A 62,881-nucleotide genomic window follows, 5' to 3' on the forward strand; every position below is an offset into this window, starting at 1 on the left:
TTATTAGTTTAGATGAATCACATACTACTCATAACCTCTCACAATTATTATATTTAATTTTAAAAGAATATATATTAACTCATAAATTATTTTCAATATCGTTTGATAATGTTAGTTCTAATACCACTAGTATATTGGTGCAGGGAGTACCAGATAATCGAACCTTGATTTTGATAATGGCACGAGGTTCAAGTTAAGTGTGTGGTTTGTACTAATATGTTTATCTAAGTGTGCAGGGAGCACAGAAAAGTCCTAATTGAGGCTTGGCAAAGCAAGTCCTAGAGTAAAGTCTAGGCAAAAGAAAGTCCTGGTCTAAAGGACCAGGTAAAAGTCTTAGCAGGACCAAGTGCACCAGGTGCAAGTCCAGGTAGGTCAGGAGGATCAGATGCATGATAGAAATCCAAGCAGATCAATTGGACCAGATGCATGGTGGAAAGTCTAGACAGATCGTGATGGGAAAGTCTTGAAAAACCGTTCCGGTAGATTCTTGCAGAATAAAAATTTTTCGGAAACGATCTCAAGTTGCCCTCATAGTCGATCAAACGAAGTTTGATCGACTCGTTTAGATCATTGGGCTCTTGTGTTTGGTTTATAGGATCCAATATGAAAAGCATAATTTAATTAACGTGGAAACATTAAATTATACCTTTCTTTGGACGGTTGTGAAGGATGAAGTTTATACCCGAAGACCTCTTGATCTTCTGCTGTATTCCTCTCCTCTTCTCGAACGTTGTGTGGGCAACGATCCTTCGAGAATTTCTCCACCAGAATTCTCCTCTCCGATGGCTTGCTAAACTTCCTTCTCTTTGCTTGGAGAAAAGAGAAGAAGAAAGAAAGGGTTGGCTGCCGAGAGAGTCTCGGCCACCAAGAGATAACTTCGTGTCTCCTCAACCCTTTGGCAAGCCCCTTCTTTTATAGCCTAGCCATCCCATAAATATGGTATAATTTGAGCCATAAACATGGTATGATTGAATCATAAACATGGTATGATTTAGATCAATCAATTCGGAGATTTTGGCAAGATTTCGGAAGTTTCCAATTCGAACCGAGGAGCTTAATCGATCAGGGAATCGATTAAACATCGTAACTTTTCCTCATTAACACTGGTAATCGATCAAGTGATGATTATCGATTACCAGTCTGGTAATCGATCACGATTGATCGATTACCTATCGTTACCAGGGGTAATCTGGAACTTGGTAATCGATCAGGTGATCGATTACCAAGGTGTGTAATCGATCACTGATCGATTACACAGCTTTGTATGAGTTCGAATGCCTGATTTCTTCACGAATTCTTCCAAGGTGGACTTGAGGATTCCCAGAGGCTACAACAGGGACCTAGAGGAGGAATTGATTTTGGTCTCCTGATAGGCTTAAGCTTCCCATGTTCTTCACCGAACATACAGCTTAAGTCTATCAATAATAACTCATTCCACTAGAGAGTTATTATTGCACTACCGCACCAATCCCATATTATAATATGGGCTCCTTCTTACTACAAGTACATTAGTCTCCCTGTGTTTAAGATATCGTATGTCCGTCAATTAAATGAGTTACTGACAACTCGAATTTAATCGACATCTATTCCAAGAGTAGTACCACTCAACCTTATTATCATGCGGACAAGGTCCACCTGCAGGGTTTACATGATAATCCTTATGAGCTCCTCAAGGGGACATCATCAACCTAGATTATAGGACACAGATTCCTTCTATAATCAACAATACACCATGTACATAATACTACTTCCCAACTCATCGGGCCTATTGATCTATCGATCTAAATCTCACCCTTTGATGAATTAAAGAAGTATATACTAAGCACATGTGTTTGTTATTATATCAGGATTAAGAGCATGTACATCTATAGTAACAGAGGTTTAGTTCGATTATATAGTCAGTATAAATCGAACAATCCTCAGATGGTCCTGTTCAATACACACTTAGTGTACTAGTGTAATTCTATAGTCAAGACAGACTAATACCGAATTACACTACAACCACTCCAATGGTTTGTCCAATCCATCTTGGTTGTGAACACTGTTTATAACCTATAAGGAACTGATAACATGGTCTTTTGTGTGTGACTCCGCACACCATGTTTATCTACAATATAAATTAAATGGACACTTGCATAAATATTGACCAAATGTGATTCTTATTTCAGAATGTTTATTTACACAGCTAGGATTCTGGTATACATCCCAACAGTTTGGCAGGAAGTCTAGGCTGTCAGGTGGACCAGTTGCCTAGCAGCAAATCCTAGAGGTCGAGGATCAAGGCTAAGCGGGAAGTCCAACAAATCTAAAAGACTTGTTGGCAAAATAGGTAAAATCTCCCTAGTGGAGTGGGTAAGGGCGCATTCCCGGAGTGGAACAGTAGGCGTTGGTCTAACTTAGGATTTCACTGGAAATCCGAAGTTAAGACCACTAAACAATTTAAAATTCTTACTCCTTTTTTGCTACTTTTATTTTTACACTAACTTGTAATGCAGGAGTGAAGGGGCAAGAACTTTGATTCAAGGTGACCTTATCCGGAATCCAGGCGATCATAGTCCAAGCGTCCGAATTTGTGATCCAAGCGAACATCAGCGGAACCAGGCCAGCGGAGCAGTGAGGTGGCATTGTCCTAGTGGTCGGGACACTTCATGAATGTAAACTGCAAGTTTTATCTTTGCTTAATTGAATTCATGAATGTAAACGATGATTTTATAAAAATCAAGAAAACACTATAGATAACGTTATTCACCCCCTCTAGCGCTCTCTTCGATCCTATAATTGGTACCAGAGTGGGGTGCTCGAATACAGTGCAACCATTGGTCGAGCAGGTTTTTAAAGATTTTATGATTTTTTAAAAAATTAAGTCTTGGAATAAGTTTTCTTTGTTCTTTCTCTGTGCTAGATCAATGGCCCATAAGGAAGGATTCAGTACCGCAAGGCCACTGCTGTTCTCCGGGGAGAACTTCATCTACTGAAAAGGTAGAATGGAGTACCACTTGAAGACTCAAATAGAAATGTGAATAGTCATCCAGACGGTATTTACAATTTTGATTGACAATGACGGTTTACGACAGTCCTGCGACAAATGGGGTGCAATTACAAAGAAAAAGATAGAGGCAGATGCAAAGGCAACCCAGACTCTGCAATGTGGATTGACCAAGGAAGAGTTGAATCGAGTCGGGCCTTTCATCAGTGCAAAGGATCTCTGGGATAAATTGATTGAATTGCATGAAGACACCTCGGATACGAAAGTCAGCAAGAGGGACCTTCTGACGAATAAGTTGTACAACATCCGTATGATGGACGGAGAATCGACAAGCGGACTACATGCAAGAATTCAAGATATCTTGAACGGTCTACATGTAATCGAACAACTGATGGAAACCCGAGATGTAATAAGGTAAGCTTTGAAAGCATTCCTAAAGAATACTTTGTGGGCATTTATGGTGGATGCTTACAAAGAACCCGTGTTCTGTCTCATAGAAAAATAAAGAAAAGGATGGAAGAAAGGGGATGAGAAGATCACTTCGAGGGGATCGACCTCCAATAACCAAAATAAATTGATTACTTAATTGAAGCACTTCCTTGCTTATCTCAAAAGATTACATAATGACTCTATATATAACCCTACGATAATACCAAGTCAATATAAAAAATATTAATAAATCTAATACCTTATCTAAATTAATAACAAATCTAATAACATATTCTAAAAGATAATATTTTGAAGGAGTTATTTGAATAAGTCCATCTAGGGATCGTATCATTCCACTGTCCTTCAAAATAACTTTGTCCTCAAGGTTGATCTTTTTTTTCTTCTTTTTCTTTCGATGATTTGTATAAAATAGCTTATTATCATGCATCAATTGAAATCTCCTTTTGACGAAGACAAATGACCTTTTATAATTTCTTCTTAAATTTGAAATTTTCCTTTGGGTCTTCGTTGAAAATTTATGAGCATGCCAATACTTTCTTTTTCTTCGCTTAGTCTTACGTTGGGTTCTCATCGAGTTATGATGAAAAAATACTCTATGATATATTGGATGTTGTTGGAGATGACAAGGCATTATCGCTTCGTTCACTAGAACAATGGAAGTAGAGATTGGTGTAGATCCAATGACTTCAATTACGGGTATCACCAAGTTTAGCTCCTCATATATATTGTCTTTGTAACTATCTTGTTGTTGTTCAATGAATCCTCTTTCCTTTATTGGTTGTGGAGATTGCAATCCTTCTGATATACGAATTGATTTTATCATAATGACATCTTATTTTTTATTGACACTTTCTTGTATTTTTTTTCATTGATATCATCTTTTTCCTTTGAATCCTCTATTGGTTCATCCATCAATACTCTCCTTTGTGTACATTGATGACTTCGGTGTGCCCTATCGTTTCTTCACGCTTCTTCATTGACTTTCTCTTCTTGAATTCGTGCAAAGGATAATGCAGCTTTTACAGTACAAGGATAGCGCGTCTTCACCTCTCTTTGGGTGTCAAGATGAAGTCCTTCAATAAAAGTATTCAACAATTTTCGTTCTTACCAATCACAAGTTTGGTTAAAGAGTCAAAGAAAGTGATTATGATATTCTGTTACAGTAGTGATCTGTTGAATTTTGGATAATTTCTCATCTGCATTATTATACTCTTGAGGTGTAAAACGAGTTAGAAGACCATCTACAAACTTTTTCCATATTGTAGATCCATGACATGACATATATAATTGATACCATCGGAAAGCCTCTCCATCCAGATACAAAGAAGCTATTTCGACCTTCGAATCATTTGATGTGTTGTGTAGAATAAAATATCTTTCTGCTTCATAAATAAATCTGATAGGATCTCTGCTTCGCTAACAAGGGAATTCATCTTCATAGGATCTCCAATTTGTTATAATATGAAATTAACCTTGCTCTGATACCAAGTTGATAGGAACCCGCGTTCTATCTCATAGAAAAATAAAGAAAAGGATGGAAGAAAAGGGATGAGAAGATCATTTCGAGGGGATCGACCTCCAATAACCAAAACAAATTGATTACTTAATTGAATCACTTCCTTGCTTATCTCAAAAGATTACATAATGACTATATATAACCCTATGACAATACTAAGTCAATATAACAAATATTAATAAATCTAATACCTTATCTAAATTAATAACAAATCTAATAACATATTCTTAAAGATAATATTTTGAAGGGGTTATTTGAATAAGTCCATCTAGGGATCATATCACGAGAGATGGAGGAGCTGACCATGATGCACGAGGACCGAAACCCTAGCAGTGTTCCCCTCTTCCTCTTCTTCTTCTCTGTTCGCAATGTGCCGCTCTGCCCCGCCTGTCCCTGCCAGCCGTCGCACACATCAGACTGCCGCCTCATCACCGATCGTCGTGCACCTGCCTTATTGCCAGAGAGAAGCTTGTTTGCCGGAGAGAAGCTTGTTTGTCAAAGAGAGCTTGTTGTCGAAGAGAGCTTGTTGATGGAGAGGAGCCACCACCAGAGCCGCTGTCGGATCCGCTGTCAGAGAGGAGCCTTTTCAGGATGTTATCGGAACATCCTCGATGGTCGGAAATCATTTCCGACCACCACAAGTCATTGTTGGAAGTTAGGGTTATGTCGTCATGTTGTTACCAGGATTTGTTATTGCTGGAAGCTTGCGAAGCTTCTGGATAACGTTCCATCATCATTGGAATAGTTCCGACCAATTTGTCCTAAATCAGTGGTCAAAGGTTGACTATTGAATACTACATCGGAAATACGATTTTCGGTGATAATTAGAAAGCCCCGAAAATAATCACGATAAACGTTGTTGCGTATTTTCCGAAATAAGATTTTTCTTTCGAATCGATCGTTATCTATCATCGGCTAGTACGGAAGACAATGACGTGACTTGTGGTTGCACTGAGCTCCAGCCCAGTGTAGCCCAGCACTGACGTAGCTAGTGCTGATGGCTAAACTCTGGTGGCCTGTGAGGGAATATAAGTCTACTGACACAATAACTCCGATACTCAAGTCAGAACTGAGATATAGCAAGGAAAAGCTCATGGAAGTGCGAGAGAGAAAACGAGAAAACACAAAGAAGAACGTAACAAAGAAGAGTTACATCTACGCATGAGAAGAAAATCACACCTCTTACTTACCCTCGTCGACTATTATATAATCGCAGTAAAGGAATCGCCAAGTGGATATCCTTTAAGAGATGGTTAAGAAATAGAGGAGCGATAACCTCTAAGCTACGCCTCCTATGCTGCCACCGTGGATAGCACTTGTCCGCTTGCTCTTCTTCTAAAGAGCTGTTAGGGGACAATCATTGAGGAAATTTCCACATGGACGACTGTCACATTCTCACCCATTATCCATTTGCGGAATAGTTAGGGGACGAAGGGGTGACAGTCATTGAGGAGAATCTCCATGTGAATGACACCTGTTTGCTTGATCACCCAGAGCTGAAGCTGAGTACCAATTTTACAGAACACTTAAGATGCGTCTCCTGAGCCCGAATATGTTGTCCTTGAAGGAGTGCTAAGTACTCACAGTACATATCCAAATGACTTTCCTGAGCCCTAGAGGGATGTAGTTGCGTGAAAGTTAAGTGATAGGAGATGTGGATCATACATAGTGCTTGGGGATGCTAGACCCATTTGGTGCTCGGGGATGCTGAGCCCATTCAATGTTCAGGGATGTTCAATGCTTGGCTCATTCAGTGCTAGGGGATTCTGGTCTCGGGATGCCATTCTGGAGATGGAGGTTTAGTGCTCGAGGATGTTTGCTATACTTAGTACTTGGGAAAGTAATTTGGTTCTCCAAGAGTACTCGGAATTAGGCTTGGCCGATTGAGAAGCAAAGCCAGCCACTCAGGAGATAACTTAGGTACCATTAGACATATAATTGAATGCTTTCGAGTATACCTTTTCAGGTTGGATAAAAAAAGGTTATATAAATTGGAAATGAAAGCTAAGTTGGAAATGAAGCCCAAGAGAATAAAACCCTCCAAGGTCAATAATGGGAGAGTCGCCCGTCAATTTGATTTTTGGTTTAGAAGAAATAATTCCAATAGAGATCATAATGTCATCTTACAAGACATTAATCATTCAATCAAAACCTACGTGAGAATATGAATACTCATAGCGACGTTTATCCATATTATCATCCTCCAAGTTGGCGTTAGAAATGAGAAAAGGATAGAATTGATAAAAAAAAATTATTGAAAAAAATGAATAAAGATAGATAAAATTGACTCTAATATTAATGAAAAAATAATTCCACATGGAAAGTTTTATAACCACAAAATTGATTTATATTATAACCATAATTTAAAAACATTTTAAATTTATTAAGTCCTCTGCTCTCCAGATAAAATCATATTATTTAAATTTTATATGTTAATTTTATTCTTGTATTAGGAGAACCAGACTCGAAGATCTAGATCAAGAAAAGATTATATCCAACTGCATTTTCTGAGTCGAAATCTTGTCGACGTGATCTTCTCCAACAAACATGTTCATTTAAGTTCCACAATCGATTGACTGAAATATTTAAAAATGTAAACAAAAACAATCCAGTTCTGTTCTTTAGTCTTTTTTTTTTGCTCTCTATCTTTCTTCAATTTCTACGCATGCCTTAGTTGGGAACACGAAGAGCCTTCGGCAAGGCCGCCGGCGAAGCCAATGGCAGACTCTGCAACTTGCAGTCCGCCGAAAACAAGTGGCCAACGTTGCGGCGCTCGGCCGACAGCAGCCCATCGACGATCTGGAGCAACACCCTCTCCTGCTCCTCCGCATCGCTCCACTCGTGGATCTCTGCTCTGAGAGCGTGAGGGTTCTCGGCGACGAGCTCCCACAGCGGGAAGTTCTTCCTCGGCATCACAAAATCCTGCGCGCCGAGCCGGAGCGAAGGACAGTAATCCCCCTTCCCGTCTCCCAGGTAGACGATGCGCTTCTTCCCCTCCGCAAGAGCTGACGCTTGAATTCTCTCGACTATTTTGCTCTGCATAATTTTAACACGGCTCGAACTCAGATCCAGTGCAGGCAGCCTACAGAACGATGGCGAAAAGCTTGCAAATAGGAAGAACATGGATCACCTTGCACATGTTGGGAGGGCAGAGACTGCAGCCATGGGAAGAGCTACTGAAGTCGTGAAAAGGGAAGATTCTGAGCCTCCCTTCCTCGTCCACGTACCCAGGGTTCGTGTTGATCTCCGAGAAGTAGCCCATCAGACCGTGGTGCTTCAGAATGGTCTCGATGAAGAATCTATTGGCATCGCTCACTATCCTCAAATCACACCTGAAAATCGAATTAACAGGAGCGATTCAGACGGCGAAGGGAAGAAAACACAAAACGAACAAAAGACGAACATACCCGAAAGAGTAAGCTGATTTGATAGCGGCGACGGTCTCGGCCGGCAGAGGAGCATTCTTTAATATCTCTGCGATTTCCTCAATTGTTCTTCCTTGCGCATGGAACTCCCTCATGATCGTATCCTGATATATACAGATCAGAATAAATCAGCATTGCAACAGATACAGATACCTTTCTCACTGTATCAGAAAAAAAAAACCATACCATCGCAGTGTTCCATGGCAAGGTCTCGAGAAGCTGGTCGAAGCGCTGCGTGCCGCCGAGCTCGTCGATGACCCAGTTATCGCTGTCGCAGTCGATGATGGTCTTGTCGAAGTCGAACACCACGACGACGGCGGCCATGGCAGACAGACAATGCAGCTGGATTAGGGTTGCAGTAAGGCTGGGGGCGCTCGCTCGCTACACGTGGAAGGCATGGTTGGTTAGCGGAATTTATAGGGAGGCAGGGAAGAAGAAGATGCCGAGGGAATATTACTAGGTGCTACGATCGGGAGGTGGTCTTAGATTTTGCTGCCGCGAGTTTTCTGGCGGAAGATCGCTGCGTGTGGAAATGTCGGGGGAATAAGCTTTGGAATATTCCCTATCTGTCGACTCAGCGAAGCCACCGCCAGCGGTAGACCAAAAACGATCAGAGCCGCCCGTTGGGACGCGTGGCAACTTTTTAATAAGGATAGTTTTATTTGCAGTGTTTTCATTTCAAATAAAAGCGCCACAGAAATATAAAATAAGTACTTCACAAAAATATAATGAACAATTATATGGTGTCTATAATTGTTAATACATAAAAATATATAAAATAATATAAATATAAATATATATCACTCATTTATCCTTACAAAGTTAAAAAAATCGTTTACGACCTTCAACTCATACAATAAGAGATACAAATGATAAGTAAGATCAAATATAGTACAAAGAAGAACTACAATTGAACTTGTTTTCTTTCACTTCGATTGATTAAGAATAACTTGAAAATTCAAAAACACTATCTTAAGAATTAGTGCCAAAAATTTCTCTTTGAACCCCTTCTTATAAAGCTCTTGTTGTTTTTTAAGAATTCACCTAATTAGTGACTAATAATTTGCCCTAGTTGACTAATTGTTACAATTAAATCAATTGATCCTACATAAAATCGACTGCCCTACTTCATAATGGCTACTTGAGTCGATTGCTCTATTCTATTTCGAATTTAGCTTTGGTATAGGAGATAAAATTTGAATTGATGAATAGATCTATTATAAATATATTATCGAATATCAAAAAATAGAGATTATTGGTGCAATCAATTTTAGTTTTAATATTTGGACAAATATTCTAGCATAATCCTATTATTTTTTTGTTAATCTAAGTATCTAACTCTTACGATCCGATTAATTTTGGAGGTGGACGACCTTATCCCATAGATCAGCCACTAGGTAAATCCAAAAAGCACAGGTGGATCCTAACATGACACCCAATATCACCAGTGGTTCGAACTCCGCCGACATTCGAAAATGCCTAATGTGAGATTTGAATTCTCGTTGACAATATGGTTGAGGTTAATTTAAGTTAGATTGATATTTCAAGTAGATGAAGGTTGATTGGATACTTGGTATTGAATAAAGTCTAAATGAATTAAAGTGAAACCCATATTTGATAAAAGTGGAAAGCCTAATAGGTGTTAGCATTGTTAAAAGATAGGAATCTAACAAGTGTTGATACATAAAAAGTTCAATAGGGAATTGACAAATAGAAAGTCTAACCAAGAATTGGTAGGGGGAAAGTTCAATATGAACTTGATAAGAGGAACGCCTAATATGTGTTGGCAATGAAAGTTCAAGAAAATTAAGGGGACTAAGTTTTTGATAGTGAAAGCCCCGATTGGTGAATGGTAATGAGATGCTTTGCAATAGAAGTCTAGATAGGTTAAGGAAGATTAGATGCTTGGAAGGTGATGAATGTCTCAAGATGTCAAAGTTGATTTGACATGTGCATCGATAAGTCCCGAAGGAATGCTCTCAAGTTGAGGCCGGATAAGTAGAAGTCCTAATGTGTCAAAAATGATATGAGACTAAATAAGTGAAGGCCATGGTGAGTTAAGGTTGATGGACATTAGGCAATGGATGAAGTTTTGGAGGTTATGTTGGTGCAACGGAAGCAAATCGTATCGCTAGAGGGGAGGGTGACTAGGAATCTACAAATTAAAGTTTCGATCTTTCTCTTGCTAACAACTTTAGCAAGGACACACACATATTAATTAAACCAAATCAAATACATCACAGAAAGAGGCTTATGAATTTACTTGATTATAACTCTCGAGTTGTTAATTCAAGACTATAAACAACTCCATAAGATCTCCTTCTTCAGAAATGTTCCGGAGGCGGAGAAGTCTCTTACAATGGTTGAGCAAAACTATAAAGAACAAAAGACAATAAAATCGAGTATGTATTTTTCTTTTTTGAGCTTCAGTCTATTTATAACTTTTTTCTTGATCTAACCATTGTGCTGACGTGACATCTTCGGGCTTTTGGAAGCCTTCTGGGCGTCTAGATTCGTCGAACCCAATCCACTCTGGCAATGGTCCACTAATGGCTTTGGATGATTCCTTGCAATCTAGGCCCCTGGAAATGATCCGGGTATCTAGATTCTATTGACGTGGACTCCATCCTGATCCATTTTGGCAATGGTTCATGCTGACCTTAATTGGGCATCTAGGGCACCTAGGCACCTGGAACAGATCTGGGCGCCTAGAATGGTTAGCTTGGGTTGACCATTTTCCTCCTTCGTTCTGCCTTGGTCGCCTTGCACAGTTTTCTTTCTAGCTTCTTGTCCCTCGGATGCGAGCTTTTCTGGAGCTTCTTCTCGCTTCTGGAGAATTCTTCTACGACTCCTCTCTTGTGCGTCCTTCTCACTCGCTTGCGTCTTTTGTCAAGGTTCATCATGTGGTACATGTGTGTTATCCTAAGTCTCTTACACTTAGACATACACATTACACATAAAAAGACCTAATTACAGACTTATTTGACCACACATCAAAACTCCACTGGGTACTAATAAGTTAGACTAGACTCGACCTTTGGTCGGATCCAAACTAGACCCGATTTGGGCCCATAACGGAGTCAACAAGTCAGGTACCGATTGACCTCAATTGTCGAGGCAGAACCATAACTGGCCCGCAGGGTGCTGGAACGGTTACGATTCCAGCCCAATAAAAATTGTCGAACCGACAATTAATCGCTGGTTCAATTTTTTCTTTTTTCTTTTTTTTTTAACGTTGGAACCACCGTTGGAATCAGTTCTAGCTATTGGGATAAAAAGGGGGATTTATATTTTTTTCAACGATTGAGATCATTTGATCCTTTTTTAATCAATGACTATGATTTAGTATCCATTACTCTCCAAACTCTATAAATAGAGAGCTTATTTCATTGTTTTCATACCCATCTTCTCTACTTTCATTCTCAATTCTGCAATCTCTACACACGTTCGACTCCAATTCTACACGCTTTTAACTTCAACTTCCGACTACAATGGAAGGAGGCCAAGGAGGTTCATAATCTCGATCTCAGAGAGGTAAAGAAATAGTGAGTTCGAATGAGGAGCTTAACATTCAATCCACCGATGATGAGATTGAGTAACTTTACACTGAAAATACAAGGAAGTACTGATGCAATTATTTCTAAAGTTTGAGGAGTTCCTTCTTTAAAATCTTCTATTTTATTAAACATTTTGAGAAGGTCACTCTTTCGTCGGGAGAATTATGTGCAAAATATAAACACTGCAATATTCCCTACAAATTCTAAGTCGGTTGCTACTATGGGTTATTGAAACGACACATAAAAATGAAGCACTCAATGAAATATGGAATTGATCGTTCTCAAGCATAATTATCTAGATTTTTCACTAATGAAAGTATTGATTTTTATTTATTTTTATATTTTGATAATAAATTAAGAGAATTATTAGCTGGATTTATTTTCGTAGGATATCTTTCATTTAGTTTTGGATCTAAATGCACTTTTAAAGATTTTTATAAAAAATCTCTTAATTCATTTGCTAAATAATGTGTTCCTAAAACTACACTTGTGCAATTAAAAATTAGTAAAACAACGGGGAAAAAATTTTAATTGAAGAATTTAGTAAATTAAATAATAAAATTTTTTTATATTCTAATATTTGAAGTGATCATTAGCAAACACATTCATATATGAATATGACTTACCATTGAATCAATAACTCCTATAATATCAAAAAAAAAACATTGTTAGTTTAGACGAATCACATACTGCTCATAATATCTCACAATTATTATGTTTAATTTTAGAAGAATATATATTAACTCATAAAATATTTTCAATATCATTTGATAATGCTAGTTCTAATACCACTAGTATTGATGAAATAAAATTTATATGTCAACCTATTATTGGTAGTTTATTTTTTTATATTCATTGTGTATGTCATGTTTTAAATTTATATGTTAAAGATGGATTAAAAATTTTAAAAAATAATATTAAATCAATTAGAACTGTTATTTCCTATTTATGATCACATTCATCTATAATGAAATAATGAAGTAGATTTTATAAAAATAATGGAATGAGATCTAAAAAATTTTCTATGTGATGTGCCAACATGTTAGAATTCAACATATCAATTATTATATGATTCATTTCAATATAGAAAAATTATTATATTTAGTTTTTACACAAACTATTAATAATACTAATATATATTTATTTTCACACTAATAGAATATTTATAGTAGTATTTGTGAAATTTTAAAAGTATTTAATAATACAATCGAATAACTTTTCAATTTTTATTATTTTATTTTTCATTTAGTGCTTTAGTGAATTTTTGTAATGTAGTATTAGTTTAAATGAATATAGTATGTGTCACATTTGACATGTGCCCAAATGAATTTTTATTTTCTTGTATATTAGCAATGAAAATGAAATGAGAAAAATATTTTTTTTTCATATTGCTGAAATTTATTTAGTTAAATTTGCTTTAGACCCTAGATATAAATTAGAAGTTTTATAAGAAATGTTAATTTTGTATTATGACACTTTAATTCCATTTAAAGATTCTTCCCCTCCTCATCCTAATAATATTGTAGATAATATTAGAAATTATGTATATGATATTTATAAAGAATATAGTATAAAATATGGATTACAAACTAATATTTCTAAAACATAAAATACTAATAGTCATAATTTAAAACTTACAAAGAATAACTTTTATTAAAAGAACTGATGAAATGTCCATGAAGATCCTCAAGTTTCATACAATAACTTGAGAATTATTTTACAACTTCTTTTGATTTTAATAAAGTAGATAGCAAAGCAGATTTTAATATCCTAAAGTGGTGATCACAGAAGACTCAAAGATTTCTCGTTGTCTACATGATCGCCAAAAAAATTTTAGCTTGTCCAATGTTAACAATTGTTATGGAACAAACGTTCAGTGTCAACGGTAATATATTGGATGAACAACGATCGACTTTGTCTCCTGACTTGTTGAAAGCCCAAGCATTACTCGACGATTAAAACAAAGCCAAAAAAAGAATTCAAGAAATGCAACTTTAAGATGATGAAGTTGAAGAATTTGATTCCAAAGGAACGAATACTACAGGAACGGAAAATGGAAATGAAGTATCAATGCCACTTCTTAAGGTAAAAAAGGTAAGAGAACTACATGAGTTTTGATTCCCCTATATCCTAAGGGGATACATAGACAACTTAAATAAGTGCAAATCCTTTTTTATTATTTTTTATGAATTTATAATTTAAAATTACAGACAAAACATCCACAAAGGATCCTTAAGTTAGACATACGAACTTGAGAATTATTTTACGACTTCTTTTGATTTTAATAAAGCAGATAGCAAAATGGTTTTCGATATCCTAAAGTGATGATCATAGAAGACTCAAATCTTTCCTGTCATGTCCATGATCGCCAAAGAAATTTTAGTTTGTCTAGTGTCAACAGTTACTGTGGAACAGATATTCAGTGCTGGCGGTAACATATTGGATAAACGACGATCGACTTTGTCTCCTGACTCATTCGAAACCCAAGCATTACTCGACAATTAAACCAGAGTCGAAAAAAGAATCCAAGGAATGCAACTTTCAAATGATGAAGTCGAAGAATTTAATATCGAAGGAACGAATACTACGGGAATTGGAAACAAAAGTAAATAGCAATGTCACTTCTTAAGGTAAAAAAGGTAAGAAAACTATGTGAGTTTTGATTCCCTATACCCTAAGGGGATACGTAGGCAACTTAAATATTTGCAAGCCCTTTTTATTTATTTTTTTAATGAATTTATAATTTAAAATTTTTTAATATGATAATATTGAATCGTCGAATCGTGAACCGAATAGATGAGTTTGATTAGTAGACTGAATAGCTTTAAAAATTGACTGAAAAATTTGACTGATAGCATCAGTCGATAGATGAGTTTGATCAATCGATTAATGATACTATAGCATTGAATAGAAGCTTCAAAAATTGATTACAAAAATTTGACTGATGATGGGTATCAGTCGATTGATGATGGATATCAATTGACTAATGTCGATCAGGAATCGAATAGAAGTAAAATTGATTTGACTGTGAGATTTGGTTGATTATGCAATAATCGATTGATGTTAATGAGGAGTCGATTGATGCTGAAATGGATGGAGCCATTAAACTAATAGGTCAGAGTAACGTTTGAATTTATAGTGAATCAATCAGCTAATAAGTAAGATCAATCTACTAATCAGCGAAGATCAATCCCAACCTAAAGGTTATAAAAGAAGGGTTTCTAAGAGATTTTCAAGGTCAATTCTTGGAGGTTTTGAAGTGCTGATGCATTTCTAGATCAACAAGAGATAATTACAAACAATAAGAGAGCGTCCAAAGCAAGATTTCATATGTATTTGTATGCTTGTTGTATTGTTGCAAGAACAAGTTGTAAGAGACTTCTTTGCCTCTGAAAAGTATATGAGAAAGAGAAGGATAGTGAGTATAGTTTGCAAGGACTAGGTCTTGGATGCAGCTGCCTTGGGAGGTGGTAAACCAAGTAAAATTAATGTGTTTGCATTGTGCTATCGAGTTTGCTTCAAGTTCCCGTTGTGCAATTGAATCGACGCACTCGAAGTTATTCACCCCCCCCCCCCCTTTTAGCTTGCACCGGTTCTAACACGCTTCACTACTAAACTCTAAGTAGTCTAACCCTACTTAGCAAACGATATATCATTACATGATGTTGCTCAAAAGAAAAAAAAATCAAAGATTACATTCACATTGGTGATCTCTCATAGTTGTTTGGATCGTGGCTATTGGGACAGTTAATGTTGCTAGAGCGGGGGAGGGTTGAATAGCGATTCATGATTTGTTTCGATCGTTCTTGTTTGTTCATCTACAATTGATTAGTACACAGTGAAAAAAAAACACAAATCAAAACCATAAGCATAAACAAACATAAACACACATCGATTTAACATGGTTTGAAATCCTTGGTCTTACTCTACGACCTACCATTCTAGTGAATAATCCACTAGCTCTCTCCTTGTTGGATACCTTTTGGAAGCAGAAAAACTTCTTACAACACCTATTGTTATACAATCAAATACAACCAAATATAATAGAAAAAAATACAATACAAAGCAAATAACAATTTGCACAAATCTCTTGCTTTGGTCACTTTGTAATCGCTTTAGAATGCCTCTTGAGGTTTGAAAATGCAACAACACTATTGATGCAGCAACGGAGCATGCCACATAATGAAGAGAAGTCCAGAGCCAAACATGGTCTAGTTGTGTTCCTTAACATGATCATATTCAGTCATCCGCAAACATCTAGCAGCCAACACTGCTTGACTGTGCTTATCAACATGGTCGTGTTCGATTAATCACAAACATCCAACAGCTAACACGATCTGACTATGTTTACCAACACGGTCGTGGCACGAAGGCGCCGTCCTAAACCTAGAAGGCTTTGTGATGTAGGGGACTCAAGCTTTGGGAGGCCACAACTTTTAAATTGGGTTGAACCACGAGATTTATAACCTATCAAATCGAAACACGTGCAGAAATTTACAAATGGTTATTTAGTGTAACAAGTAACAACCCAGTCTTAAGTCTAAAAATAACATTTAAAGCCTTTTTGGAGGCTCCAAACTATTAGAGTTATTTTTATCTTTTGCTTCGTATGATTTTGAGACTATTTAAACCTTTGTTTAGATGTTGCAAGGGGATGATTATTATCTTTCGCTTTAAATCCACCTATTTGGTTAAACCTAGTGATGACTTTTTTTTGCTTGGCGATTTTTGATGTTTTCTTTGAAATTCCGCTATGAAAATGAACAATTCCATGAAATAATCCCTATTATATCCAACGTCAGTTAATAGCAGAGCACATCAGATCCAATGGAAGGTCGTCGTGGTCGTGATCATGATCGTAATAGGTAGATTTTGATTGAGGAAGCCCAACAATATGATCGAGCATTCAAGATGTCATAATTGAAGATCTACAAGAGCAAGTTGTAGAATTAACTCAACATGTGGCGATGCAGGATTTTGAAAACCGTGAGTTCACCGATCTTGAATTTGAGTTCACTTTCAAAAACTCATATCACAACCGTGCTAAATTACAAGAACACCATTGTCGAGAGAAATGATATGGAGACCTCGATTTTCAAATTGATCTGTCTGAGTTTTCTGATACATTACAAGCAAAGGGATTCATTGATTGGATTAATGAAGTGGAGAGAATTTTTTATTATAAGAATGTTTCTGATTGTGTGAAAGTGAAACTGATTATCAGCAAACTCAAAGATCGAGCATCAACTTGGTTCGAGTAGTTGCGACAATCACATAATAAACAAGACGAAGCCAAGATCACTAATTGAAGAAGAAGAAGATGAAAAGTTACTTTCGACCCTTCGATTACACTCAAACTTTGTTTTAGCAATTTTATACATTTAGGTAGGGTGCAAGATCGGTCGATGATTATATAGAAGAATTTTACTAGCTGATTGCCCACAATGATCTAGTAAAGACAGAAGAGCAATCAGGGACATAATATTTAGGAGGTTACGTTAGTCCTTGTAAGATATTCTTAGTCTTTAATCATCGTAAACTATTTCAAAGGTCTACCAATGTGCCCTAGCTATTAAAAAATAGTAGAACAGGAAACCAATGGGCAATGGCTAGTAAGAATAATGACTACACTTTATAAGAATAAAATAAAACGTCAACAGTCGACTAATTGATCACCCTGATTAGAATCCAATCAAAGAAAAACAAAAGTGAAAGGTCTTGAACTTTTGATCATTTAAAAACAAAAGAGAAAGGTCTAGAAGTTTTGATCATTTAAAAAGTTATGATACAAGTAAACTCATTTTTAATTTCTTTAACTGTATTATAATTTAAGCTTCTACCTCTTCTAGAAAAGATAAAGAACTTTGGCTTGTACCTAAAGACAAAGCAAGATCCAGCAATGGAGCTCACAGGCGACTTCCTCGAAGTCCCTCGTGCTCCCTCCCCTGCATCGCCTCTTGCACTTCCACCCTGCGCCTTTGCCGTCCGTTCGACGATGGCTCCGCCTCCGATGAAGATGCCCTGAACCCTAAATCAGATTCGGTTGGAAATTTCCCCCCAAAATCGCAGCTTTGATGCTGTCGAATGTGATCGAGATTTCTAGGGTTCCGTTCTCTTTGAGACGAAGTAGAACATCGAGGAGGTCCTCCTCTTCGGCTCGACTAGGGCGCTGTTCCACCGCCGCGGCGACCCCGCTTGACGACCTCTTCCGCGCTCGGCTCTGAAGAGATCCGACGCCATTACTCGTCGTAGTGGGAGGAGGCGACGTCGAAGCGTACGTAGCGGAGGATGGAAGGAAGGGACTCGGCGACGTGTACGTCGGCGTCGCTTGCGCGAGGATACGACGGCGAGGTCGGGAGGCGGGCGCCATCGGAGTTGAAGAAAAACTACCTTTTGCGTTGCGTCGACGAGAAGGAAGAAAACGAGGTTGAGTGGCATTTGGTTTGGAATTTTTTTAATTTTTAATTTTTTATTTAATTTTTTAAAAATAAAAAATAAGTTTGGTATGCTGTTTTTTATTTTTTAAAAAAAAAAATTGAAAAATGTGTTTGTTTGAGAACCTATAAAGGAGAATGTGATAGAATTTTGATGCCGACTAAATCGTAAGAAGTAGGGATGAGTGACGCCGATAAATCGGAGGAGGAAGGAGAAGATTGTGGCATCGCGCATGAAGGAAAAGACCCACGAGAAGAGCTACGGCATCGGCTTAATTACGCAAGGAAGTGAAAATCGAAAAGGACCACGTGTAGGGGAGGTTGCGGCATCGCAGGAGAAAAGGAGTTGTGCGATAAGGTTGCAGCATCGAGGGAGAAAAAAAATTGTGCGATGAGGTTGCAGCGTTGAAAAGAAATTTAAAATTTTACGATCCGAGTTAAACATGCGACGTTATTATAGTTGTGTTTTCTATTTATCAGCCGTAATTTCTATTCTTAATAGAAAATAATATTTTATTATTTTTTATTTTCTTAGAAAATAATTTTTATTTTTTTCAAAGAATGAGATGGAAAAACATAAAATAAATAATAATTTTTAAAAAATAAAAAAAATAAAAATAAAAAAGAACCAAATCAAACACTATCTATTTTTTTAATGGTACAATAATATTTTAATATGAAATTAAATATTTTTTCCCTTTTAATTTTTATTTTCAATGTTATTTTTGATATGAATATCAAAGGTCAATTATAGCTTTCTTTCACCTGTGTTTATTGTATCAAGTAATAATCTATTTATGGATCCATACTTTTATTGTGATAATTTAAGTATCCAAGTTTTACTTAATTAATTTTAAAAATAAATCACTTTCTCACTTAATTCATCAATTAAATAAATTTATATATAATTTTGAAAAAAGTATTTAATTTTTAAAATATTATTTGTTCCCCTATTTGTTTTATCGCTATATTACATCAACGGTGATATATGATCTATAAATATATTTTTAATTCGAATCGATTGGATTTTAAAGGTATCCAAAAAATAAAAAAGAGACAAAGACACTACGATATATTTTAAAAAATAATTAATAATTATAATAGTAATAATAAATTAAAAGAGCCGTCATGTGGTCGCACTCACATTAACGGTCAATTTAAAATGTGATTATTCCTTCCATTCGGCCCAAATTGGTCAACCCAGCAGATTTGACTTTCTCCAATGCGACGCGGCAAAACATGAATCTTGCCTCTAAACGTATCCTTTTATCATGATAGTTGACCACCAAAATGCATTCCATCAAGATTTTTTTAATAAAATTTGACTCACGAGGTTTGACATTGAAAAAATTGACTTTACTTGCCGGTCAAAGGTCCCAAAAGCCGAATCTAGCAAAAGCAACGTTAGATTCGATCTGGTCAATCTCCCGTTGGTTTAAAAATGTCAACCACCGGAGTTGACATTGCATCTGAGTCAACCGTCCCTTCCTGTGTATAAAACACTCTCCTCCCTATCCATTTCTTTTAGCGAGGCAGGAGTACGGCTGATTCCGATGAGCAACGCCGGCGCCGGCCATGACGACGAGAAGAGGTACAAGGGGGTGCGCCGCCGGAAATGGGGCAAGTGGGTGTCGGAGATCCGCGTGCCGAGGACCGGCGACCGCCTGTGGCTCGGCTCGTACGCGACGCCGGAGGCCGCCGCGGTGGCGCACGACACCGCCCTCTTCTTCTTCCGCGGGCCGAGCTCCTCCTTCCTCCACCGCGGCCTCAACTTCCCCGACCAAGTCGCCGAGCACACTTGGGCGCCCCTCTCGCCGCTGTCAGTGCAGAGAGTCGCGTCCAACCGCGGGATGATGGTCGACGCGCAGTTGGCCGTCGGAGTCCCACAGCAGTCGCCGTCGCCGGAGAGCAACGAGAGAGATGACCGGCGAAGGGCGAGCTTGGGAGAGGCGGCCACAAGCTTGGAAGAGTTGAACGTCGACGACATGGAAATATGGGAATAATAATTAAATCTTAATTAGCCACTTTATTATTTATTATCCTAAGTAATTAGGCATAATTCACTTGTAATTAGGCCTATTTATATCATGTATGGAATGGAAATAGTAATCGCGAATGAGTCGAGCCATATGCGACTCGACTAACCCAACACGATGCACATTTTGTTAAACCTATGCTAGATAAAGACCAACAAGTGCGAATGCAATAGAATTCAAACCTAAGAATGAATACTTGAAAGCAACTAGTTAAGTGAGTTTGGATTCAAATAGCTAAAAAAATATAATTATTTAATTTATTATTATTTTTAATTATCATTATTAAGTTTTATTTTAGTGAATAAACAAATGGATAAAATTCCTTAACTCAACCCTTAAGGCATTTTATTCTACTTCTTATTCTATTGACAATTTTTTAATTTTATTTTTTAAATTTAAATATATAATTTTATTTAAAATGCCTCTAAAAAAGTGTGTATTTAAAATAAAATAGCATTTGTTCTTTGAAGAATGTCTGGCGATGTGGGTCCGAGTCTATGGTCCAGTGACAAAACGAGTACGGAATTGGGTGGAATGTGCCGATTGGATTTGCAATCGCCTATAGAAGAGATCCACGCGGAGGAGAAGTCGCCGTCGAGGTCTTGGAAATGGCGCGAGGAGGCGGGCGTTTTGTTGGTTGATGCGAGCGAAGTTGACTCCGATCGCCGGTTTCTGCTTCCGATCGACCTCCTGGTACGCTCCCGTTCTCCCCTCTTTCTTCAAAATCGCGATTTGAGCAGCGCGTCGATTAGATTTGCGTCTTCGTCGTCATCGTTTGATTTTGATCGAACAAGTCCGAATGGTCCTCCTTTGTCTGCAGTTTTTCTCCCCGATTTTGCGTGTTCGACGGCGAGGGATTCCGGATCTGGAGGGTAAGGTGTTAAAAACCCTAGCTCGAGATCGGCAACAGATTCTGAGCCGAAACCCTAGAACCAGGACTTGAATTTGGGGATGGATTCACCCAAGTTGTCATTCCTGATCTTCTAAGCGGAAAGCGCAGGCCTTTGATGAATTTGAGGCGCTCCCGATCAATTCACAGTTCGTTATAGGTGGAGATCGGAGGTCGATCGCCGATGAGTCCTCCGGTCATCAGCACAGTCTACTGCTGCGTCGCCAAAGGCACAAAGGTGATCTATTTCTACAACAGCGCCGACCAGGAGCTCGAGGCTCTCGCCTTCGAGTGCCTTGAAAAAGCCCCTGATTTCCATCACTGGTACTTCCACACCATCGGCGTCAGGACCTTCGGCTTCTTAATGGCGGACGGCTACACTTACTTTGCGATCATCGATCGGAGTGTGGGGAGTTTGGCCGTCCTCGCGCTCCTGGAGAACATAAGGGAGGCCTTCAGGAAGTGCCCCCGGAGAGACCTCCATGATGAGTTGGTTTCAGTCATCAAGCATTTAGTCTCCTCGCTCGAATACGCGCCTCATTCTTCGTTTCCGATCCACAATAACTTTGAGGGGAGCAATGCTTCGCCGTCGACGAACCAGCCTTTGCTCAAGGACAATAAGCATCAAAACGATGGAAGAACAATGAGTGAAAGAACAGCCAAGGAAGACGATATGCTGATGATTGATATGCCAATGCAGCAAGCAGGGGTTGTGCCGTCGCAGGCGAATTCGAGCTCGAGCAGGCCGATGATCGGATACAAACTGTGGCGGAGACATGTGAAGCTTATCGTCTCCGCGGACATCATCCTTTGCTTGGTCTTGTTCTCAATCTGGTTGGCAGTGTGCAATGGCTTTCATTGTGTTTCCAAGTGATGAGAAAGGACAAGCTTTGGTGAATTCTGCATTGGACAAGCTTCATGTGAAGAACAAGATTGCAAAGCTCAAAAGAGAAGAGACAAAGAGAGAGATAGAGAGAAGGCATGAAGATGATCTTCCATGTACATGTATATATATATATATATACACACATCTTGTGAATGTTCTTGTATTCTTTGTTTGTTTGTCTCCTTAGTTTGTTTGTGTTGTACACTTTTTGATACAAATTCAAGTTGTATGTTTCATTCTGCATCAAAAAGTGTTTTTGTTGCAGAAAATTGTGACTGTTATTCTGTTTTTGTTGTTCAATTTAGTACATGAAAGATATTTATATAACAAAAAAGCAGTGTTGTTGAAGTTATTGGAATGTTATAAGAATGTGATTTTGTCTATTCCTGTTGTTTTGTAGAACTCTGAGACATTTGTGAAGATATTTTATGTTTGCTTTAGTAGAAATGTTGATACAAGCAATAAATAATACAATATTAATCCAGATAAATTAATCATTTAGTTGCATTTGGATAGTCTAATTGTGTGTTAATTATATTTATTTAAGATAAAAAAAGCATTTGTGGTAATAATAATTGCTTTCACTGAGAGTTGAACTCAGGACCTCCCGCTTACTAAACGGGTGCTCTAACCAACTGAGCTATGAAAGCAATTGTTTAATAAATTACTATTTAACATCAAATTTAAAAAAACATCATATATATATCATTAAAATTTTTATTTATAATTATTATTGCAACGATTTACCATATAAAAACTTACTTTAAGATTGTAACGAAATAATAGGGAAATATATTACTCAAAATTCAATAGATAACTTTTATTTTATTCGAATTTAATTTACATGCTTCTTCAATTTTATTTAGCTATTAAAAAACAATATCAAAATAAATCAGTTTGTCTGATTTAGCTTCAACTCAATAAAAAATAATTGAGACAAATAAACAATAGAACAATTATTTCGATAATAATACCATCTTTAAAAATAATCACAAAGGAAATCATTCACTCTCAGAATTGAGTGCTAATTAGAAGAACAGAGAAAAATAAGTTAGAACAAATTAAAATCAATTGCATACAGGCATTAATTCGCCATCTAAACTAATTAAAACAGATTATTCAACGTCTACATATCACTAATAATAATAATAAATAATCTAATATTAATCCCATTTTTAGACTTCCCTCAACCTTAGTTTCTTTCTTTCCCTGCTAAGAAACATGCTCTTTTAAGGGAATCTTTCTTTCTACTTCAGTGTTTGAATGGTAATGCCTTCAAAATTCTAAAGAAGATGTAAACAATGATGATCACCTTGACGATGCCGCCGCGGTTTCACCGTTGGTTTCTTGCTCGTCGACTAGATCACTTGACACAGCTGAAGGTATTCTATGGCGCTTCAGAATTCTCGGTGTAGCAAGCCGTGCGTTGTTGTAGTTAAAAATGATAACTTTCTCTTCATCTAAATCGAGTCGTAGGCTTTCCTCGGAGCAACCTTCCACCAGGTCATGCAAATGCTTTAGGTTCTCAACTTCGACACCGTTTACTTTCTTCACCTGATGGTTATGTGCATTCAGGATTCCGGCATTCGAGATCACGAGAACAAAAAACTTTCAATTGTCAAGCACATACCTTCAATTCCGCAAACCGTTCGTATCCTGTATTGACATCATCCATCAAAACCTGAAGCAAACAAAGAGATATTTAGGTTCATATAGTTGTAGACTTGGTAGTTGGTAATTTGGGTTTCAAGGATTGGAAACAGAGAATGTTGAGTATACCTGAGAAAGGATGACAAGTTCTTCACCTGCCTTTCGGGGCAATTCACGCAATGCTAGTTCGCACAACCGGCGCGGTGAAGTGTTGTACCATTCCGCCCCATACTCATGGAGGTAGGGTTGGGTCAATGGAATAAAAACCAGACCAGCAAATATGTAGTAGCTTGGAAGTTTATCAAACTGATGGACTGGAACTAAAGGTTGTAACTGCGAATAATAACATTAGGATGCATTAATAAGATTCAGCTTTGGGCAAGATAAACTTGCTCGGCTGCACAAGAGTTTCTAAGTTTCTTTCCAGCATTTGATTCATGATAGAGAAGAGAAAAATGTCCTAGAACTGTAGAATCAATGAAGTAATCGCAAAATACAAACACATAAAACTGCAATGGAAATTAGCAATGAACTTACTGGTTGAAGAGAAACATTGAGCTGATGCTCTGTCCCATCTCTCAATACATGGAGAAGAGCTGTTTCCCCTGGTTTCTTCATAGACACAAGGTGATCAAAAAGTATTCTCTCTCTGTTTCGAAATGGTACTGCACAAAACAAAATTCCATGGTTCACTGCAAGGATACAAATCACGCTACCTAACTACAAATAGCATGCTCTATGCAGAGATTTTTTTAAGGTAGAAAATTAGGATGACGAAAGAACCTGTGTGTTTTCAATGAGATAGGGGAGGGATTCAACCTACCACTTCCATCACTTGCAATGGGCACTCCATCAAATTTAAGGATGACATCATCTTTCTTCAACACTGTATGAGCATGTGACAGAGGATTGATTTTATTAACAAGAACACCAGTCAAATCTTGCTTTATGCCGAAGTAACTCTGAAGATAACAATTTTCTGTAGGTTGGCATGATACTCCAAGAGAGCAAAATCCCACATATTCACCCTTCTCTTCCACTCCAGAAATGAAGTGTTTGATAATTGGAACAGGAATAATGTACCTATAAAAGACATATCATTTCTACATGTGCAAGTATTCCATGATACAATATAAAAGTAATAACATACAGACTGTTTGATTAGCCCTTATTAATTTATAAATGTGGAAAAATGAAATGTACTATTTAAAAAAAAAGAATAGAATGAAGAGTCTGAATAAATGCAATTTAGACTATGCGAATCTAAATTCCATTTCACAATGATATACTTTGGGTTACTTATGTTAGTGGACAAATTACAATACCTTCTTTACCAATTTAGCATATCTAATAATGTCATCTGAGAAATAAGGCAACTTTGAAGTTTAAATATTCCTTGCAGCAGATAAATCGAAAGCTAAGTTATGTATAATAGTTCTCTTATCAGTATCAGAAATCTTCTTCTCCAGTCTCCTCTCTACTTCTTCAAGGGCTGTAGAGAAAAATTCTCTGCCTCAATGGATTGAATCTGATACGGTGAAGACGTAGAGGGATCACGTGACTGCTGTGTAGCCATCAAATGATCTTAAAGGAAGAAGTAAAATTATTAAAATCAAAGGTGAGTCAAGTAGAGCCTAAGGATAGTTAAATAATAATCTCAGGTTTTAATTACTACTCGGCTTCCAATGCCGAATTCATCTTAAGCTAGGACTCCCGGCCTAAGTTAATTACTCGGCCTCGTGACATGGACCTTATCCAGACCTCAGGTCCCGATCTCGGACCTCCACCTAAGTTAACTACTCAGCCTTGCGACACGGACCTCATCCTGGCCTTAGGTCCCGATCTCGGGCCCCGACCTAAGTTAGCTACTCAGCCTCGTGGAATGGACCTCATCCAGACCTCAAGTCCCGATCTTAGGCCCCGACCTAAGTTAACTACTCGGTCTCAAGGCATGGACCTCATCCTGACCTCAGGTCCCGATCTCGGGCCCCGACCTAAGTTAACTACTCGATCTTGAGACATGGACCTCACCTCGACCTCGGCCTCTGACGCAAGGCAATTACCCAACCTCGAGTGCCGATTTTGCCTCCGCGCTCGAGTCTCGACCTTGAATTCCTATATTGATCTTAGGCTAAGAACAGGGAATTAGTCTACCGGTAGAATCAAGAAATATCAAGACCGTGTCTTCCAAACCGAAGAAATATCCCGCAAGACATGGGCGAATAGAGCAGGTATGTTGGAATAAAAACACACGTGTCGGAATCTTTTCAAAATTAGAATGCACAATTCGAAACGCTTCTCAAGATAACAATCCTATAAAAGGTTGCCCATACCTATGGGCACAGTATGCACACATCAACCTTAATTTTTCCAAGTCATTAAACTTTTTCCTCACGCAAAATCCTAACTTGAGCATCGGAGTGACTTACCGAAATCTAGCCCCGGTGCCATTCTAACTTTTTTTTTGACGGCTTTTCAGGTCTCTTTAGCTCTTCGAACGACTATCTTTAAGGAGCGTGCACGTCAACAATTCGTTGGCCAGTGGCTTGATGATCCATGGTATTTTGGCCAGAACAGAATCTATGCAAGTACATTAAGTCATCAATTTTTTCCAACGAGTTGAACAGATCTTAGAAGGTCCAATCCTTACTACTTACAAAATGTAGTGCATAATCACATACATAAGATAATGCATACACAAGAGTCGAGAACTTGAGATATGAGCCATTTTTTCCCTTAATTCCCAGTGGTTCCTACCATTCTACACCGAAAAAAAATGTTTTCACACCTTCATCAGTTTGTGAAAAACATATGATATGCAAACCAATAGTCAAGTAAGAGTACAATGAAAGACAAAGTAAACAACCTAAATAATTATGCTATGGAATTAAATACTTAACAGAAAATGCAGAAACATCGAAGAGGAGAATGTAGAGTCTCGTGTGAGCATTGTTCTTTTTAAATTAGAAGAGTTAACAATTTGATTAAAAGGTAAAAGTGAAGAGGAAGATCAAAGAAAATATTTAATCAATTAGCCAATGCAATAAAAAGTTAAGTAATTTGAATATTACTAGTATAAACTAATCACGTAGCCAATACCGATAGCAAGGACAAACATATTAGATAGTGATGGTAGGGATGATCAAAAACATTGTCATCTCCACAAACATGCAGCAAGGCAAGTTATGAACACAAATGCATACCCATAATAGTCTCCAACAATGCCAGATTATTTTGTATAGACTAAAAAATTGTGCCTGAAAAATAATCTGATATCAAGAAATAAGGGGAAAATAAAAACTTATATAACTCACCCAATATTTTCTGCACCCGAAAGGTTCTGAAAAGCAACTCCAGCAACTTTGTCACCCATAATTGCAGGTCCTCCACTGTTTCCTGGGTTAATAGCTGCATCAATTTGTATGGCCATTAGCTGGGTAGCACCATGAACATATTGTGTTGGTTCCACTCTAGATACCACGCCTTTGGTAACAGAAATGTTGTCTCCACCTGTACTTGAAATGATGCTTTGAATTAGATGCATGGTGAAAGGATAATAGCATTGTTTCAACAGTCACGCAACGAGCTCCTTGCATCCAAATATCACAGATAATCAAATGTTTAATATTTCATGCCCATTGTTCAAGCTTCTTTGCCTACTCAAAAAATAGGAGCAAGATCAAAGGCAGAGGGGAAGTTTAATATTTCAGGAGCAAAATTTGTGGCTCCAAGATCCAAAGAAAGCCAAAAAATAATGGCCTTTACATAAATCTTCTTGTTCAGCTACTGTATTAAGACAATTTAGTCAGCTAGTAAAGCAAAGGAGAGATACTACAACAAAACATTATTCTATTAGAAACTACAGAGGAAAAAAATATAACAGGTGCAAGATTAAAAATAAAATGCATATTAAGAACAAAACTGGCAAGTGATCAAACCATCCTTCAAAGTTAGCATACAGACCTTGAGGGTAACCAACCACAGCAACTTCTTCTTGTATATAAGGAATGTCACCCAGCTGCAGAAAAATCATACCATCCCAAAATTCCTCATTTTCCACAATGAGAAGAGCTAAATCACATTCATGACCGATAGCTTGAACTTCTGCCTTGTACTTGGTTGGTGAACCATGCTTTCTTACCAGCACATATGTGTGATCAGCAACTACATGAGCATTAGTTACAATTCGCCGCCCAGGAATCACAAATCCTGTATGACATCAGACAGAACAAAGAGATCAGGGTGGTTTGTAAATGAAAACCTGTATATGCAGCTCAACATATGCAAACGAAATTTCTAAAATACTTTTGAGTCAATGGACAAATTTCATTAGCTGACTCCTAGAAGAAGGTGTAGGTATAACCAAAATTAGCGTGTAGCATGCTGAATATATAAGGTGAAAGTATGTGCAGCACTTGACAATTTTTTTTTCAAAAACTGCCGTTTAATAACATCAAATTATAAAAGTTTTTATTTTTTTTCTAGAACTTTTTTTGCAAATTAAACTTTGATCAGGTTATTAAGTATAAAGTACTCAATCAACCATAATTCATGTTAATCAAAGGTTGTCATCAAGTTCCTCTACAAAGTGGAAACTGCTTTTTTTTCCAGTAAACAAGCAGAATGCCAGAAATTACTTATGGCCCCATTCCACCTAATGACCTAGACACCATTATGTTTTCTCTTCCACCACCCACTCACTAAATATTGGAAAATATATTTTTTGTTAAAGGGCAGCCCAGTTCACGAGGCTCCTGCCAATGTGGGGAAAATGTTTTTTTGTTAAATAAAAAAAATGTTAAACAATCAGAATTTCCATGGTCATTCAATTTACCTTAAGTATCTTATTATCAAAACATGTACATGGAATTCTCTTCTTGATAGTGTATTACTATGATTCCAACAAGTAAACCTAACAAATTACTTAACTTTGAAACTACCTTCACTTGTCAATACCATATTGACGAATCTTCAAATTTTGTTATTTAAACATTTGCATATGTCAAAGCTCAGATGCTTACAGTCAATATTTATCATAAAAATTGAAAAATATCTTAATTGATTCAATGGAGAAATACAATTGATATAGCCAGCCCCAAAATAGTTACAAGCGTGATGATAATGATCATGACAAACAAACGGGACAGGAATTTTGATGTCACTGACTAAAATATGCAGAGGAAAACTGAAAATGGGGAATTTTTGAACTCACCAGAACCGAAGATCTCCCTCTGCACCTTCCTCTGCCACGGCATAAAATAATTGGGGCTGCTGGACACAGTGAACACCTTCACGACCGAATCGAGCGCGAGCTGGATCGCCTTGTACGCGTCGGTGTGTCGGTATCCCACCGCATCTCCATCGTTTTCCGACGCAGTAGGAGAATCCCCGCCGATGACACCATTGAAGGGGGCGGGGGTGGAGAAGGCAGCGGAGGAGGCGGGGAAGCGCGAAAACGGGAGAAACGGATCAGAAGGAGCTCGGAGGAGGGGAGTGGACGGGCGAAGGGTGAAGGGGCGGCTGCGGAGAGGGCGGCGGAGGGAAGAGAGGCGGCGGAGGGAGGAGAGCATAGTGGCATCCAAGCGACAGTGACTCGTTGGACGAAGCCAAGGGAGCGTTGAAACCCTTATCGGATCGGATCTTTTTCCTCGATGCGCGATAACTAATCGGGTAGGACCTCAAAATCCGACAGAAAAAAGATAATAAAATTGAAATATACAGTCAAATTTTTATTATGAAAATTGCTATAATAGTGTGGATGAATTTTTTTTATGAAAAATTAAAATAAAATTTTTTTTTAGCACCTTTTATTTTTTGAATTATAAAATGACGTTCCATTTTATAATTCCATTTTTAATTTTTTTTTATCAAAAGAACTTATTATCCTATGAATAATTACTTCCCATTGTACTATATCTAAAATTATCTCTTACTTAAATCTTAAATAGTAATTATAAAATTATAATTGTTATGATTATAAATATTAGAGAAATTATAACATACTATAATATTTATCTCAGGTTGAATCAGGAGATGCACAAATATATTAAATCGAAACTTGTTCAAAGTTTTATATTTTTTCTCAAATGTAATCCATAATAACCTAGGGTTGTAAACAAACTAAGCCGCACTAAATTTTATAGTGTTCAAATTTATTTGATAAGTTAATTAAGCCAAAACAAGCCTAGAATGAATCAAACTTTTGAAATAATTATTCAATTTTATATTTATTTCTTGTTTACGAGCTTAAGCTTCATTTGAGTTTGATTCATTTAAATATTATTGAGCTTTCTCTCAATTCAAATTTGTTTGATTATTTAAAATTTTTACATTTAAACTTGTTTGATTGGTTATTGAGTTTAATAATGCAAATTTATTTATTTATTAAAATTTTTTTATTTAGTATGTTGATAAAAGTTGTATTGATGAACATGATTTATAAATATTTTTCACGAATATTATTCACAAATGATGTTCATGAATATTAACGAATTGAATACATATGTGTTCAAGTTTATTTATTTAATTAATTTTATGTGTATTAAACGAATATAAATAAGTTCTACCAAGTCGAACATTAAATTTGTTCACGAATATTTAATTCATTTACAATCCTAAACGACCCAGCCTTATTTCAAAAAAATATCATTTTAAAATTTTTCGAAGGCTCCGAAGAATTTTAATTCTCTATATTTAAGATTAATTTTTATATTATAGTAATTATAACTTTGTAACTCTTACAATAATTATAGTAGTTATGAAATCGTAACTGTAACTACTACAACATATGTACAACAGCTAAGTTATAATAGCTATAGTTTCATAATTGTTATAACGCTTTCGATCGATTTAAAATTTAGACGAGAAGTATAAATGAGATAATAATGAAAATAATATTAAAAGATAATTATATTATTTTATTTGAGAGCAGAGTACCTTTTTCATAAAAAAATCAAAATAAAATATCTCTTTAATAATTTTTAAAAAAATTAACATCTTCTTTATTTTTGCCTTACTAATTTTAACTGAAACTACTATAAATAATTAGAAGATCTTCTAAAATTGTCTACATAGAGTATATGAACCTAGAGCTCAGGACTGGTCCGGCAGAGTGCCTTCATCGGATTGTTCTCCGGCGAGAATGCCGGCGAACAAGTAGTCAGTGTCGTGCACGAGTAACTGGATTTGTTGTTTCTTTTTCGGCTCCCTGGTCTGAATGCTGACTAACAGAAGTAATGCATTAGACAAATTGAGTCTTCACTTTCCTCTTGTGGGAAGACATACAGATCTAGATTTCAAGAAAGAAATTTTACAGAGAAATTTACCCAAAATATACACAACTCCGACATTGAATGATGAAATGGATCGACCTTAACAAGTCTTCCGGTCGAAATTCACTAGCATTCCGATAAGACAATCACTTATCGCAAGAATATCAATGAAAACAATTCTATGCTTCCTCTTAGACATTTATGCAAGTAGCAATTGCTATGTGATGATCAATCATCTTGTAGTAACAACTATGACTTACACGAGTTCCGCACCTCTGCTAGGTATAACATTCATCTGCAACGTACGGCCGTTACCCGAAGGAAAACCGATGGCAGGGAGTGAAGAAGAATCGGCTATAGGTTCAATCCCGATGAATGAAAGATCAAGAGTCTCTGTGCGCTTTAGGCTCAGAGCCAACAGAAGTACAAGCCAACCAAGCAATGAAACAGTCCAGTAATTGTTCATGCCATGAATCAACCCCCAGGCTATTGAGTAGCCGACGATAATACCTGACAAATGGCCTATGAAACTTGCCTGCGGTACAATTATGGATGTGAAGATCAGCGATTCAAAGGGCGCAAAGCTGATCGGCAAAGAGAGAACTCCAAATAGATTCAGACTTGAGGATGGCTGCTTCACTGCGAGGATTGTCATCCATCCAAATACAACACATGAATAACCAACGGCTGTAACTCTTCGGAAATGATCCAACTTGAATTTCTGAATCAGGAGATGGTAAGTCCACAAAACCAGCAATCCCGACACGAGTATCAGAACGAGAGTGTACCGGAGATAGAACCCGATCCCGAGTCCCAAATGACCCAACTGCTCTACCACTCCTAGGCTCCAAAGTGCACTCATGTTGAAAACCAAATGCACCACACTGATGTGGGAGAATGCAGAGGTAACAATCCTCCAATACTGCCCTTCGATTGCTGTTTCGTAGCTCAACCCCACGTTCGCGTATCCAATGTTCTTCTTCTGAATGTAGAACCAAATAGCGGAGCACAGAGTGATGACACAACTAGTCGCAGGTTTCTCCAATATTTCGAATATCAGCGGTTTTCCCATCTCTCTCTATCAGCAACTCAAAGATATATGAACAAGGGCTTGGAGAAAAGAGTCCCCAAGAACTCAGAATCTATATCACAATTCTCCTTCTGCACCTTTCTTCTGCCAAGGAACAATAAAACAGTGTTCAACCAGAATTGATTGATTCGATGTGTTGAAGAAATCCAGTGCCTGATAAGGAAGAAAGAAAAGAATTTGATATTAGTCACTAGCTACGCAAGAGTCTAGATCAAAAAGGAGAAGGATCACACAAGCCAAATATCATCTACCAATCCAAGAACCTATCTTTCTAAAAAGTTGCATCAAAATGAGATCGAAGCGATCATTCAATAGGGGAATCGCAACCGCAACAACAGCAAAGATGAGCAAGATCGAAATCTAGTGGTTTGTGTTAGTGAAGGACCTATCTTTCTAAAAAATTGCATCAAAATGAGACATTTAACACCACAATCAGTACCGAAGCGAGCATTCAATAGGGAATCGCAACGACCACAACAGCAGCAAAGATGAGCAAGATCGAAATCTAGGAGGGGGGTTGTGCTAGTGAAAAAAAAAAAAAAAGAGAAGAAGCTCGGAGCGGCTTTGGCGATCACGATTCTCTCGCCAGATCTGTGCTTATACTCGATGCTTCCCGAATCCTCTCGACTGTACGCGACTGTGAACGCGAACCAAATCCATCTACTTTACAGGAAAAAGAAACAGCAGAGGGGCACCTTTCCGCAGCAGAGGAAACGAATCCAGCAGTGGAATACCCTGCGAGAAGGGGTTGAAATTGAATCGAAGCAGCCCTTTCTCTCTGGAACACTCTTCTATCTCGCCTGCTTTTCCACTCTTCGATCCGATTTCTATTTTGTCTCCGTTTTGATCGGTTCGGGCACCTACGGCAGAATTCTAGGGTTCGTGACGCGTGTGGGAAAAATCTACACAAACAAAACAAAATTAAAATTAAAATTAAAATACGCGAACGAAAAAACGCGTATATATATATATATATATAAGAATTTAAGGTAAAAGAATTATTATAAATGTTTTGTTAAAATAGTTATTTAAAACATTCTATTTTTATTATATTATTGAATATATTTTGGATTTTTATTTTTTTACATTTTACTTAAAAACTTAATTGATATTTTGAAATATGTAGATGATAAAAAATACATTCTTACATAAAGAAAAAATAAAATATAAATTAATTCAAGATAATTCAATACAGCACTCCGTACCTTTTTAATGGACTTACTCAATAACATATATAGAAATAAAATATTTTAAATGAAAATATCATAATTTAATAGAAACTATAATTATTTTTTCTAAATAAAAATATTAATGCTTAAATAACAAATAAATCATATCTCACCGACACTTTATTTTTTAAATTTATTTCCTTTTATTATTGAAATGTAATTTAAAATTCTCTTTAATTTTTTAATTATTATCTATTATATAATTTATTTCCTTCTTTATTAATGGTTCTAAATATATATATATATAGTCTTGATATACTGTGTGTTTGTATGTGCGTTCAATGTTTGCGACAGAAAATTTTGAACATCTAGATCACTTCTGGTGCTCGAAATAGGAATGGTATAATTTTCTAAGGATGATTGATCAGGAACAAGAACATACTTCAGTAAAAGATGAAATCCGTCACCTCAGCAGCTCAACACAATCGGCTCCACGATCATTTGTGAAAAGATAAATCGAAAAACTACAGTTAGAATAAGAACATAGGATCAACAAGAATTTGCTTATGCATTGAAGTAAGAAAACACGTACAATTTCATTATTCCATCATTCGTTTTAGATCACATGGCATAACCAATAAAAGAAAATGGAGTTCTTAAAGGCCAAAACCAGGGTATTAGAATCAGACAACACTAATGAAAATTTTAAATTGTTTCACAAAGTTTCTTTAGTTTTTTCCCCCGGCACATTCACCAACTTTTTTGTTATTTCCCATTGATCATTTGTAAATAGTATGAGTAAGCATCATCACTCAATCATGTTGAAGAAACATTTTGAAGAAAGCACCATATCCAAAGAAGTGAATTGAAGTAACTAATTTCATTCAAGGGTGCATAAGCAACATCAATCATGTTCAATTTGTATTAATGTAGCTATTAAAATTTCTAGGTGAAACTAACATTTCAGTAATTTTTTTTTTTAAAAGATGAAATTTGTCACCACAGTGGTGTCACACGATCGGTCCCATGATCATCTGTGAGGAGGTAAATCGAAAAACTACAGTTGACTACGACGGAGGAGGACATTGCCTCGCTTTGTTGAGATTTGACTCTTGTCCATTTTAGTAACTCTGCTTCGTCGTAACTAATTCAACTATGCCCTCAAGTGAAACTAACATGTTCAAATACAAATTGCAGGCCTAAATGCAATATGAACTCAAGAAATTTTAACTTTTAGAAATGAAATTTTTATACCTTCAACCTTACGATGCTCCAAGTCAAGCTCAACTTTCCTCAAATCTTTGCCTTTTTCTTCCAAGAAGACTTCACATTGCCAAAAGGGTTCACTCTAGGCCTAGGTTTAGTGACCACCTCCTCTAAGCTCATACTCTCCTGCTTGCTTGACTGTGAACTGGCCTGCTGTTGTTCTTCATCTCATTCTCAGACTCCATCTGCTTCCAATCCACCCCATCCCTCTTCTTTGGAGGATTCAACACGAGCTTCCGCCTCCATTGTTCGATCGACATCGATCCTTCTCTGTCCCTCCGATCCCCCATTGATTGGAATCCGATGAGGCACGAGGATCCCTAGACTCTGATCCAAAGCTTGAAGATTTGGAATTAAGGGAGAGGCTTCTTTGCGGCAGACCAGTTACCCACCCCGTCGACCATTGATGAACTTCCATCGCCAAAACCATACGGATCTCGGCGACCACCATCACCTCACCCCGCTGAGGAACAAACGCCTTCTTTCCAGCTTCCCAACTATCGACCTCGTCGGCTCTCGATGGCAGGTCCCATTCTCTATCTCAGGTCCCATTCTCTATCTCTAGGAAGCGGACCACTCGGTCGATCGTCGAAACCATTGTAGCCCCTCCGCCCTCCACCAAGCGAGCCGTTACTCTCGATGTCGCCGAACGTCCGGAATACGCCGCCGAGGCGGCCGTGCCGATCTCATCCTGGGATCGCTCCCTTGGCCCGGTAGGTAGGCGGAGCATCTCGTCGGTGGTAACTCCCGTAGACGGGGTGGCAACGAACTGAGCCAAGGGGACTGCCGCCATCTTTTTTTTTTTCCTATGCTTAGAGGAGGCAGACGCTGCCAACGACTCCAAGCTCTGCGGAAGATTGCCTACGGTCGCCTCGCGCTCACGCTCCTCCGCCTCCTCTCGCTCGGCGTCGAGCGCCCAGGCGCCGACGCCGCCCCACGGCTTGGACATGATTCTGGCTATCGGATCGAGATCGATTTTCGAGTTCCGATCGGAAGCGAAGGAAGGTGAGTTATCGTGCGCCGGAAAAGGGGAACGGAACGGCGGCGGGGCTGTAAAACGCCGAGAGCGAAGAGAAAGGGAGGCGATTTGGGGAATGCAAGCGATTGCCTTCTGCTATTTATAATATTTTTTTTCGAAATAAATAAATAAATAATAATATATATTCGTCTAAAAATCGAAAATATAAATTGCGATCTTATTTATGAGTAAATCTTTTCACCTAAATTCAAACTATTTTTTTGGAATTAATTAATTAATTAGCTAATTTTTAAATATGCATTTGTCTATCGAAGGAATGAAATAATAAAATTAATAATCACCTATTTTTTTATAATTAAAAAATAAAAAAACACATCTTATTTTTTTAAAAATAGCAAGGAATAAATACTTTTATAAATCATTCCTAAAAATCAAAATAAATTTTTTAATTTTATCATTTTTTTATTTTTAAACACCATCTAAATTAAATTGAGCTGCTATATGTTTGATATAGTACATATTTTAACAATTGCATGCGACTAAATTTTAGCATTTACTTTAGATTCTAAATCTATTTTATAAATTTATTAATTAGGGTTAATTTGATTTTAATTCTGGCAATACTTTATATTTATCTATTTTTACTTGAGAATAAATAAATTGTTGAATTAAAGGTTATATTTTTGGTATACTATTTTTCAAATTAAATTATACTACACATATTATTAGTTTGAAAATTAAAAAGTAGAATTATAATATTTTATATTCTACTTGCAATGTTTCAATTACTTAACTTTAGGATCAAAATGTCTGTTGAAACTACCAAAGGTTTGAAATATGAAAATTAAAAAATTCTCATAAATGTGGAGAAAAAAAGTTTTAATCTTGGCACAGTTTGACAATACATGCTACAGCTTCAGCCCAGTACTTGATCCTTGCTTTCACTTCCTGTGGATCATCTCCTGTTGATTAAACCAACAAATTTAGATCCAGATTTCAGTTTAGAATGATCAACAAATTCAAGTAAATAAAGTCCAAATTGTTCAATGCGATTTCCGATTCAATTCAGAGCTAGAAAAGATTAAATCAAAATTCGAATTACAGAGAACCAAAACATCAGAAAGTAATTGGGGGGTTTGCCACCGATTTCAAGATCAAGAGGAAGAAAGCGAGATCGGAAAGTCGCGGGGTTTTGAAATGTGGATTTTGTGTTCGCAACACAAATATCGAAAAGAGGGGAAATTTGTATGCATAAATCGATCAAGAACCCTAGATCGCAGTCTGGCGGGACAACCTACCGGGAGCGATGAACTTCCAATCGGCGACGAGAGGCGATGCCTCAGGCGAATCGTCATTCTTCCGATCATCCCGCTGCGTCGACGAAGCCGCCGGCTGGGTCCTAGGGTAGCAGAGCTCCAGCGCCGGGAGCGTGCTGCTCAGCTCCGGGATGTCGTCGTAGCGGAACTCGAACCCTAGGTCGACGCATCCCTTGAGATCCTCGAGGTCATCGGACGTCAGGCTCGTCGTCCGCCCCAATCTACCGTTGCCGCCGACGACGTAGCCCTCGAGTATCACCTCGCTGCCCTTCCGCGACAGCGTCCTCTCCTCTGCAGCGCCACCTCGCTGGACTCGTACCCGCTTCTCCTCCGCCTCCATGGGCGCTTCCCCGCAGGGGCGGCTCAGGGGCGGCTCAAGCCCACGGAGGGCCCTAGGCGAAATTTTTTTTAAAATGATTGTTATTATTTTAAAAAAATTTCTCTTATCTTTTTTTGTTTGGACTTCTGACCGATAATGGTGGCCGTCTTCCTCGCCCCTCTGGCCGTGAGGCTCTCCGTCTTCCTCGCCCCACTGCCCCTGAATGATTCATAAAAAAAAACTCGTATAACAGCTATATCAAACACAAAAAAAATTACTATCTAAAAGCTAAATCTCAACAACAATATTATTGAAAGAAGGAAAAGAAATTACCGGATCGGATCCGACGCCCAAATACAGAGTAAACGAAACACAATTAGTGAATCCGACGATCTGTAAACAGGACGATTAATCAGATCTGACGCGGCAGGGAAGACGGTTTCGCCTACGTGGATTACTCGTCGGCCAGAGGGGCGAGGAACGGAGGAAGACGGCCACTCGGCCAGAGGCCAGAGGGGCGAGGAAGACGGAGAGCCTCACGGCCAGAGGGGCGAGGAAGACGGAGAGCCTCACGGCCAGAGAGGCGAGGAAGACGGTCAGAGGCCAGAGAGGCGAGGCCCTCGCGGTTTCGCCGGCGAGGAAGACGATCGAAGAAGACTGAAGACGGCCAGAGGGGCGAGTCCCTCTCGGTTTCGCCGGCGAGGAAGATGGTCGAAGAAGAGGGCCAGAGGGCTGAGGGGCGAGGCGGCGAGCTCGCGGTTTCGCCGTCGCCGACGAGGAAGACGGCCAGAGGGGGGAGGCGGCGAGCCTTGCAGTTTCGCCGACGAGGAAGACGGCCAGAGGGGCGAGCCTCGCGGTTTCGCTGGCGAGGAAGACGGCCAGAGGGGCGAGCCTCGCGGTTTCGCCGGCGTCGGTGAGGAAGACCGAAGACCGTCGAAGCAGTGCTCGCGTGCGGCATGTCGCGTCGAACGGAGGTGTTGTCTTGCTCGTGCCTCGCTGATCGGTGCTCGCGTGCGCGTCGAACGAGAAGAGGGAGTCGAAATCTCGAAGACGATAGATGATCATGTGATGGCCAGAGGGGAGATGAAGAGTCGAAGTCTCGAAGACTGTGTGCGCGTCGAACGAGAAGAGGGGACGCGGCGAGAAAGAATACGAACGGCTTTCCGGATCGGATTTTAACTCTCTACCATCCATTAATGATTAACCCTAAATATTTTTTTTTTGGGCCCCAAGTGAAACTGGGCCCTAGGCATAGGCCTTACCGGCCTATGCCTAAAGCCGGGCCTGCTTCCCCGGCCCTCGTCGTCGCCGTCGTCTCCATCGAAGGAAAGGGTTTGTGAAATCCCATGCGTCTCCCTCAGCCCGCCATAAACGTGGGTATTTATAGGGCTTCTTTCCGACGATGATGGTTGGCATTACCAAGTCTGTGGGCCATACATGGCATCCCACGTGGCATAGCTAATTATTTAGCTGGCAAAGGTCAAAATTTAATTTTTTTTTTTTAGAAAAAAGAACATAACTTTCCATAAATAATATTTATTACTCTGTTTTTTCTTCTTCTAATTTTAATCTCAAAATAAAAATAGAAAAAAATTCTAAATTCCAAATTAAATAATGCAAATTAAATAGAAAACTAATAATTTTTAATATAAAATATCATATTTAAAAAATACATGAAGTTCGAGCAGTTGCTTGAGCAGCCCAAGGAACAAAACGTGGGCCGGCCCGTTAAGAAATTGAAGCATTTAATCAGATTGGTCCCCGTAATTACTAGTTTTAGCAGTGGTCTACTTTTGGGATACAAAATTTTGAGTATTTGCTAAAATTTATAGAAAAAATTAAAATTTAGATGTGATAATATTATAGGAAAATATGTAAGTAACCACCTTTAGTTTTTGAAATTTAATAAATTTTCACTATACGACATTAGGTATACTGAATATTAGGTGTGGATTCGTATGATTAAGAATAACTTTAACGAACTTTTTTGACATAGTATCAAAGTAGTCAACAATAATTGAGATGTGAATGGCTTTTGATAGTTGCATATATGAATCTTGCAAAGTAAAAGAAGCCTTTTTATTCTAAAAGGGATCTACTTTGATAAGAAGTCTTTTTGCACGGTATCAAGGGGGTCGATGGATGTTGATAGGTTGGCTTTCATATCCAAAATTTTAACTATTTTTTAAATAATTTTTAGATTTACTCCTATTTTTCTAAAAAATAATATATTTGCCCTTCAATCTTAATCAATGTAGGCTTGATGACTTAATGGGTCAACATTGGAACTCTTTTCCAAAAAAGTATATATATTAATTATAATTACATAGTCCATCACTTTCATGGTCTTAATACATTGAATTAGACACCAAATTATCAATTATTTCCAAAAAACTACTTTGTATAATATTGAAATATCAAAATACCCTTAGAATTTGAAAACTAATGATACCATAAATAAAAATTTAAGGGTAAAATAAAAAAATTTCCCCTATTCAAAATCCAATTTTTTGTGAAAATAAATTCCAAAAGTTCAAAACAATTTGAATATAAAAAATAGGAAAATATTTTTTAATTAAATAAGTTGAATTTCATATCCAAAATATCTTTGTCCTAATCACATGAGACATGACTATAAAAATGAGCCAAAAAATATCAAAGAAAATGTGAAAATGAAACATGGAAAGTAAAAGACAAAGTCAAACATGGACATCTTGTGACAAGGTCAACAAAATACAACTCATCTCCTTTTTAAATTTTCCAAAAAATTGTTTAGAAAAAAGAAAGAAAAAGAAAAATTCTACTTTGCAAACGAGTAAAATGACATTAATAATTGTAGATAAGAAAAATATTGGATGATCTTAAGGTAGTAGTGAGGGCTAAATTGTAATTTTATTTATAAGAAAAATATTTAAAAATATTTTTTAATATTTAATTTTATTATAAAAATATCTCAACGATTCTCGCTTCTCTGATTCATTCCACCTCTTCTCGTCGCCGTCGCCGCCGCCGCAGAGATGGCCATCGTCAACGGCGCCGCCGCCGGCGGCCTCATAGTGAGCTTCGGCGAGATGCTCATAGACTTCGTGCCGACCGAGTCCGGCGTCTCTCTGGCGGAGGCCAAGGCGTTCCTGAAGGCCCCCGGCGGCGCGCCAGCTAACGTGGCCATCGCCGTCACGCGACTCGGGAGGCGGAGCGCCTTCGTTGGAAAGCTCGGAGACGACGAGTTCGGCCGCATGCTTGCCGCCATCCTCCGCGACAACGGCGTCTCCGACGCGGGCGTCGTCTTCGACTCCGGCGCACGCACCGCCCTGGCCTTTGTCACCCTCCGCGCCGACGGAGAGCGGGAGTTCATGTTCTATAGGAACCCTAGCGCCGACATGCTGCTCACGGAGGCCGAGCTTAATGTGGATCTCATCAGAAAAGTATGTACACGCCCCTTCCCCTCTTCTTCTCGCCCCTATCAAACTCAATTAGCGAAGAGAAATTAATCGTCTAATCTGTCAATGTTCTCGTTTACCTTGCTCAATCTCAAAATACTTCCTCAACCCTAATTCGACAGATCAAGGTCCATAGTTCGTCCGGAAGTGATGCAAAAACTACTATTTTTTACTTGGAGATTCAAACTATGAATCCAACGCCATGAACTTTCAATTCTCAATCAATTTCTAGACATTTTCTGATTCCTATTGTTTATTCAACGATATCAAGCACTAAAATCGATCCTTTTGTTTATTGCTCCGGAATGATTCTCCAGGCTTCAATCTTTCACTATGGATCAATTAGTTTGATTTCGGAGCCATGCCGATCGGCTCATCTTAAGGCCATGGAGTTGGCCAAGAAGGCTGGTGCTCTCATGTCCTTCGATCCAAACCTCCGGTTGATGCTCTGGCCATCACCGGACGAGGCTCGCAAGCAGATCCTCAGCATCTGGAACCAGGCCGACATTGCGAAGGTCAGCGAAGTTGAGCTCGCATTCTTGACCGGCCATGATTCTGTTGAAGATGAAGTTGCCATGCGACTCTGGCACCCTAATCTCAAGCTACTGCTTGTAACCCTTGGGGACCAAGGATGCAAGTACTACACCAAGGTACACTGACTACATGTTGTTGTCAAGGAGAACATCCTGAACTAGCAAGTTGATCTGTGGCTATCCTGTGCAGGATTTTCGAGGACTAGTTGGATCATTTGCTGTCGAGCAGGTGGATTCAACAGGCGCAGGCGATGCATTTGTCGGTGGGCTGCTCCGAGGAATTGAAGAAGACTGGTCGGCTTTGCAGGCAAGTCATCTGAAAGCCATTGCTGCACAAGAATATGATTTTCCCCTTTGATGCAACTTATGCTAATGGAATTGTACCACTAACTGTAGGATGAGAAGAAACTGAGGGAAGTGCTAAAGTTTGCCAATGCATGCGGCGCGATCACTGCTACCAAAAAGGGGGCAATCCCTTCATTGCCAAATGCATCAGAAGTCCTGCAATTCCTCGAGAGGGCATAGCATAGCACACATATTCCATGTTTGTTATTTACTCTAATTTACAAGTTTGCTATATGCCTTTGGAATTCACATGGCTCTTAATTCAGTAGTAGTTCTTTCTTGAAAGATTCAATAATGTAGACTTGTAGTTATCTACTTCAAAGTGGTTTTAGTTCTTTGCATTGAAGTTGTACCTTCTTGTTGTTTTTCTTAGGAAACCTTGTGCTAAAATTCTACTGAAGCAGTGAGATTTCGGTTTCAATTTTTTATATTCTAGCACTATATTGGGTTCTTTGTCATTGTTGGATATGGTTTTTGTTAGAGAACTAACATGTACACAGCAACTTTGTTCTAAGTAGACATGGTGCTTGCTCATTCACTCTCCTGCAACTCATTAGATCTTCTGATTCCATCTAGCATGTTACGATGAGTCGTCGTATAACTAGGATGTATTCTGCTGCACTTAAGTTCAAACCTAGTAGTATCGAGAAGCGATATGTGTAAATGCCAACATGTTTGTTAGATCCGTAGAGACCTTTGTGTGTAAGAGAGACAGGAATTTCAATATTGCTGGCATTTGATTGTAGCCTTGACAAATGATACAATGAGAGAAAATTGATCTTCAAACAAGATCAACAGTTTCATAGTCAGATAAGTTTATGATAAGATCAGAGCAGACTGAAGAAATGATACCAAAATAGATCTATTCATAAGTTGATTCCGCAACCAGTAGAAACTGCTGATGAATTTGATGTTTTCTGATTGTTGAAACATAAGCTCTTTGATAAAAGAAACCTGAACTACAGATACTACAGAATGCTATGCTAGTTTGTGTTCATTGTCTTAAAAACAATATCTGTTAGAGAATTTCTTATTACTTTGTTGTCGATGATCAAAGTCGGCCGATGATTATATTGTGATTATGTTTGTTTGGTTTACTTTCGATATCACAAAACTTTATTACTTAGTTTTGTTTGTTTGTTTGTTTGTTTTCCTAGTCTTGAATTCTGCTTAGTATAGTGAAAGTTTCCTATGCTATATATTGAAAGGTTCTTGCCTCCTTATGCAATTCTTCTTCTTCTTTTAGAAGAACAACCTTATGCAATTAGCTCGCGGGACGATGGGCTCACCGAGTCCGTTTGAACCCGGTGAGTTCAACTCTAGGGCATTTTACATTCTTGGATTCCTTTGATATCGAAAGGTTCTTGCCTTTTTATGCATTTCTTCTTCTTTTAAACAACAATCTTATGCAATTAATCCGCGAACCAATGGGCTGATCGAGCTCGACTCAACTCTTCGACACTTTGCATCCTTGGCGAGTCATCTTCTTGAGCTCAACTCATTAAACACTTCTCGTAGTAGATTGGCTATCCATTTGTCGATAATTTGTGGGATTATTTAAAAATATTGACTCATTAATATGATTTTGATACCTATTTTTATTTGTAAAAGCTCTTTTTTAGTGGAAAATTAAAATATCTAATAAAATCTTGATTATATTAGATGTTAATAATTCTAAGTGTGATTAAATTATTGTTTTATATTGTGAAAATTGCAAATTAAATTATTTTTATTTTAAAAATCACTACAATGGAATAAATTATTAAATTGAAGATAATGTGAAATATAATAAATTTGAAAGATACCATTTAAAATGAAAAATTAGATTAGTTTTAAAGTTATCCAAATCATAACTTTAAAAAATATTGTTATTAATTATGTATAATAGAATAAGCAAATAATATTAAGATAATTTAACTTTGTTTATCAATAGATAATTAAATAGGAAGATAAAAGTGTTTGATTTGATTCAACATTCTATTTTTTGGTCACAAAATTAAGTGATTATATCACATATAACTGGGCATAATTGAATTAGTTACGATGGAGTAAAATTGTTATAGTGGACAAGAGTCGAATTTCGATGAAGTCAAGACAATGCTCTCTTCTGTCGTAATCAACTGTAATTTTTTGATTTACCTCTTCATAAATACTATTTACACAATTTAAATTTGTAATCATAAACACTAAGTTTACTGCTAAGGCTCCCTTCTTATTCAAAAACATATAAATAAAATATTTTAAATGAAAATAATATAATTTAATAAAATTATAATTAATTTTCTAAATAAAAAATACAAATTATTAAATAACAAATAAATCATATCTTACCGACACTTTATTCTTTAATATTTTAAAATTATTTTGTGTTAAAATTTTCGTTAATTATTACCTATTATAATAATTTATTTCCATTAACAGAATCTAAATAAATATATTTCTATATATAAAAATTACTCTTTCAAAGAATGTTTAAAATATTCCATTTTTATTATATTATTATTAGAGTTTGAATCTGATAAAAATTAAAAGAGCAACCTATAATTAAGAGAAGCATCATATAAGTGTCTTTGTTTTTTCAAAAAAAAGTCAAATGAACGCTCTTCCCATAATTTTATTCTAAAAATATCTTTAGTTCCAAGGTTGTTGAGTAACCTCAATAACGTGTAACAATTAACATATAACTTCTTTTACGTATAGAAGCTATCATATAGTTATTATAATATATAGAAACTATTAGGTACAAGTATTTAGAGTGAATTTAATATTTACAATATGTAAAAGCTACTTGATAACTGTTACATGTTTAAAGTGAGTTAGGATTTAAGATTTAGTGTTTACATTGTGTAGAAAATATCGAATAGCTATTATAAAGTGTAAAAACCTACTCAATAGCTATTGCAAAGTGTTTGTGTGAATTTAAGATTTCTAAATACTATTATATCAAAATATTATTTATTAATTTGATCAAAATTATTTAAATTTTATCAAAATCACTTTAAAACAGTTGTAGAAACTATGTATAATTGTTACAACCTTAAATTCTAAACTCATCCTAAATACGTTGTAACGTTGTAACAGATACTTGATAACTTATATATTGTGTAAATAATAAATCTTAAATTTATTCTAAATATATTGTAGCAGCTACCGAGTAGCTTCTATACATTTACATTGTAGCAGTTATTGATTAGTTTTTACATAATATAAATCTTAAATCATAAATTTACTCTAAATACTTTATAGCAGTTAGCTTTTACATGTTATAATAGTTATTCAATAGTTTCTATATATTATAATAACTATTTGATAACTTTTATATATTTATAAAAATTACTCGATAACTACCATATATATTGTATTAACTACTTATAACAGCGTTGGTGAAGGATATTTTCGAGATAAAATCACATGACCAACGTCTATTTGAATTTTTTTTATAAAAAAATAGATGTCTTAAGACGCCCTTTTTTATTTTTGACCGTTTGAATTTGTATTTTTATTATATTATCAGTAAATTACTCCTTCAAACATCTTATTGTTAAAAATTAAAAAATATAATAAAGGTAAAGAGTCCTTTTTTGCAATTGAGTACATCAAAATTATTAATATTTATTTCTCTTTTTAAATGGGCATTAAATGATTTTCTTGATTTCGATCGAAGGCTGCTTGGCGACGGCGGAGCCTCTTCTCCACCGACGATCTTCTGCGAATCGAAGAAGAAGAAGAAGAAATACAGAGGCAGAGGCCGGCAGCGAAAATAATGCGAGCAACAAGGTGAAAATCACATCGCCGCCGGCGCAATGGGGGATCGAGACTCTCGGGTCCAACGACTTTCGCCGAGATCGGAATCTGGAACTGGTCTGTTTCCCTCTTTTCTGGGCTTATTCGGTAGCTTCTTCCATTCCTAAATCCTAGGTCGAGATTTGAAAGTTTTGATCTGTTTCCCTCTTTTCTGGGCTTATTCGGCAGCTTCTTCCAATCCTAAATCCTGAGAGCCCAATTGCATCACCGAGGATAAACACCCCATTGCCACAATCATGATCCATGCCAACTACACTGGTCCCGGGAGTTGTCACTATGCTCAATGTAATTCACCTCTATTGTTGGCTTTTCTGCACTACATTGAACTTCCTAGAACTACAGTAACTAGCAGTTCGTCAATGTTTCATCTTCATTGGGTCCTATTGCCTTTTATGTGTTAAAGCAATCTATTGAACTTTTGTTTTAAATATTTCCTTATCTTTTCTATGTTCATAGCTCTCTAATTTATTTTCAGTATATGAGAATTTGTTCCAGACTGAAAAAGGGTTAGTTTGGCATATCAATCCTGTTTCTGCTTCGAATGTTACAATTGAAGTAGATTTGTTAGAATTGAAGACATCTTCTACCTCAAATGTATGTACTCTTTTCTCGATATACATTAACTAAAATTCAGTTACTGATACAATGAATTCGTTGTCATTCACAGGATGTTGCACACAGCTTGCTTCTGGATCATTTAAGCAAAATCTCCTTTCTTACTATTAAAGAAGATAATTTCTTGTAGCATTGCCTTTCGTTGTTGGTTGCTGCAGACAAGTACGACTTGCAAGATCTTAGAAAGTGCTGCGGGAAATTCTTTTCATTGTATTGACATTGGCAGGCAATGGGACTTACAGGTATTAAAAAAATCTCACAAGTGTTGTCTAATTCTAATACCCTGGTTTGGGCCTTTAAGAACTACATTTTCTTTGTCATTCGTTATTAATTTAATTGTGGTTGAATGCAGTAATTGAGTATATCACTCACATACTTTCCACCAAAAAATGTAGTATATATATTGATTAATTTCTAGACTATTTACTATTTTAATTTCCTGCAGCCATATCTACTAAATTTCAGATTTTACTGAAACCATTCCAAATATCTTGTGTTATATTTCCAATAAAATTTCCGTGCAATTCATCTCCTATCATGTTTAATCAAGCCATGCTACCCAATTAAAGTGTCTTGAGTTTCTAAAATGTATACATTGTTTACCATCAAATATGGTGGCCTAAGAAAACCAGATGACATGTTCACTCTAAGTTCTGGTACACTAACTTATCAACTGCAAGTTACATAAAAAGTATGAAAAACTCACAATTTGTAAACTATCTGTGCATGAACATTCTTTAGTTAATAGATCAAATTTTATGGGTCTTTGAAGTGATTAACCAACGGAAGTAGCTAGAAATTAGCATAAACTATCTTAAGAGCTAGGGGACTAAAATACTTGAAACTATCCATCAGGATTTGTGACAAAATCCAGCAAACCACAACAAATCCCACCATTTTGAACGATGCACCACCAGCGGAGCGCTATGCTGGACCTGCATAGCACGAGATATTCCCTAACTAGTACATTAATTCAAGAAAAGCAAGAGAAGTAGCACAACCACAAGAGTCCAACTCTAGCACCTTGGTAGCCGGTAATGTCTTTGTCTCCTCTAGACAAGAGTCCAACTCTAGCACAAGTCGTGCAGGAGGAATCGCGAGCATCTGTGTGTGTACATGGCATTCATCCGCGACTGAGTGCGCGGAGCGCCAAGATCACTTCCGAACACTCTAACTCATCCGGACACGCACTATCACAGACGCAGTTAGTCTAACTATACAATTTTGAACCATCAATTTGATAAGCTAATTTGACACTGCAATCAGACCGATTGCTTAATAAATAAAAATTGAATTGCTCTTTCAATTTCTTCACCAATCATCTCCGTCAGTCATCATGCTTTTGACTTGTTGCTTGTTCTTCTCCGTTTGTTCTTTGCTAGATTCTAGCGAAACTTCTTTAAAGGTATGACTAAATCCTCAAGAGTAGCTGAAGTCAATATAACACAATATAATAATTTGTCGACTTTAAAATTAATATATTGACAACTAAAACCGTTTTAATTGTTTGCAGTTTAGAATCGTATAGATGTAAGATTTAACGTTTCTGACCTATTTCACTAGATGAACTTGAAAGTGTTTTACTCAACGTCAAATTGTAACCGTTATAATCATAACTACTATGATGTAATAATGAAATGATTATATTCTCTGATTAATAACACGTTTTAATAACTACGATATATGGTAGTTGCTATATGTTATAATAGTTGTTACAAACTCATGGGAGAAGGCTCTCAAGTCAAGTTGCTGTTCCTTCCACTCAGTCGTAATTATATCAAATAATACTTTAAAAAGTGTCATAGTAATCATACTATAGAAAGGGATTAAATTTAAATTTAAAATTTAAAATTATATGAAGATCTATATATACTATAGAAAGGGACTAAATTATTATTATTATGATTATGGTTTAACATTGTAGGGAAAGCGATCGACCTTGCCAACAGAAGGAGCTTCACTAATGCACATCAAATGATGTTTAAAATGAATCAAACAGAGGAAAGTTAACATCCATTCCACTTCAATTGAATCCATCCAATGATCCAATCCAATATATTATTATTGCCATGCACCAAGCATCAATGAATCATCATCTCCAAGAACACTATCGATCATAAATCCTATTTGTATTCGTCGTACGTAGATATAACTAATTAAGATATTTAATTAGAACAAGAATTGGGAGGCGAGCAGGGACGACAGAGCGAGGGACGCCAAGGATGGAGCCCAAGCCGCGGCCGAGCCGGGCACCTGACTGCCAGGGCCGGGGGCCGACGGCACAGTGCTGCCGCCGCCAGTTGCCGTAGCAGTAGGAGGCGCCGCGGCGGCGTCGGGAGGGCAGGCAGAGGAGGAGGTGACGGTTACAGCCAGCCTCTGGCCAGCCTGGCAGTGGCCGGAGAACCCGCAGATGTAGTAGTGCACGCCGGCGGTGGCGACGGGCAAGCTGGCTGGGCTGGTCCTGTAGGTCGACCCGATCTGGTTGGCCGTGGAGCAGGAGTTGAAGCTCGCCATCGGCACTTCCACCACGTCGTGCTGCGAGTTCATAAAATTGAACACTGCGAGGATCGGACAAATTAAATCGTGAGCAATTTGCATCGATCGAAATGATGAAATCGAGTAATTATTGCACCGACGAGCCCTCATTTAATTACCTAAGGTGTCGCCGACGGCGAAGGTCCGCGCGGAAGCCCAAGCGGAGTAGAAACTGCCGTTGGCGCCGGGAGGTATCGTCCACCCGGTGCTGTCGCCGACGACGTGAGTGGTGGCTGCGGCGAAGACAGAGAAGAAGCTGGCGGCCACCAAGATGAGCCCGGCGATGGTCAATGACGTCGCTCGTTTCGCCATCTCTGTGCTATGCTATGCTAATCGGCAACCTCCTCCTCCTCCTCTTCCTCAGTTCTCTACTGCTTTGCTTGCTTCAGTTCCGGTTACGATAGCTAATTTATATATAGCGATGGAAGTTGGGAAATCAATTGTTTTGTTTGACTACTCCTCTCTCTCGGGTTTGACTTTGACTCGGCGTATGAAATGTGATCGCGTCCGGCGTTACCGGAGGGTTTGAAAAGTTGTTGTGGCGGTGGCGATCGATGAGGTTGGCGGTTCTTCTCAGTTGGACTCCTTCCGTAAAATCCTCGTTAATTTTGGAATTGATCTTCTAGAAAATCCTCCTTCAAGTCATCTGAATGCTCTATTTTGACTTTTAAAACGAATCATTTAATTAAAAGTCAAAATTATTTTTAGTATAAAAGTAGTAATATATTTGATTAAAACGCTAAATTATTTAAGTTTTTAATTTGGAGCTCTGCCCCATCAAACAATCAATCTGCCTAACTCGCCATCTTCTCTCGAATTTTCAAAGAACGCTGACTCGTTCGTTTATTGGCCTTTTCTCACACGAAACAAATTGGGTCCAGGCGTTTAGGAACGCCAGTTTCTTTTATTACAATGTTAGGCATAGGAAGAACGAAGTTAGAGCAAATTTCTTATATTACATACAATGTTTTAGCAATTCTGTTCCCACGATGTGCAACTCAAGCAGCAGTCAGGCACACAGAAGTGATCAATTGAAAGCAGTTTGTCGAATCAAATAGAGAAAACCAGAACGGTTGCTACACAGCACGCGAGAACAATGGTGTATGGTGCTAACCATCTTTGTCTTTGAAGATCCTGTCATTGTGTATTGAAATTAGTCATAGATAAGCTACGAAAGTTGATATCCCAGTTCTTGACCTTTTCACTAAACATAACATAACAAACATATACGTGTGTAAAACAAAAATTGTCTTCATGCTAGATAAAATGAGTTCCTACCTATGTATTGGGTAAAGTAAAGCTTTAGATGATAAATGATTCTAATTCATGCATGACAACTAAAAGCATGTTATTATCTCGATAAAAGAACAATCGAGGCGAACCCTATGCGCACAATTACAGTTTGAATTCTGATTACTTTGTTGCTTGTTGTATCAAAAAAATGGCTTGTATGCCCAACAGGAGTCTGGACTTAGGCTTGCACAAACCACAAGACAGCCAAGATCCCAAATGTTCAATGTTTCAGATTGACTTACAAACAAAATACTACAAGGCATGCTTAAAAAAATGTACTTAATTTCATTACCAACTTGATGAGGGTCTTAGATCCAAGACTTTACACATATGGTACCAAGTAACAAAATGAAGAAAGAAAATTTATTAATTTTTAATGTAATTTAACTAAGTTCTACTTAATTTATTTTGAATCTCCAGTTTTTTTTCTAAAAAAATTTCTCATCAATCTTTTTGAGACAATGATTTCTCATACAAGGGGATCAGTCCTTACTGATACTGACACAACTCAAGCGATTTGTATTAGTATTGGCTGATTTTGCCAACTCTGTGCAGGACTAAACCTTTTAACACAGTTAACCTAATATCTCTAACTCACTAAAAGTGAAAAACATCATAGTAAATAATTGCATCTGTGACAGGAACAGAGTATTCACATAATGCTATATTTTATTGGTGCATAAACTATCTCTCAACATGTCTTTGTGCAGAAATTCAGACCATGGACCAACAGAGCAGGCTCCCTATATAAGATGACACACACCTAAATTCAGTAAGGTAAGCAGTTTAAACATCCAAAACAAGGCGTCTCAGCCAATTGAAAACTGTGCAATAGAATAGTTCTAGAAACTTAGATCCCATCTTTCAGTTTATAATGTATCTCATATCAGTTTCCATCTACACACTCTGTTACAAATTCAATCCAAAGTGTCTCAATGATACCACAATGCAGCCAGGATTTCGAGACTGTAAAATGGAGAACTATTCTAGAAAACATGTAAAACAAATAAACAGAAAATTGTTACCTTCAGGAATAATAGTTGTGAAGATGCACTTGAGGGCCGCAGGCCTGTAAAGCCAATGTTGTATGATATGCTCCCATCAGCATTAAATAGACCAAAATGCCTCTCAGAGCTTGGCCCAGGCTTTAGATTCTCATTGAACAGTGCAAACACATAAGCCTTAACCACCATTTTTGGCCTGAGTGGAGTCCCTTTCTTCTTGAGAAGTCGTTTACGTAGATTATAATTGTAAGTCCTCGCATTCTGCAGAGTAGCTCCGGCTTCATTTTCATCCCCAGAAGAAGACCAACCTGTCTCTGAAATCCGGACTTCCATATTAGGATAGCCTGCAGCTTCCAAAGCAGCATAAGTTGCATCTATTTGAGCATCGAACATGTTATCATAATGAAGCCCAGTTTTTGCATCATGAACGCCAGAATTAGGCTGGAAAAGGGCGTACTTGATATCAATATGCTCAGGGTCACTTTTGTAAGCCAAGAATGGATAAGTATTGATATAGAAGGGGCTATTAATCTGTGAAGAGAACTCCAGGATGGGTTTCAAGTAAACAAGCATATCTTCTCTGAATGTACAATATGAGGGAGGGAAAGAACTAGCAAAAACAGCAGCTGAATGTGCAGTTGAGATTTCAACTTTATCTTCTAATTGAAGTCTCTTGAGTGCATTATACACATTTTTCATGGCACCAAAAAGAGCTTCTTCTAGTTCCTGATCTGAACCACCTAAAACTTCATTGCCAATTGCAATTCCTTTGATGTGAGTATCAGGCAGAAATGCCTCCACATTTTCTTTGACCCAGCTCATAGCATGATCTTCATATACACTATAGTCTTTCACATGCTCATTGGGAATTGACACAGTTAACTCAATCCCAGATCTTTTGAAAGCATGAATGACACTGTGGTCAGCATCATAGATTCTCACATTCTTTATTTTTGCAGCTTTTAGGAGAGTGACCACACTTTCAGGTGGAGGAAGATTGTCAGCAATCCTACCATAGTTTATGCCGTAGGTTCCAATAAAAGCTTGAACATTCACAGTGCCTTCATAACAACAAAACAGATTCCTTAAGGTCAGGACAGCTTTGATCAAACTTCCTGGTACTTACATTATACATTCTATTACCTTTCTATTTTAACTAGGAACAATTTTAAAATACTGGTGTCCCCAAGAAAACACAGTGCTAACTGAAAAAGGGTAAGTATTTCAGTAAGATTAGGGCTAGTACCAAAGTCACTGCTCATACCGAGAAAAAACCATAGTAGATTGCATTCAAACTTCTAAAATTACAGTGACACTCTCTCACAAACCATAGGGCCTGTAGGTACTTTCGGCTTTAAATTAACACAAATTCAATTTCTCCCTAATTCCATTCTTTTATTTAAGATTTATTCTCGAGATGATAACAACTATCACAGGTAAGCTTTAATAATTGCATTTCAGGTGATATTAAGATGATCATTTTAAGGGAGAAAATACTCCAATTATTATATGTCAGTTCCAACTATTTGGGTTGTAAGATTGACTATATGGATCTTATCCTCTATTGAATAGTATCTATATCATAGTAATCATTGTAAATAAATACTAGTGACAATTTTAGTTGAGTAACTTCAGTTATGAAAGAAATTGGAAATACCCATGTAATTAATTCAAAATAAATCTCATTAGTCAAATTTGTCCTGAAACTCATGTTCATGATGCTTTACCAAAGATGTCAATATCAAAAATCAATTTATCATGATTATTTCACAAAATACATCATCAGTTCCTCATTTCTGTTTCTCAAAGCAATTTTCCATCAGTAGCTTTTTCCCTATTGCTAAAGTTGGGTAAACTCAGTCTAAAATTCAATGAGATAAATGTTGCGCTGCTATTTATACTCAGTACAGGAAATTACAGTACAAGTAGTCAAACAATTATTTGACTCTATCAGCCTGTTTGGAATCAATCTCAAAAGTCTAATCCCTTTAAAGAAATTGATTGTTGAAAAACCAAACTTCTTTTTTTCTGATAGACAAAGTGGATTCCATATCTTGTTTTACCAAATTAACAGCGTGATTTTGCAATACATATAAATTAAATTAATAAAATCCGCCCCTTTTGTGGGAATTGCAATTTTCATTCTTAAGAATTTACTATTCCAAACAAAGAAATTTATTAAAAATTCGAATTTTGAAATATAATTCCAGTTTGTTTTTGGCTTTTAAACATAGTATCTAAGAAATCAGAAATAGAATAAAATATGATAAAATCAAACATCAAAAACATATAAGTTGCACTAAACATAATAGTGGCAGCAAATCAGTAGGGATCGTAAGAAATCTTGAAATGGAGGAGGAGGAGAATTCGTCCCAGTTATTTTATGATCTATGTTTGAATGACCATCCCGACCTAGATCGAACTGTGCCACCCATCCATGCCACAAGACAAGGACGGATAGGAAAGCAATGACTACTTCCAGAACTGAGAGGCAATACTTCTGCTGCTAAGTAGAAGCAGAAGGGTATCGTTGAGCATACCGTGAAGTACGATGACGATGAAAACGAGACAGCAGTCGAGCAGTAGAAGACGAGGACGCGCGGCGGGCATCCTTCTCTTCTACCCAAGCGGCAGAGGAAGAAAAGGGAAACGAAGCGAGGATTTCTGGCGCCTGGGAGGTGTATTCCATCTGGAACAACACAAGGAAGAAGCTTTGATTGCTTTGTCCTGGGGCATGCCATGGACGAGATTCTTGCCCTCCGCCTTCCGAATCGCGGTCAGCACGATACCCTAGCGGGAGGAAAGCAAAGCACCAGATCTGCCAGGAACAGCAGTGTCAACCTCGAAGGTGGAACGGATGGTGAGGCGAGAAGCAGAAGGTGGAGATGAAGAATCGATTCTTCCCCACTCAAGCGAACTCGGAGGCAAATGCCGAATGCCTTATATTTGGCCTCGCATTCGATTTGAAAGAAGAGGAGGAATCCATTGACCCTTAATATTTATGTTTTAAATTAAATATCAAAAGAGAAAATAAATTAATCATTAATGGCATCTAAATGGGCAAAAATAAACTACGTTTACTTAGATTTTAAAAAAATACAAGGTAGCCCGGTGCAATAGTAGGATGCATACCTGGTAATAGGCATCTACTTGTATGAATTTTTCAGGTATCTGAAGAATTATCGAGCTTCTCAATTTATGATGGTATGATTGCCAATCTCATGGGAACAATTTATCAAGTTTAAATTGGATTTCAATGTTTGATTAATATGTTGGAAAATTTCTATTGATGCAATCAACCTCATGTTAAAGTTGATCAAGTTTACCAAACTCGAGAGGACAAGAGTTTGAATCTCGGTAAAATCGAAGTAATACCCTTCTCTGTCGTAGCCAACTGTAACTTCTCAATGAATAGTTGATTTCACTTTTTTTTGCAAAAGAGTTCTACTTATGATGAATTTTCGAATGAATTTTTCTCAATGAGTAGTTGATTTAAGAATGTTGGATTGCTGGGCTACCCGTTATGAGTGTTTTTCGATTTATCTTGATAGTCGGTGGAAAGTTTCTATTGGTGCAATCAACCTCATGTTAAAGTTGATCAAGTTTACCAAACTCGAGTTAACTTGAGTTAGAATTCAATGTTTGATCAATATGTTAGTTTGATATTAAGTCAAGGTTGACTACATACTTGACAGTAGAGGAAAATCCAAGTGGATCAAAATTGATCGAACACTTGATGATCGAAAGTCCAATGAAAAGTTAACAAGAGTAAATTCTAAGTGGGGCAAGGTTGATTGGACACTTGGTGATTGAAAGTCCAATGAAAAGTTAGCAAGAGGAAAGTCCAAATGGATCAAAGTTGATTGGATACTTGATGATCGAAAGTCCAACGGAAAATTGACAAGAAAAAAGTGCAAGTAGGTCAAGGTTGATTGGACATTTGACACGATATGGAAAGTCTAAGTGAGTCATGGAGGACTGAGCACTTGATGACGATGGAAGTTCTAGTAGATTAAGGTCGATCGGATGCTGGACAACGGGAAGTCCCAGTAGGTCAAGGTTACCAAATGCTGGGCAACGGGAAGTCCCAGTCGGTCAAGGTTACCGGATGCTAGGCAACGAAAAATCCTAGTAGGTCAAGGTTGATCGGATGTTGGATAACAGGAAGTCCTAGCAGGTCACAAATGATTGGATGTTGGGTAAAGGAAGTTCTGGTAGGTTAAGGTCAACCGGATTAGGCAAGACGCAAATTCAACCTTGAAAAGGATGAAATTAGGGTTAGCAATCGATTGGTGAGGTTCACCAATTGATTGACAACCCCTAAACTTAGAATTTCATGTTTGCTGGCGACCAATCGATTGGTGTCAAGTGCAATCGATTGCTCGATCCTGGCCAGCGAACTAGTGAATAGAAGAGTTCGACATCGATTGGTCAATTCGACTGGGAGCTACCAATTGATTGGTCAAGAAAAATAGTCATTCTACAGGTTTAAATAGTTGGATTAGACGTGATAATCAATTAGTGAGTAAGACCAGACCAGTTGATTGGTAAGAGGAAATCAGCTCGATGTCAACCCTAGAATAGGGGGTTTCATGGTCATTTAAAGTTGTCGATTCTTGGAGATTTAGAGGTGAAGTGCTGCTGCATTTTCTGATCAACAAGAGGCTATTCTAAGCAACAAGAAATTGTCCAAAGCAAGATCTCATTTGTAAAGTTATTTTCTCTTTCATTTGTATTTGCATTCATGTTTCTTGTTGTATTGTTGTGTTTTTATAAGAACAAGGGTATACGAGGCTTCTCCACCTTCGGAAGGTGTCTCGAAAAGGAGGATTTCTTAGTGGAGAGAGATCGTAGGAGTGAACCCTTGGATTAGTCATCTCAAGGAGGTAGATACCAAGTAAAATCAAGGTGTTGTACATGTGGCGTCAAGGTTGATTCAAGAATTCTACTGCGCAATCAAACGACGACCACGAGATCAAAACAAGAAGCGATTGAAGCTATTCACCACCCTCTAGCTCGCATGGGTCCTAACAAGTGGTATCAAAGCGAGACCGCTCTTCATTAGATTAACCTCCGTCGAAGCATGAGCTAAAGGTAGAACATAGAGTCTCAGACTTTGTAAGGGTTAAATGGATTTCAAAGACGGGCTCGGATACGACATTCGAGTTCCATCTACTTTTAGATTATGATTGAGATTTTGCTTAATGGAAGGCTAGGGTTGAAAATATCTTCATGATGAACATTGAAGATTGATTCATCCTAATGGAGGGACTTGACGCCCCAATTGATGCCCAAGAAAAAATCATCAAAAAGAAGAAATGGAACGAGGTGCAAATCTAAAAATCTGAGATAAACGATAAGGTAACCAAAATTCTAGTTAATTTGATTTTTAATGATATTTTGTGTAGAGTAGGTATATATCAAGATGCTAAGGAGCTATGAAGCAAGTTGGCTAAGCTCTATGAAGATTCAACCTCAATGCAAAGTAAAGAAAAATTCAAAGAGGGAGAGACTCTTTGAATAAAGAACATGAGGATTCAGAGGTTGATAGATGCTCAACATTCGAGGAGGAAATTGAGGAAGTATCCACCTCAAGGATTGAAGGGGAGTATAGGTCATAATCCTCGACATCTAAAGCTAATGAGGAAGAAGAGTATGCCACCTCTATGAGTAAAGATAGCTCACCTCATGAAGATATACCAATCTCAATTCATAAAGATAAAGATCATATAATATGATTTGAGTGTAGAGAGAAAAGACACTATAAAAGTAGTGTCCAAAATTAGTAAGAAGAAGGTTAAGATGACACCCAAGTGAAGGAGAAGTCAACGAAGGCCGAAACCTTGATACACGAAGGCAAGGAGTACATTGTGTGCTTCTTGTCTAATAAAAAAGACATTACCAGAATCAATGTCTATGGGGGAGGCACTAAAGTAAAGAAAATGGAGGAAACTCAAATCAAGGGAAGCACCTAAAGCAAGATCTAAGGTACCATTAGTTAATTATATTTCTTTATTTTAAGATAATAAGCATGTTAGAAATAAATTTTATCATCTTAGTGCAAAGTATCATGAAAATAGAAAATATGAAAATTCTAAGGATAGTTTTGAGCCATATCATGCTAGAACATCTCTACCTATGGATAGAAAAAATCTAAGTAACAATTCTAAGAAGATTAGACACATGCCTAAAAAAAGAAATGATTAAGCGAGAAACAAGATGCCAAGGATTAATGACTTAGAAATGGAAAATCAAGTTTTGAGGTTAAGACTTGATAAGTTAGAAAAGATCCTTAAGAAAATGACAAATAATGTTTGGTCCAAAGATAAGAGTCATCTATATATGGACAAGATAGATTTGGGATACAAATCTAAATCCAAGGAAAGCACGACTTCATACTATAGAGTTCAAGAGTTCTATATAGCTATGAAACTAACACTAGATCTAGGAGTCAAATCAATGTTACAAGGGAGGTTATCCCTAGTGTTGACCTTAAGGAGATTAGCATGACTAAGGCATCTAAGAAGCCTAGGAGAGTTATTAGGAAGGTATCTAAGGAAGTTATCCCTAGTGATTACCTAGTACACACAAGGAGCTCCAATAGGTATTGAGTTCCTAAAAGTATGATCTCTTCACATTAAATGAGTATAGGGTGTGTTAACCTTAATTGGAAGGGTAGTTAATCTAACTATAATAAAGGTGACATTTTATGGCATTTCAATGTATTGTGATATCTTGAAATTGAGAAGTTAATTTTTATCCTTGAGAAATTTATAGTGTGTCAATAAAAATTTCAAGTATTGAGATTAATCAAATAGGCACAAATAAGATAGAATCATAAAGTGTGCCAAGTATGGGTTTTGGCACACTTGAGGGAGATAAACCGCTTATGCCAAATCTTGTAATATATATATACAGTCCGGCTATGCTGAGCGTCGCCGGTAAGCGCCTCATGCGCGTCTGATGACGTGGCAAGCTGACGTGGCTTGACTTCGGCGTCTTCGCGTGCGTGGTGGCTTTGTTCGGCGTCTTCGCGTGCGTGGCAACAAAAACCGGGATTTTCTTCTCCCCGATTTTTTCTCCCGCTCGACGCTAGGGTTTCCTTTCCTCTCCCGATTTTCTTCTCCCGCTGCCGAAGCTCCCCTTCGCCTCGCACTTCTCTCCCACTCCCCCTGACTGCTTCGCGCGAACCAGGCTCCGAGGCTCCTCTTCGCCTCGCGCTTCTCTCCCACTCCCCCGACTGCTTCGCGCGAACCAGGCTCCCCTTCGCCTCGCGCTTCTCTCCCACTCCCCCGACTGCTTCGCGCGAACCAGGCGAGCGCCGAAGCTCTCTGCTTCCTCATCATTCAGGCGAGCGCCGAAGCTCTCTTCTTCCTCATCATTCTTCGCAGCGCTAGGGTTTCGCGCTGCTCTCCTCCGCCCTCACCACTCCTCGCGAGCGCAAGGAGCCTCGCCCCTGCTACTCGCGAGCGCTAGGACACGCGATCAGCTCTTCTTCCTCGCCCCTGCAACTCGCGAGCAGCTCTTCTTCCTCGCCACAGAGACACAGAGATCCGGCCGCAGGGACCACAGCTCTTCTTCTTACTCGCGATCCGAAGCCACGCACCCTTGCTACTCGCAAGCAGAAGGTCCCTAACCCTATTTTTTTCTTATTTTTTTCTTATTTATGTTTGTGCATATCGTTATACAAAACACTAGTAAGGGGATGTGAGAATACAAAACCCTGGTGGAAAAGCTAGAGCAAAATACCTGAACAAATGGTCTTAATAATGCTCTAGCTATTGCTAATGTTTTAGGCATGTTCATAGGCAAAATACAAAACCTTGGTGGAAAAAGATTGAAAAACCTATCATAGTTAGAGCAAAATACCAGAACACGCCATCTTAATAATGCATGTCTTATTGCTAATTTTTTAGCTATGTTCATAGGTTAAAGTTATTTAATATTTGTTATGGTCCAGGAACTAATGATACTTCATAATGCATGTCTTAACAATGTTTGTTAGGCTAAAGTTATTTAGAACATTATGTATCATAAACATTTTTGAAACAATACTTAATGTGAAAGGAACTCTTTTTCAATTTAGTGATTAAATTAACAGGGGTGGTTGTTTGAATCTGATAATCCTCGATAATGGAAGGAAATGACGATGATAATCAGTTATATTTTTATTATTGCAGGTTCTAGAGGAAGCATTTTTGTTTCATAATTAATGATGATTTAACAAATCATCAATATTACAAATGAAGTTGTAGAAAAAATGTAGCTGCTGGGAAAGTCGTCCATCATGTTGTATATGGTTTTGGTTTTGACATGTTGTGTTTAGATGAAACATGTTGTGTTGACATGTAGCTTTATAACTTGTTGCTTATGTTGGTAGTCATTGTGATGGTAATTTACTAGCATTATGGTTTCAAGCACAGGAACTCACTACAAGCATGCATGCATTGAATGTTGACATGATAAAGTTTTCTTTACCTCTGTTCTTCTTCCTAATTGTTTTGTTTTTCAGCTACTGTTTCAATCTCCGGTACAGATAACAAGTATAAAAAAAAATCTATTAATATACTTGTGTTTAGAACTCAATAATTCCATGCTTTCCAATCTATTTCTGTTATAAGATGATGAGTGTAGCACATCAGGTTTGTTTTCCAGTGGTCAAGAGCACAATGGATTCAAAACACTTGTATCAGCAGGTTTGTTTTCCGCACGATGTGTGGTTAACCATATCGGCATTTTCTTGCACCTAATGCTACTTTGCTGGTGGACAACATGATATGCAGGTTGCTGCTGTGGCTTTACTGTGTGTGCAAAGAGAACCAAGTGAGAGGCCATTGATAACTGATACAATCATTATGGATCTGAGGTTAATTTATAGTCATCATACAATCAGTGTATTTGTTTATCAGCTATATGTTTTTCTTATATCTTGTTTTTTAGATTAGTGGACAGTTGAAATCTTTGCAACTTGTTGCTGGTTTAACATCTGAGCGTGATGGTGAAATCAGGAAAGCTGCTCTTAACAGGTTGCCTACTGCTGACATGTGGTTTTATTGTTCGAATTTGTAGGCAATGAGGATTGTCATCAACGACAAAAGATATAGTGCTTTGAAAACTCTTGGAGAAAGAAAACAAGCATTTAATGAGGTAAACTTTTGTATAAAGTTTTATATGTAAATTTTGCTCACTCCAGGCTGATCACTCTTATTCTATGTCCCATCATGTTCATAGTGCCTAAAAGCCACCAGTTTTAGCACATCAGGCACCAGTTTCAGAATGCATCAACACTGTTCAATCCTACTTGAAGCTGTTTCAGAGTTTGGTCAATCAAAGCATCAGTATGTTTGGTTAAAAGAACTGACTAACTCCATTAATCCTGTCCTCGTTTCTTATCATACTTGATGGAAGCTAAATCCTCTATTTGATTATTTGCAGGAGATCCCCCAAAATTTCATGAAGAATATTTTAGACGAGGAGTCCAAGTCCAAAGTGGCCGTCCTTCATGGCCCTGGCGGAGGCAACTGGCAAGTTGAAGTATGCTCTACAGGACAAGAAGCTACGCTATTGCTTGCCGCTAGGTGGCACAGTTTTGGTCTTCAGCATGAATGGGTGCGAGAGGACAGATCTGTTTGCAATGAAATCTCCGCTAGGTGGCACAATTTCACTCTGCACAGCATTCTTTAAAATGACAATGATGTAATTATTCCGTTTATATTGCCTCATTTGGTCATTTACTTATGAACAATTTGAATTTGGAATTTGATTGATTTCGAAGTGCCGAAGATATCATTGGTTCAATACAATTTGACTCTGTATTTGATTCATTTCGTAGTACATACAACCTCAATTGACTTTATCAAATTCCATCTAATTCACCTGACCCCTCCGTTCTTTTTTCTTTTCGTTTCATATCATAGAGGCTTGTTGAGAATTCCATTTTAAGCAGTGGGGGATATTTCGTTCTTCTCTCGGTAAAAAACTTGAAAGTTTCCAGGTACAGGTGTTTTTGTATCAAATTTAGCTAGTGGACGGACAGTGAGGTTCACATGAGGCTGCTGGCCATTCTTATTAAGATGCCCAAACTCTCCTTTTCTTGCAACCTTCAACTTTGCCTTTTCAACCAAGCTGAAAAAGACTTATTGTAACACTCAATAATGTAGTTTTTTTTTTTTTGCTTATTAGAAATACCAAGCCTACACCAACGAAACGCCACAAATTGAAACCCAAAAGATCATTTCCATCAATGGAAAACCAAAAACAATGGCAACACGTGTAATCAATAATACAAAGCATTGATATAATGAAAATGTTCATCATTGTTTTAACATCTCTGCATATGCTTCATCATTGTTTTAACATGGGAAAGGAAAGCAATTAAGGAGTCACTGGTATTAGTTGCTTGCATTTCTTAAGAGTAAGCTCCTCAATCCTCTGTGTATCAACGGATAACTGCAAAACAATTAACCAAAAAGCCATTTTAAATGAACTCCGGGTTCGAGAGGATCTGGTAGTTATGCCTTTGCTGTTATGGGTTAAAATCTTCTAAATGGCCTCGGCAGTCTTGACAGGAACGGTGGACTTCTCAACCACAATTTTATCAGATTGTGAGACGTCAGCTATCATCCGAGCACCAATGCAGCAAATCTTCACCATATTTGTTTAGATGGACTGAATCAATCAAATGAAAAACAACACCTAGTCAGAGAATGCAAGCATGGTGGAATTGAGATATATTAAGAAGCAAAAGAATTACCATGTAGGCATAAATAAAAAAGAAAAAAATTACAAGAAAGATAACTGCAAAACTCCTTAATACATAGAAATCATACCAAAATGTTTGGAAGAGCTAGCTCGCAGAACATTGTTGGAAGTGCTACAACCAATGCTGGTTCACCTTGCTCCATCCTCAATGCTGGCTTCACCTTGCTCCACAAATGAAACAAGCAGGTCACAAGAAAAAATCACAATCCACAAATCATACATTTTATGTTTAGCCATATAAGAGCCATGCCATAATTCGAGACAAAGAAAGGACCTTCGGCAGCGAAGCGAAGAAGAGATGGGGAAACCCTGTGGCGAGGAAGAAGAGCGGCAGCGAAGCGAAGAAGAGAGGAGTGGTCGGCTGGCGAGTAGCAGGGGCGAGCGCTGGCGAGTAGCAGGGGCGGGGGTCTTTGGCGAGGAAGAAGAGCGCCGACGAGGAAGAAAAGAGGAGTGCTGAGGGCGAAACCGAAGAGAAGGCTTCGGAGCTTCGGCGCGGCGAAACCCTAGAGAAGAGAAGGCTTCGGAGCTTCGGCGCGGCGTAACCCTAGAGAAGAGAAGGCTTCGGAGCGGCGAACCAAAGAGAAGGCTTCGGAGCGGCGAAACCAAAGAGAAGGCTTCGGAGGAAGCTTCGGCGCGGGGAAACCCTAGAGAAGAGAATGTTTCGAACGGCGAAACCGAGCGAGAAGAGGTGAGTTGTGGACAAAACCTTCGGCGGTCTTCGATTAATCGCGATGACATGGAATTTCCACGTCAGCAGGCGCTCACAGGCGCTTACAGGACGGCGCTCAGCATAGCGCTCCTCTATATATATATATATATATATATATATATATATATATATATATATATATACAGCAGATGGGCGACACGTGGAGGCAGGTGGAGCGGAGCAGCGGCCGGTTCATCATGTTACCTTCGATTTGCCGCAGGACGTTGAGTTTGGACGACCATTGCCACCATCGACATCACCCATGTCCATGGCCAATACCAAGGCCATCTAGCACATCATCAAATTACGAAGATTCACATTCCATTTCAATTCAATCAATTGCATTACCATATCCCTTTCAGTTTATTCATTTCATTGTCAATTTCTAAGTCTACATACACATGTCCATTTGCTATTGCATTTCACTTTGTTATTTTATTTCCAATTGCATTTGATTGCAAACGGTTATTGGTATTGGACGACGGCTAGGTGTGGGCCGACGACCAGAGGCTAGGCTGGCGGCTGCTAGGCTGGCTGGCCCTGCTGCTTTTTTTTTTTTTTTTTTTTTTTTTTTTTTTTTTTTTTTTTTTTTTTTTTTTTTTT

General features: G+C 37.8%; 9 protein-coding genes, 1 non-coding gene and 3 pseudogenes across 11 annotated transcripts; 5 read left to right on the top strand and 8 right to left on the bottom strand.

Moving 5' to 3' along the window:
* Positions 1 to 7,425: 7,425 nt before the first annotated feature.
* LOC141830797 (inorganic pyrophosphatase 2-like) lies at positions 7,426 to 8,752 on the bottom strand. Its single transcript, XM_074718222.1, has 4 exons — positions 8,564 to 8,752; positions 8,360 to 8,481; positions 8,083 to 8,284; positions 7,426 to 7,988 (listed from the first exon to the last, which is right to left on the bottom strand). Exons 1-4 carry the CDS (start codon positions 8,699 to 8,701, stop codon positions 7,623 to 7,625), a joined length of 828 nt encoding a protein of 275 aa, XP_074574323.1. The 5' UTR covers positions 8,702 to 8,752; the 3' UTR covers positions 7,426 to 7,622.
* Positions 8,753 to 19,921: 11,169 nt separating this feature from the next.
* LOC141830307 (ethylene-responsive transcription factor ERF020-like) lies at positions 19,922 to 20,385 on the top strand. Its single transcript, XM_074717756.1, has one exon. The coding sequence runs from the start codon at positions 19,922 to 19,924 to the stop codon at positions 20,369 to 20,371; it is 450 nt and encodes a 149-aa protein (XP_074573857.1). The 3' UTR covers positions 20,372 to 20,385.
* Positions 20,386 to 21,006: 621 nt separating this feature from the next.
* LOC141831071 (phytolongin Phyl1.1-like) lies at positions 21,007 to 22,475 on the top strand. Its single transcript, XM_074718511.1, has 2 exons — positions 21,007 to 21,097; positions 21,225 to 22,475. Exon 2 carries the CDS (start codon positions 21,478 to 21,480, stop codon positions 22,165 to 22,167), a length of 690 nt encoding a protein of 229 aa, XP_074574612.1. The 5' UTR covers positions 21,007 to 21,097; positions 21,225 to 21,477; the 3' UTR covers positions 22,168 to 22,475.
* A 280-nt stretch (positions 22,476 to 22,755) lies between these two features.
* Positions 22,756 to 22,829, bottom strand: TRNAT-AGU (transfer RNA threonine (anticodon AGU)). Its single transcript has one exon. It is a non-coding gene; the product is annotated as a tRNA-Thr (tRNA).
* Positions 22,830 to 23,240: 411 nt separating this feature from the next.
* LOC141830833 (protease Do-like 10, mitochondrial) lies at positions 23,241 to 29,399 on the bottom strand. The gene is made up of 8 exons (XM_074718275.1): positions 29,042 to 29,399; positions 27,793 to 28,038; positions 27,144 to 27,339; positions 24,653 to 24,912; positions 24,367 to 24,494; positions 23,959 to 24,162; positions 23,810 to 23,860; positions 23,241 to 23,733 (listed from the first exon to the last, which is right to left on the bottom strand). Exons 1-8 carry the CDS (start codon positions 29,397 to 29,399, stop codon positions 23,488 to 23,490), a joined length of 1,689 nt encoding a protein of 562 aa, XP_074574376.1. The 3' UTR covers positions 23,241 to 23,487.
* Positions 29,400 to 30,909: 1,510 nt separating this feature from the next.
* On the bottom strand, positions 30,910 to 33,063 carry LOC141830911 (RHOMBOID-like protein 13). Of its 2 annotated transcripts, none has more exons than XM_074718357.1 (2): positions 32,886 to 33,063; positions 30,910 to 32,343 (listed from the first exon to the last, which is right to left on the bottom strand). In XM_074718357.1, the coding sequence occupies exon 2, from the start codon at positions 32,170 to 32,172 to the stop codon at positions 31,357 to 31,359; it is 816 nt and encodes a 271-aa protein (XP_074574458.1). In that variant the 5' UTR covers positions 32,173 to 32,343; positions 32,886 to 33,063; the 3' UTR covers positions 30,910 to 31,356. The 2 variants fall into 2 exon arrangements, with proteins under 2 accessions (XP_074574458.1, XP_074574459.1); XM_074718358.1 differs by lacking the exon at positions 32,886 to 33,063 and adding an exon at positions 32,630 to 32,681.
* A 1,512-nt stretch (positions 33,064 to 34,575) lies between these two features.
* Positions 34,576 to 35,574, bottom strand: LOC141830553 (eukaryotic translation initiation factor 4B2-like; annotated as a pseudogene).
* Positions 35,575 to 36,483: 909 nt separating this feature from the next.
* Positions 36,484 to 37,299, bottom strand: LOC141831258 (uncharacterized). The gene is made up of 2 exons (XM_074718666.1): positions 36,903 to 37,299; positions 36,484 to 36,566 (listed from the first exon to the last, which is right to left on the bottom strand). The coding sequence occupies exons 1-2, from the start codon at positions 37,258 to 37,260 to the stop codon at positions 36,484 to 36,486; spliced, it is 441 nt and encodes a 146-aa protein (XP_074574767.1). The 5' UTR covers positions 37,261 to 37,299.
* A 2,920-nt stretch (positions 37,300 to 40,219) lies between these two features.
* Positions 40,220 to 41,985, top strand: LOC141830597 (fructokinase-1-like). The gene is made up of 4 exons (XM_074717999.1): positions 40,220 to 40,664; positions 40,997 to 41,329; positions 41,403 to 41,519; positions 41,609 to 41,985. Exons 1-4 carry the CDS (start codon positions 40,257 to 40,259, stop codon positions 41,735 to 41,737), a joined length of 987 nt encoding a protein of 328 aa, XP_074574100.1. The 5' UTR covers positions 40,220 to 40,256; the 3' UTR covers positions 41,738 to 41,985.
* Positions 41,986 to 45,196: 3,211 nt separating this feature from the next.
* On the top strand, positions 45,197 to 46,106 carry LOC141830554 (uncharacterized; annotated as a pseudogene).
* Positions 46,107 to 48,004: 1,898 nt separating this feature from the next.
* On the bottom strand, positions 48,005 to 48,875 carry LOC141831219 (mavicyanin-like). Its single transcript, XM_074718632.1, has 2 exons — positions 48,631 to 48,875; positions 48,005 to 48,534 (listed from the first exon to the last, which is right to left on the bottom strand). Exons 1-2 carry the CDS (start codon positions 48,821 to 48,823, stop codon positions 48,146 to 48,148), a joined length of 582 nt encoding a protein of 193 aa, XP_074574733.1. The 5' UTR covers positions 48,824 to 48,875; the 3' UTR covers positions 48,005 to 48,145.
* A 686-nt stretch (positions 48,876 to 49,561) lies between these two features.
* Positions 49,562 to 53,544, bottom strand: LOC141831206 (glucan endo-1,3-beta-glucosidase 14-like; annotated as a pseudogene).
* A 3,770-nt stretch (positions 53,545 to 57,314) lies between these two features.
* Positions 57,315 to 60,611, top strand: LOC141830555 (uncharacterized). Its single transcript, XM_074717962.1, has 7 exons — positions 57,315 to 57,356; positions 57,905 to 58,436; positions 59,464 to 59,504; positions 59,592 to 59,674; positions 59,878 to 59,955; positions 60,040 to 60,146; positions 60,244 to 60,611. The coding sequence occupies exons 1-5, from the start codon at positions 57,315 to 57,317 to the stop codon at positions 59,882 to 59,884; spliced, it is 705 nt and encodes a 234-aa protein (XP_074574063.1). The 3' UTR covers positions 59,885 to 59,955; positions 60,040 to 60,146; positions 60,244 to 60,611.
* Positions 60,612 to 62,881: the final 2,270 nt, after the last annotated feature.

Source organism: Curcuma longa, chromosome 6, assembly GCF_044706935.1.
Source record: "Curcuma longa cultivar G26 ecotype Majalengka, Jawa Barat chromosome 6, ITB_CL_G26_1.1, whole genome shotgun sequence".
Lineage (NCBI taxonomy): Eukaryota > Viridiplantae > Streptophyta > Magnoliopsida > Zingiberales > Zingiberaceae > Curcuma > Curcuma longa.

Excerpts from the sequence above, each read along its gene's own strand:
- LOC141830597 (XM_074717999.1), top strand. The coding sequence starts at position 40,257 with ATGGCCATCGTCAACGGCGCCGCCGCCGGCGGCCTCATAGTGAGCTTC. Across the intron at positions 40,665-40,996 it reads ATGTGGATCTCATCAGAAAA|GCTTCAATCTTTCACTATGG; the intron begins GTATGTACACGC and ends ATGATTCTCCAG. Across the intron at positions 41,330-41,402 it reads GATGCAAGTACTACACCAAG|GATTTTCGAGGACTAGTTGG; the intron begins GTACACTGACTA and ends TATCCTGTGCAG.
- LOC141830911 (XM_074718357.1), bottom strand. The coding sequence starts at position 32,172 with ATGGGAAAACCGCTGATATTCGAAATATTGGAGAAACCTGCGACTAGT.
- LOC141830833 (XM_074718275.1), bottom strand. The coding sequence starts at position 29,399 with ATGCTCTCCTCCCTCCGCCGCCTCTCTTCCCTCCGCCGCCCTCTCCGC. Across the intron at positions 27,340-27,792 it reads TGTGGTTGGTTACCCTCAAG|GTGGAGACAACATTTCTGTT; the intron begins GTCTGTATGCTA and ends TTTCAAGTACAG. Across the intron at positions 24,913-27,143 it reads TCGGGTGCAGAAAATATTGG|GTACATTATTCCTGTTCCAA; the intron begins GTGAGTTATATA and ends TGTCTTTTATAG.
- LOC141830797 (XM_074718222.1), bottom strand. The coding sequence starts at position 8,701 with ATGGCCGCCGTCGTCGTGGTGTTCGACTTCGACAAGACCATCATCGAC. Across the intron at positions 8,482-8,563 it reads TGCCATGGAACACTGCGATG|GATACGATCATGAGGGAGTT; the intron begins GTATGGTTTTTT and ends TGTATATATCAG. Across the intron at positions 8,285-8,359 it reads AAATCAGCTTACTCTTTCGG|GTGTGATTTGAGGATAGTGA; the intron begins GTATGTTCGTCT and ends TTCGATTTTCAG.
- LOC141830307 (XM_074717756.1), top strand. The coding sequence starts at position 19,922 with ATGAGCAACGCCGGCGCCGGCCATGACGACGAGAAGAGGTACAAGGGG.
- LOC141830555 (XM_074717962.1), top strand. The coding sequence starts at position 57,315 with ATGACTAAGGCATCTAAGAAGCCTAGGAGAGTTATTAGGAAG. Across the intron at positions 57,357-57,904 it reads CTAGGAGAGTTATTAGGAAG|GGTTTCCTTTCCTCTCCCGA; the intron begins GTATCTAAGGAA and ends GCTCGACGCTAG. Across the intron at positions 58,437-59,463 it reads TTGCTACTCGCAAGCAGAAG|TGGTCAAGAGCACAATGGAT; the intron begins GTCCCTAACCCT and ends TTTGTTTTCCAG.
- LOC141831219 (XM_074718632.1), bottom strand. The coding sequence starts at position 48,823 with ATGGCGAAACGAGCGACGTCATTGACCATCGCCGGGCTCATCTTGGTG. Across the intron at positions 48,535-48,630 it reads CGCCGTCGGCGACACCTTAG|TGTTCAATTTTATGAACTCG; the intron begins GTAATTAAATGA and ends CGATCCTCGCAG.
- LOC141831071 (XM_074718511.1), top strand. The coding sequence starts at position 21,478 with ATGAGTCCTCCGGTCATCAGCACAGTCTACTGCTGCGTCGCCAAAGGC.
- LOC141831258 (XM_074718666.1), bottom strand. The coding sequence starts at position 37,260 with ATGGAGGCGGAGGAGAAGCGGGTACGAGTCCAGCGAGGTGGCGCTGCA. Across the intron at positions 36,567-36,902 it reads TTGGAAGTTCATCGCTCCCG|GAGATGATCCACAGGAAGTG; the intron begins GTAGGTTGTCCC and ends TTTAATCAACAG.